Source organism: Chelonia mydas, chromosome 2 (genome assembly GCF_015237465.2).
Source record: "Chelonia mydas isolate rCheMyd1 chromosome 2, rCheMyd1.pri.v2, whole genome shotgun sequence".
Classification (NCBI taxonomy): Eukaryota; Metazoa; Chordata; order Testudines; family Cheloniidae; genus Chelonia; species Chelonia mydas.
Window position 1 is genome coordinate 17,328,771 of NC_057850.1, and position 72,089 is coordinate 17,400,859.

The 72,089-nt window shown below is 43.0% G+C and overlaps 1 pseudogene; it reads right to left on the reverse strand.

Moving 5' to 3' along the window:
- Nucleotides 1-12,452: 12,452 nt before the first annotated feature.
- Nucleotides 12,453-25,440, reverse strand: LOC102944703 (annotated as a pseudogene).
- Between the last annotated feature and the right edge of the window lie 46,649 nt (nucleotides 25,441-72,089).

Genomic DNA, 72,089 nt, shown 5'->3' on the forward strand with positions numbered 1-72,089 from the left:
TTCCAGCATTTTTCTTATCTCATAAATATTTACAGTAGGTGCACTCAGTCTTCAGAAAATACAATGCCAGACACTAATAGAGAAATTTTACACAGTGTATTCAGATGAAAGAAGAATTGGGTTTTTTTAAGTGTAGTGGAATAACTGTTAATGTTTTATTCATAATTTTTGAGAACTGCTTATTTAATTCTCCTTCCACAATACACAGATAATTATAAATTACAGAATTAAGATCTGTTGCTGCAAGGAGCTGAGCAGGGCTTTGAGCTCCTATTGACATCGGTGGGAACAACTTTTAGAGAAGTTAAAGAGCTCTTTGTTACCCTCAGGTATACAGATACCCTGCAAATTGAACTCACTGCAGTCAAATTAGACCCCAAACATTAAATGTATTTTTGATCCATTTAAATGCGTAAAATTTAAAGATTTGCACACACCATTAAATGCATGCAGATCTCAAACTCTGGCCCTTAATCGCTACAAAGTACAGAGGTAATACCGAATGGTAGCAACTGTATGACTGTGGGTGTAAATCAGCAATTTGGAAGGTCTGTGTGGGTATCGTAAACAATTTCTCTCCCCATAAAGCTCGTCTATTTAAAGAAAGGGTAAAACGAGAAGACAGAGCACAGGAAAAGAGAAAAGCAGAGGGAGGATGATAGAAAGGAAGCTCCCAACTTTTAAAGACTCAAGACCAAGTTCAGCCCTAGGCTAAACAGGTGCAATGTTAGCATTGTGCATGTTGGAATTCTCCCTCAGCAACTGCCTAGGAATGGCCACCAGTAGAGTTAGAGTTCTACGACGTGCAGAGGATCTGCACAAAGGTTAAAACAGCTGTTGCCATTATTAAATGGATTGCCCATGGCCTGCTCTCTCCCTAAGGACAAATCCACAGAGGCCCATCTGTGATGCATATGAACAGAGTAGGTCATTGGAATGGAGGCAGCGGAGTCCCCCTTCTGCACAGGCCAGTTGTCTGTTCATGGATTTGAAGGGCATGGATTAGGACTGAGCAAAGACCTCCGATCTTGATCCATGGAGTTTACATTTTTATTTTGACCCATCTCCATGTTTCTAGACTGCAGGAGATAATCTCAGAGCAGAAAGTTCACTGGAAGCTGGAGATTATTGCAAAAGAGCAGAGTTAACAAGTTAAAGCTGAATTCACGCTACCAGGCAAAGAGGCATAAACTTAGCAGTGTACCCATATTCCTTAGTGATATGGCACAGGACCCAATTAGGTTCGTGCACAGCAGTATGGCACACCAGCACCCCTCCTAAACCACCTTGTGTTTCAGAATCTCAGCTTTCATTTTTTTTAAAAGAAAGTTTCTAGCAGTTATAGTTTGAAAGAAAACCACAGAAGTGTGAACCAAGAGAATTGGATACAGTGATTTCTTCCTGAGTCTGCAGACAGTCTAGAACAGTACCTCCGAAAGGTGTGAACTTCCCCATTCATCTCAGAGAGGTTTTCACTCAGATACCCAGTAATTGTGATTTAAATATTATCATTGTTAATTATTAAAGTGTTCATGAAAGCAAAACATGCGAGAAATGAGAAGGGGGATCACAGATCTGTACTATCTACTGTGTGCGACATCTCCTAGGGAAGACCGATGGTTCAGTCAGTCTGGGAGTTGGAAGGCCCAAATTCCATTTCCTGCTCTGCTACAGACTCCCTTTATGACCTTGGGGAAGTCATTTAGTCACCCTGTGCCTCAGTTACCCACCTATAAAATGGGGATAGTAGGGTTTCCGTACCTCACAGGGCTTTTGCGAGGATAAATATATTAATGGTTGTGACGCACTCAGACACTACAGTAAGCAGGGCCAGATATGTACCATACATTTTGGTGCTAAGAGTGTGTGGAATTTAGAAGATACCAGTGCTTATTTCTCCACCAACCCCCCTCACTAATCAAGAAAGATCCAAGCCTCAGCAGCCTGGCAGAGCCCAGCAGGGCATCAGAGCCCTTTGAGGAGAAGCTGAGCCCAAGGAGTACAGAGGGGAAGCCATGAATACACACGACCATATCATGAAGAAAAGTATAACTGGGTTCAAAAAAGAATCCAATATATTCATAGAGGCTATTAACCAAGATGGTCAGGGATGCAACCCCCTGCTCTGGGTGTCCCTAAACCTCTGACTACCAGAAGCTGGGATTGGACAAGAGCGGATGGATCACTCTGCAATTGGCCTGTTCTGTTCATTCCTCCTGAAGCACCTGACACTGGCCATTGTTGGAAGATCAGCTCCTGGGCTAGATGGACATTGGTCCGACCCAGTGTGTGCATATGTTTTTAACATATGCACAATCTACTGTGAGCCACACCTCATTCTGGTGACTCACAAGGGTGGATCTTATATTATGGGTGGAGCTTCGAAGAGTACCATCACCCTTTTCTCCCCAGTTCAATCCCTGTGTAGAGGATACAGATCACTGAGAATAGGCTGTGCTTTAGGGCACAGGCCCCCGTTGGGGGTGGTGTGAGTCTGCATGGTCCTAGGGCCAGCCAGCGTGCAGGGGGAATGTGTATGCTGCAGCATATATTCCATGATGCAACCAGCTCCCATTACAGACCAATGCCATGTCCCTAACTTCTCCCTGTCCTCTTTGGGATAGTTGTACCTCTGGGAGCACAGAGGGAGAAGTCACTGCATTCCCGTGCAGTTATTCCTGGCACTTGCATGGGGTGAGCAACAGAGGGGAAATCTCTTTGTGTCCTCCCCCATCCACAGCCCAGAGTCATTCTGGGTATTAGCCTCTGCTTCTCTCATTCTTCTTCTTCTAGAAGTCAGGTCACAGGGCTCTTATATCCATGAGAGGATCTGTGGTGCAGGTGTCAGGGAAAACCCATTACTTTATGAGTAAGTGAGCAGTCAGCTGTGGGCATCTCGATCACAAGTTATTATTCTCCACCTGATTTGTCCACAAGCCAGTTGTGTTTCTCAGAGTAATAGCTCTGCTTCTGCCAACACTATGGAGGGACAGATAGAGCTGAGAGCAGCCTTAGCTGAGTGCCTCAGTTTCTGAAAGATGCGTCTGGTAAACTTCCTTTTTACATACCTCTGCCTCAGATTCACACCTCAGAGGATAAGGCTGATCAGGGAAACAGAGCATGCGTCCAATTTATTCATAGTCAATGGACTATACTGTCTCACTCACTCCCTGCAAGAGCTCTGATCTGCAGAAAACCCTTGCTGCTGGCTTGCTAGCTAGCAAATACAGGCTGACAGCGTGCCGGCCGGGCACAGGAGCTCTGTGCTGTATGCATGCTGCTGCTGCTGATGCATTTGCAAAATGCATCACATGCCTGGAGTTCATTTTAGGAAATATAGGAAACAGATTAAAAGTATATTTCTCCTCTCTAACCTCTTTATCTCATGTTTCTGGGTCGGTTTCCTTTCTCGGTAAGGCAGCATTTGATTAAAGCCGGGAGCATCAGAACTGCTCCTCGCTGATACAGGCACAACACCCAAAGAAACTAGCCATGAGTATTCCTAGGACAAAGTGAATATAGTTACCTGTATTATTTTTGTAGTAGCTGCCTGTAGCAAGGAGCTCATTTCCTTAATAATTAAGTGGAGATAGGTCCCACTGAATACCTTATCTATGAATTTTGAGACCAGGCTCAGTTTGCACCTGGATCCAGATCCAGGTTTTGTGGCTACTCCATGGCAGTCCCTAATGGGCTGAACTGACCATGAAATCCAAACACCCCAGACACTTGGAAGGTTTAAAAATCTAGGTCTGGCTCTGAATTTTGTGGTTGAAACTCATCTCAAGGACTATCCCACATCAAAAATCTACGTGTGGTTTGTGAACAGGCTGAGTCTCTGTCCCATTCTCCACAAACCATGAGCCAGGGTTAAAACTCTTTCCCCTTCCTACGGGTTGTCTTCACTAGAAACACAGAAAACAACAGCACAACATAAACCTCAATTTCATCTTCCTTCCCTGAGCTTGGCTGTCCCTAGAGTTCCCTCCAGATCTTGCTCTGTCCTCCCTCTCTAGTTCTTTTGCCACCAGTAGGCACTCCCATCTGCCTTATATCCACGATGGAGTTAACAAGCAACACTTGCCACAATAAGTCAGCAGAATTTCATGCTGGGTTCTGCATCTGCAGATCAAATGAGTCAGCAGAAATCCCCAACACCCTATTGCATGTTTTTATGCTATTTTTAAAAAATCACTAAATCCTTGCAGAAAACAAAATCCAGTTGTTTAAAAATAGAGGTTTTTACCATTGGCAATTTAATTAACAATGAGGTTGATGCTTTGGTTTGTCATCAATCAATAAACATGTATACTCATGTTTGTAAACCTTTGGTAGTACATTTCCTTTCTAATCAGACCCTATTATACCGCAGACTGCAATGTAGAGATGTTATCATGCAGGCTCCTGGCTTTTAAAGGTCACTGGACTTGTAGCTATTTTCAAGGATCATTGAACTGATGTCACTTTGGGAAACTACGTCTGACTCAGGGGCTGCAATTCAGCTGGGACAAGGCTGAAGATGAGGTGGGAGGGAGGCAAGGGTAGAGTGGAGAACAGTACACAGAGAAAAGTAGGGTCATACCATATGACAGGCTTCATCAAACCAGTATTCTTGGACAACTGAATGTAAAAGGAAATACAAAAGTCCCCCCCTGAGAGCATGGAGATAACTTCTTTTTAAAGAAATTGACATTGAGTGTTGAATCAAAAGCCACCTCTGGAATGTTATTTGGAAATCCAGCTAATGTTTTTCCATGGCTTTTATACCTGTCCCTAGAGTTATTACCCATACAGCCAGAAACCATGACACATGACCATGGACACAACATTTGGGTCTGGATTCAGATTTAGAACCCCCATGAAGGTTGGCTGTGTTCCGATACAGTGCCTTGATCTGGCCCTTAAAGACAATGGCCACTTGTGGAATTTGGATTTGAATCCAGGGGCCATAATTTTTGTTTGGAATTTTGCCCATTTCTAGAAATAAACACAGGTCTCAGCACTGAGAAGCTTACTCTTCAAAGCTGGAGTTGGGTTTGTGGGCATAGCTCTATGCGTAGGGGAAGCTGTAGTCACATTGCCCCACTGGGAGAACCAGGAGCTCCCTTGTGCACAGGGGGAAGACACCAGTTTGCTACCCTTTAAGATGGTGCAGCTTCTGTTGATCTCTGGAGATGCATAGCTGTGCTGGCTGGTGGGGGAGGGGCATGGCCCCACCCCCTCCCATACACCTTGAGAAGCATTAGCAGGGATCAGCAGTTCCTAATCTGCAGCTGGGTCTGGCACCAGCATAGGGAGTGTAGGGGGAGAAGGCTCTTTTGCCTCTTTCCCCTACCTGTGCATTCATGCATCCAAAATCTGGCCCTGAGAGTGCAGATTAGTCTAAGATTACTGGTAGAGTATGTATTGTAAAGCCCCACCATCTTCCTCTCCATTATTTGTATTACCCTAGTGCTACCCTAGTGGAGTCCTCATCATGTTTTGAATTATAATGGTGTTTTCAGGATCTAATTATTTAGAAGGAAATTGCAGATATCATGGAGGTGGGTTAACTTTTTTCCCCTTCACTCATCATTCTTACTTGGAGACATTTGTCTAGTTCTCTTTATTATTTATACTCTAATAGTTCCCAGAATGCAAGAGACAATGTCCAAACATATATGAAGACACAGACCTTGCTCTTTAGAGCTTTGGTAGGAAATCTGCTGCACAAAATAAAAGACCATGAATGCAAAAGAAGGAAAGGGATTATGTAGTGGGGCAGTTGTCCCACTTTGGCAGAAGAGGGGTTAAAGTAGGCTGGAGAGAGCCTGTGCAGAACCCAGCCAATCAGAGGAAGGCTTAGAAGCAGCCAATCAGGGCCAGGCTGGGTCCTATAAGAAGGGCTACAGGGGCAAGAAGAGCCTGGTCTCTTCCTGGAGTTTGAGGGGGGAAGGACTGGCTACCTGCAGGGTCAGGGTCAGGGTCAGGGTCAGGGTCAGGGTCAGGGTCAGGGTCAGGGTCAGGGTCAGCTCCAGCTCCAGCTCCAGCTCCAGCTCCAGCTCCAGCTCCAGCTCGTGGCCTTGATATAGGGGCTGAGTAGATGCTGGGGCTATGGGGAAGTGGCCCACGGAAAGCAGGTAGCAGCCAAGGGTAAGGAGAGGCAGTGAGTGGCTGCTAGCCATAGGGTCCCTGGGTTGAGGCCTAGAATAGTGGGTGGGCCTGGGTGTGCCCCCCCCCCCCTTTCCCCACTGGCCACCAAGGGAAGTGGCCAGCCAGAGGACTGCAGTTTCTCACTGTGGTGAGAAGCTAAGTGAAGGACTACTGGTTCCCCTGGAATGGGGGGGGGGGGCAACAGAGTTGGGGTACAGCCAGAGGGCTGTGCCCTGAAGAGGATGCTGTGGTCTGGGATCAATGTGGGTCCCAGACAGCAGAGCAGGTAATAGATTCATAGATACTAAAGTCAGAAGGGACCATTATGAGTGTCTAGTCTGACCTCCTGCACAACGCAGGCCACAGAATCTCACCCACCCGCTCCTGCGAAAAACCTCTCACCTATGTCTGAGCTATTGAAGTCCTCAAAGCGTGGTTTAAAGACTTCAAGGAGCAGAGAATCCTCCAGCAAGTGATCCATGCCCCATGCTACAGAGGAAGGCGAAAAACCTCCAGGGCCTCTTCCAATCTGCCCTGGAGGAAAATTCCTTCCTGACCCCAGATATGGTGATCAGCTAAACCCTGAGCATATGGGCAAGATTCACCAGCCAGATACCCCATCTAACATCCCATCACAGGCCATTGGGCCTATTTACCACAAATATTTAAAGATCAACTAATTACCAAAATCATGTTATCCCATCATACCATCTCCTCCATAAACTTATTGAGTTTAATCTTAAAGCCAGATAGGTCTTTTGCCCCCACTGCTTCCATTGGAAGGCTATTCCAAAACGTCACTCCTCTGATGGTTAGAAACCTTTGTCTAATTTCAAGTCTAAACTTCCCAATGACCAGTTTATATCCATTTGTTCTTGTGTCCACATTGGTACTGAGCTTAAATAATTCCTCTCCCTCTCCGGTATTTATTCCTCTGATATATTTATAGAGAGCAATCGTATCTCCCCTCCCCCACCACCTGCAGAGGGCACTCCATAGCCAGAACTGAGCTAATTCCCAGAGCAACCAGCAGGAGGTGCCATGGTGGTAAGCATGACCTGTTACAGATTAATTTCTACAGCATCCTGTTTAAAGTTGCTTTGTCATCTTTAGTCTTTTCATGTAGCCCTTTCAATGACTAGGGAAAGTAAATAAATTGGCAAGCATATTCCAATGTGTGAAATCAAATACTTATTCCAATGTGTGAAAGCAAATATTGGGCAGTAATACAAATACTTTTAGCTTGAAGGATCTCTCCATGAGCTTCACAAATACAGGGATCACTTCAACAACCACTGTAGTGGAACCACCTCTGAAGTAGAATTTGGAAATAGGACCTAACTGTTTAGGACATGACATGAAGAAGAAAACTGTATCCAAGTGACACTGCAAGGAGATTTGAGTTAAGCTGACTGTGGTGGTATTTGGTCAGGATATTAAGGCTACCAGCCATACTCCTGAGAGAAGTGGCATGGAGGGGAAGTGGGTGTACATGCAGAAGTGACGTGAAAGGGGATCAAACTTATACCCCACTATATTAACTCAGACTCAGTTATACTGCCTTAGATACACTTGCACCCACTCTAGTAGTAAGTAGGAGAGTCTAAATCAGTGTAATTTATATACTGAGGAGTTAGAAGGAGCATGGTTAGCTACAGTAAGGTGGGTGTTTATGTGTATTTGTAACCCTCTTATTTCCCTCTCTCTCTTCCTCTTAGGCAGCAATTTTAGGCAGGCTTTGCAGTTCCCAATAAATTGACACCATTTCTCTGGCCCAACTTCTGTCTTACAAGTCTCATTTCCCTTTTGATTCAGCTTTCTCTCACTTTGCCTCACTCCACTGCAATCAGTGCAGCCAGATGGAAAGGGCTTTGAAATTTACTTTTTCAAATTGTAACTTTAATTTCTCCTTTTGTTGTCTCTTGTTGAGTTTTCCAGACGTCCTCAAGTTTCCTTGCTCACCACAGACCTTGCTCTCAAGTCTTGGTTCAGTTTAGGTTTCTGCTCTTCGCACTTCTACTTGCACGGGCATTTCTGTCCTGGGGTTGGCTTTGGAGCACTAATTCACACTACAGCAATGTGTGTCGTTGGCATGTCTGATTCGGAGAGCAACAGAAAACGAACCTACAGAATTTTCTGACAAAAGTCAAAGGGCAACAATTTCAATCACTTTTGAATACAAAAGCAGGGACAAGGATCACACAGTGAACAGTGCCCATGCAACAACCATCCTAAGAAGGAATGAGAATCCTGTGTGTCACACCTCTATTAAAATGCTCCCAGGTGCACAAGACTCAAGGAACCCTTTCCCTATGCTCACCTGCATAGGAAGAGATCATAAGAGCAGACCTTGTGTTTGAGTGCAAGGTCCAGGGAAATATTCTCACCACCTATAGACACTTCAAAGGAGCAGAGCAGGGCCATGGGCCCAACTGCCTTATACACTGGCTGTGGGTTGGCAGCTGGCATGGGAGGATCACTTGGGGAGCTGTAGGACTTGCCTTTGAGCATGCTTCCCCCAGCACCACCAGGGGCATTCTTCCCACCTGTACACTCTGCCGGCAGAGTGAACAGCACTGGTGCCATGCCCTTATGCACAAAGAACCCCTGCCTGGCTTTACCTTTTAAGAACCCAGTACAGCTCTTAATGCTTAAAATGCACAGGACCTCCATGATCAGGGAGAAGACAGGTAGTCATCTCCAGAAGTTTAGGACAATGTGCCTTAGCAGGGAGCGGGCATAGCCATAGCAAGAATCTGGAGATGGGGAACTGGGTCTGCCAACTGTCTCTGAAAGACTCTGAAGATGGGGAGCAGGGCTTCTGGTTGCTGCCTGAAGACCCCATTGAGGAAGTAGTTGCCCTGGATTGTTGTGACTGTCTCAAAATTGGCAGGAACCAACACCTGAAGGTTTTATGAATCACTCCTATATGATTTGCTCCATACATATTATTGTTCATTGGTCACAGAAAGGCACAGATCCTGTGCAAAATAAAAACATTGCAATTCTGTAACTAAACCACCAAAACACAATTCTCAAGCCCCTAGTGCAATAACTAGTTAGGCCTACCACACTTTGGTGTCTGCTTTGAGACATTTGTGCACTCTTGCCTTTTTTTTTCCCGCACCTAATCTCATCTGAAATTTTGATCAAACCAATCCATATGTGCAAAACACATGTTTGACGGATCCTGAGCTGGCTGGAGAGGAGTGCAGCAGATCTTTTAAAAATGGACAAAATTCTGATTCTGTCCTGTCTTCTGACTTGATTTTTCACAATTTCCCATCATCTTGGTGCATCATGACACAACCTCCTTTGCAAACAGAGCTGGAGTAGAAAACCAGATCTTCAGTGTTGAATGCCAGAAGAGAAATTTAGGATTCCTTTCCAGCACCTATGTTTCATCTTCTTCTCCCTGTTCTGAGCTCACCCTATGGCAATTGTATTTCGGATTGGCCAGGCTGGCTGAGTAGCAGAAAGGTCCATTACTTTTCTAAATAGCATTTTTGATTTTGTCCTTGTGCAGTTTCAGTTCTTTGTTGTTTAGATCAAACCAGTTTTCCATGGAGACTGCAACAGTAGTAGTTTCATCGGCCTGTCATTAGTCAAGTCCCTTTGAAACTTCCTTCAGTTGCTTTTGTGCCTTTCTGTGAGGCACTTTTGCAAAATAGATGCAGGGTTTTGATAAAAGGTCTCCTTGAACATGCAAATTGTTACAAAATTATGAATGATGTGTGATGGAGTGACTCAACCATCCACCAAGCGCCAGATGGGGCATAAATCCTAACTCTTCAGTCAACAAACCATGACAAAGGGTTGTTCTGGTGTTTTCTGACCAGGATATTCCCTGATACTGTTCCACAGGCTAGGGATTGCCAGAGCACACCCCCAGCCTGGCTAGTAACACCCCATTTGCCTGTAGGCAGGAGGTAAAGAGCTAGCTAGCTATGATGGCTTTACACCACCCAGGAATTCCCCCATGTCAACAGAATCCCCAGCTGCCCTATGAGGGCTGCTGTCTGCCAGCATGGCACAAAAGGCATGGAGACAGAGAGCAAGATCTATGTCCTTGAAGGTTTGATTTTTCCTCACAATCACTGGTGTAAATCAGGAATAACTACATGATGTAAGAATAACATGGGGGGAGAATCAAACCCTACAATTCAAATGGAAAAAGTACTAGAAAGGACATACAGTGGCAGAGGGAAGGACTCGCTGACCTAACAGATCTCGTCCACATCTGATTTCTGATATTATATTCATCTGTTACTCATATTGAAACTCAACCTGAATTAAAAAAACAAAGTGTTCCCTAGCTTTAAATCCAGCTAAAAGTGAGATGGTACAAACGTGGAAATATTTTCATTCCTGTAATCTGTCATCAGGAAGCCAGCCTGGGAATATTTCACATTGCCACCTAAGTAATTTGATAGTTTGATTATATTAAAGTAATTGCTGAGTGCATTCTTGCTGACTTCTCTGTATTTCCCTGAAGTAATCCCTGCTCAAACGCGCTTGAGGGAAAGAGATTATAAAGTAAGCTTTCTCCTTTGAAATTGATACCCTAAATATCACAGTCCACTCTAACTGGCTTTTGTAAACATATATCATGCAGACAAATAAGCATTATAAATAACCAGTGAGCAATATAACAATAAATTGATTACAGCATCCACATTTTGAAATATCTGCTTGAATGAGGATATTGCACAAATACTGCAGAAATTATAGTATCTCCTTTCCTCAAATCAACATTTCCCCAAGTGACTCATTGGCAGCGGAATGCACAAGGATGCACCAAACCTGCTTTCGGGCACAAAGACTCAAAGCTCCTACTCTGGTAGCACAGGCCTGCAATCTGTGGAAAAGAAATTCCCAAGCAACTATCAGTGTTTTTCTGAGGGAGATCACTCACTTTAGTCCCAAAGTTGCCTCCATTCCACTCCCATCACTTTAATACTTGAAAATTGACATCAGAAAAAAAGAAGAGTTGAACTGAGGTTACAGGAGGTCCTAGTTTTCTGCAAGAATTGTTTCTGGTGGCCCTTGCTTTGAGTCTTTGTCCCATATTGCATCCCAAATTTAGGCCTGGAAGGTTGAGAGGCATGAGTGGAGATGGCTCTTCATTCGTAGCGTCATAGAGGCATATCTACACTGCATCTGGGGGCTATGTTGCAGCTCGGGCTAGAGCTCAGGCTCTGAAACCTGGGGGGTGGGCATGAGACCCCAAGTTGCAACATCAGAGCGCCGTCTACACAGCTATTTTTAGAGCACTAGCATGGACCCCACAACACCGATCCGGGGAGCTGAGAGGTTCACTCCCAGGTGCAGCACTGACATACCCATACCATGTAAGGCTGGAGGGACCATCAGATCTAGTCTGACCTCCTGTATATCATAGGCCACCAACACCACCCAGGATCCCCACACTCAACCCAACAATGGACATTAGAACAAAGCATTACAGCCCTCAGGAAACTAAACTTTTATGTGCACAGGCAGAGAATAGGAGGGACTGTGGAGCACTAATGGCCAAGGCCCCTACAATGGCTGAGAACTGATTAAGTGACTTATACCCCAATGATCCTTGAGTATTTAGTTTTCCACAATGCATAGTCCTCTAAAACACTTTTATCCCCAATGAGCAATGGCATCTGAAATATGTTTTTCAGAACTTGTTCCAGCCCAAAGAGCCCCGTATTTAACAAGATTCACAAAGTACACTCACTGGCATGTTCCTGGATGAAATCACCCATTTGCTATGCAGAATATGATAATTGGACTAGTCAGAACTTTGCCTTCTCTGGTATCCTGGGTGATGGTGTTGAAGGTTTAATGTAGCACTTCTTGGCTCATGATGTTAGACATACTTATTAACAGAGGCATCTTGTAAACCTGTTAGCACTTCAGCGACCTTTAACATTTCCTCCTTTCATAAAATGCCATATGTACAAAGGTCGTGGCACCATGCCATGTGGTTTTTCTATTCAGGAGAATTCCAGTCGAAGGTCAAATGTTGGAGCCAGTCTGACAGCCAAGATGGCTGGCAGATAATCCATGGCTCAACAACAGAGAGAAATACTTCCTGTTGATTAGAGCCAAAGGGCCTGATCTAAAGAATCTTGAAATCAATGGAAAATTTCCCATTGACTGCAGTGGGCTTTGGATCAGGTCCTCCAATAGGTAATCAGGGAGGGAGGAAGTACAATCAAGGATGCAGGTCTAATGGAAGGTTAATGTAGGGAATGAAATTGAGTACATTTATTTAAAGTATGACTTGCCAATAAAAAAAAATCATGAAAGCTCCGAGTCAATTGTACTTAGAGTCCCTCTTCGAGTCCACCCCATATGATGGCACAGGTAGGCTGCAGATAGCTTGGTGTGGAAGAGTTCAGCTCACTCCTTCATAACATCGTTTTAATTGCTGAGAAAGAAGGAATTCCTCATTACTTGTTAGCAACTAGGAGGACAGGCACTGCTTGAACTTCTGGTACCCTAGTAACATTATGAAGTTCTGTTGGCTTCCTCCTTCCTTTTGTTGTCGTCAGTCCACCACAAGCACAATGACATCTGTGCACGTGGTGTACAACTTCCACAGGGGCCTTAGATTCTCTGGGCCATCTATGTCCCAGAAATGGAAAGTGACTGTTTAAGGTCCCTGAGTCACTTTGACTTTCTCTGTGTTAAACCCTGTCGTAGGGATGGTGCTGACCAACTCATTGAACTGCAGCCTGTAGAGTGCTGTTGTGTTATCAGCAAAGTTGAACGTACAGGATCATGATGTGAAAGCACTGGAAAGCAGGCAGGCTAGAAAGGATCAGCATCTGGTCCAAGAGTCTCTTCCCCACTGCCAGAGGGAAAAGTGACAGCAGGTTGCCATTGAAAGAGGCAGAGACGGGTACTCTTCAGTGCTCTGAGTTGGAGTCACAGCCACACCAGAGTCAGACGTCCAGTGGGCAGGCAATTGGCAAAGGCCAAGGCAGCCTGTGCCTCCCGGCACCTGTGTCCTCATGTTCAAACACTCCTGACCCCAGCACAGGAGAAATCGCAGCCCTGACTCCTCCACATTTCTGCAACTCACCAGTGCAACACTCCACATAGATACAGGCACATTTCAGAAATAATCTGAAGTAATATTGATAAATGAAGCTACTGTCTGTTTCCAGCTCTTTCTTGGTGATTAATAAATGGGTTGTTAATTCTCTGCCAGAGCTATTACCATAAGGCCAAGTCACCTGTTTTCTTTGAATCTCAGTTCAAATTTGACTGAACTATCAACAGGAATGGGAAAGTAGTACGAGTAGTCCTGATCTGGACCTTCACTCATAACTTGAACCGAACCTTTTTTGAACTGCTAAAAAGTTCACTCAATAACAATGAGAAAAAAGTTTAATCTTACCTAATAATTATTAATTATTATTCACAACTTTTACCTTCAAGGATCCACCCCAGACCAAAGCTGAAATGCCAGAATGCATAAGAAAGCCTAGTCTCCTGAGATTTTCAGACCAGATCTGCAAGCCCACAACCCTGATTCAAAGTCCACTGACATCAACGAGTCTCTTTCCATTGACCCCAAAGGTCTTTGGATCAAGGCCTTTGGTAAATATCCAGACTTCTGGGTGATTATCCAGAACTTTGGAGGTTGGACTATCAGTAACTTTCACTCACAGGTGACAGTAAAATGGCTTGGTAAAAGTGCATGAAATGTATGGCTGGTGAAGTTATGCAAAAAAGAATTTTGTGCGTGTAAGAAAAAGATATCTACACTTTGATGCTCATAAATGAGAGATTAATGAAATTGACCAGAGAGCATTTCTTCATGCAGCTCTAGGCATGTTTTTTCCAGTCCTGGCCTACGGTTCAGCATAGAATGCCTATTGTTCAGCAGACCAACAGCCACTAGAGAGCATGACGAAACCACTAAGCTGCTTTTAATGCATGATCAAAATCAGAACTTGAACCTATGTTTCCTGAGGTGGAAGACTAGTGCACTACATATGTTTACTATTAAGCCGAACGTGTGCAGAGAAAATATGTATCTCTCATCTCTTTGTTCTTTTATCTGACAGCATACAAAGATCCACATTATACATATGTATATATGCAGTAGGAGAAGAGACTTCAATACAGGGTACATATAAATATTTATGCGCTGTTAGTAAACCTCTGAATATTACTGCTTTAGGATTATTTGTGTTGTGTAAAGCAAACTACAGTATAATGAAAAGACGAGGGGGAATATAGACAGAGGAAGAGAGACACATTTAATACTGCATGCCTATGAATGGTGACAAGTTGAAGGAGTGGACCACAGGATCTGGTCCAAGAGGTGAATATAGCTGAACCACTTGGTAATAGTAGCATCTCAATTGTCCAATGGCCCCACTGGTTGTTTAGCAGGCTTCCTGCTTCTGATGTACTTAAAAATTTTTGCTGTTACTTTTTCAGTCTTTGGCTAGCTGTTCTTCAAATTCTTTTTTGGGCTTCCTAATTATAGTTTTACACTTCACTTGCCAGAGTTTATGCTCCTTTCTATTTTCCTCACTAGGATGTAACCTCCAGTTTTTGCTTCTCACTGCTTCTTTTACTTTGTTGTTTAGCCACGGTGGCATTTTTTTGGTTCTATGTTTTTTAATTTGGGGTATACATTTAAATTGAGCCTCGGTTATGGTGTCTTTAAAAACCTCCATGCAGCTTGCAGGGATTTCACTTTTGGCACTGTACTTTTAATTACTGTTTAACTAACTTCCTCGTTTTTGTGTAGTTCCCCTTCCCAAAATTAAATGCTACAGCGGTGGGCTGAGGAGCACTCAAGGAAGATAAGGTCATTGTGGAGAAACTAAATTAATTCTTTGCATTGGTCTTAATGGCTGAGGATGTGAGGGAGTTTTCCAAACCTAAGCCATTCCTTTTAGGTGGCAAATATGAGGAACTGTCCCAGATTGAGGTGTCATTAGAAGAGGTTTTGGAACAAATTGATAAACTAAACAGTAATAAGTCACCAGGACCAGATGGCATTCACCCAAGAGTTCTTAAGGAACTCAAATGTGAAATTGCAGAACTACTAACTGTGGTATGTAACCTATCATTTAAATCAGCTTCTGTACCAGAACGCTTTTGACAACGTCTCTCACTAAAAGCTCTTAAGCAAAGTAAGCTGTCATGAGATAAGAGGGAAGTTCCTGTCATGGATCAGTAACTGGTTAAAAGGTAGGAAACAAAGGGTAGGAATAAATGGTCAGTTCTCAGATGGAGAGAGATAAATAGTGGTGTCCCCCAGGGGTCTGAACCAGGACCAGTGCTGTTCAACATATTCATAAATGATCTGGAAAAAGAGTAAACAGTGAAGTGGCAAAATTTGCAGATGATACAAAGACCAAAGCAGATTGTGAAGAGTTACAAAGGGATCTCACAAAACTGGGTGACTGGGCAACATGACAGATGAAATTCAGTGTTGATAAATGCAAAATAGTGCACACTGGAAAACATAATCCCCACTATACATATAAAATGATGGGTCTAAATTAGCTGTTACCACTCAAGAAAGAGTTCTTGGAGTCATTGTGGATAGTTCTCTGAAAACATTCACTCAATGTGCAGCGGCAGTCAAAAAAGCTAACAGATTGTTGGGAATCATTAGGAAAGGGATAGATAATAGGACACAAAATATCATATTGCCTCTGTATCAATCCATGGTACACCCCCATCTTGAATACTGCGTGCAGATGTGCTTGCCCCATCTCAAAAAGGATATACTGGAATTGGAAAAGGTACAGAAAAGGGCAACAAAATGATTAGGGGTATGGAACAGCTTCCATGTGAGGAAAGAATAAGAAAATTGGGACTTTTGAGCTTGGAAAAGAGACAACTAAATGGGGATATGATAGAGGTCTATAAAATCTTGACTGATGTGGAGAAAGTAAATAAGGAAGTGTTGTTTACTCCTTCTCATAATGCAAGAACTAGAGATCACCAAGCGAAATTAATAGGCGGCAGGTTTAAAACAAACAAGGAAGTTTTTCATCACACAAGGCACAGTCAACCTGTGGAACTCTTTGCCAGAGGATGTTGTGAAGGCCAAGACTATAACAGCGTTCAAACAAGAACTTGATACGTTCATGGAGGATAAGTCTATCAATAGCTATTAGCCAGGATGGGCAGGGATGCAAAACCATGCTGTAAAGTGTCCCTAGCCTCTGACTGCCAGAAGCTGGGAATGGGTGACAGGGGATGGATCACTTGATTCCCTGTTCTGTTCATTCCCTCTGGGGCACCTGTTATCGGCCACTGTTGGAAGACAGGATACTGGGCTAGATGGACCATTGGTCTGACCCAACATGGCTGTTCCCATTTTCTGAGAAAAGCAAAGATTAGGTGTGAGTCAGCTATAAACAGTTTAATTATATTAGTCTTACAAGAGTTTATTATCAGAAAAGGAAGACTGGAGGGCCTAACTCTTTCAGTAAAGAGCTATGGTGCTTTCCGTCTCTAATTCACTGGTTCCGGTATAGTGCAGGATGGCAGGAACTATGAATCAGTGCCATTTGGTGGTAGTTTGAAGTGAGTCAGTGTTCACAGCTCACGTCCTAATGGGACCGTTCTCCACATCATGAAAGCCACAATCCCAGCTGGAAGTCTCAGCGTGTTGATGCAGGAATGGGTTAGTGGGGAAACACTGCTTTCCTCTCTCACTGGAGGTAGTCCCTCTAGAATGGGGTGGGCAGTGGTCCCATTAGGCAGATACACCTCTGAACCCTGCCTGCTTCAGAGATCATGACTTCTGGAAGAGTGAGGCAAGGCATTCCCAGGGCCGGGTCCTACACTCTGGACAACCCCATCAGAAGGCATCAGAATAAGTCCAGTTCTGCCCCTTTTCAAATACAACAAATTTTAAGCCAAGCTTCCCGAGAAATGAAGTGAAGGGAGAAAGGAGTTAGGGTATAGAAAAAAGGAAGGAAGGAATGCCCCAAACCCAGAATGGCAAGAGCAGGGCCCACTTCAAAATCATTGCAAATCATTTATATGCTTATCTTGATCTTGTAATTGGTACCTAGATGGTGACTGTAGCCCCGGAATAGCTAACAGAGATATGGAGATAACAAGTTACTTTAACAATCCTATCAGCAGGTAATGTTCATTCTTTGAGGACTTGTCCATCCCAAATATCTCATTTTTGTACAACACTAAAATAACTTAGTCTTAACAAAGGATTAACTGCCTCGGAAAATGGACAGACAAGTGAGTGAGGCAATGTTTATTGGACCAACTTCTGTTCGTGAAAGAAACAAGCTTTCTAGCAACAAAGCTATTTTTCAAGTCTCAGAAAGGTACTAAGCATGTCACAGCTAAATAGTAGATCTTAGTACCTTACCTAGAGCTCCGTGTAGCTTGAAAACTTGTCTCTCTCACCAACAGCAGTTGGTCCAGTAAATGATATGACCTTACCCACTTTGTCTCTCTAATATCCTGAGACCGACACTGCTACAACAATACTGCATACAACAGTGGGAAAATGGAGGCTTTTGGTGTTGATCTCTGAGTAAATATGATGAGCAAAATCCACACAGAAAGGGTCCTCCTCCTGTGGAGGTGAACTCTGAACCAGCATTGTCAAACCTGAGGCGTATCAGCCCAGTGCACTAGAAGAGTTCACAGCCTGGCAGCAGGGGCTCAACAGGAGCCTTTAAAAACAGTTCTTGTGCGGGGCTGGTGGTACTTCTGATTGTCTACAGGGGCTTACTGTGTCTTCAGCCTCTTAGAGGACAGCCCATTCTCTTCTCGCAGAAACATCACAGCAAGGACAATCTCACCCCAACTTTATATCTCAGCACCCGCATGTCATGGATAGCACAGAACAGTCAGAGTTTGACACCGAGTCCTGGGCAGCAGGCAAGTAGCACTATGGTATCTCTTGGGGAAGCCTTCCCCTCAGAAGTGGAGTTCCACAGATGTAGAACCCAGCAATGTCTGGACACCTAGCTGGGCTCTGTCTCTGTGGAGCATCAGGGTCAGGAATTGTAAATCAGCATAGCTCCATTGCCTCCAGTAAGAGCTATGTTGATTTACACCAGCTGAGGATCTGGCCGTCTGTAACTTTAAGGTGACAAACTTTTTCTCAAGGATCTGAATCTTCATGACCTTGCACCATGTGTAATCATTCACACCAGCTTGAACGTGGAGTAAAGCGCCATCATTTGGATCTGGTAGCAATTTACACCCACTTTGCACTGATGTGAATGACTGCACAAGGTCAGAGCAGAGCAACAGAGAATCAGGTTCTAATTTTTCATCAGTATTATATGATGTGGCTGGAATGGAATGCCTGACGGCGAAGGAGATTCTAGCTTAGAACAGAAACATGAATAGCTGCAAAGTGGCAACCAGAACACTCAAAAAATCATCTAATTTTTAATTACATTAAACCAGGGGGAACAAAATAACTCAGAGGTGAACAATACATGGACATGTTTTTGGCTTTGCTTTTCATTTTTGCTTCCATGGGAACACCACAGCCGTCACCCTTCTAATCCTCTAAAGTCAACAATATTGAGAGACACAATATGGAAGAATACAAATTAGAAAGGTTAATGGATGCTGGATGGTGAAGCACAGACACTGACGTTTTAAGGCTTGTTCCAAGTGCTCAAGACAGATTCACTCCCATTACAAGATTTTGCCAATCATTTAAAAAATGCCCAGAAGCAAAGATGCTTTTCTATGAGTACAGAAAAGAAGAGCAGCTAAAGAATATCATGCAAAGTGTAGCCCTTTACACATCTAGAAAACTTAATGTTGCTGTAATATTGATTAAAGATTTGAAGGATGATGTAACACCCCACTCTGTCCGTTACACAGTATAGATTAAAAGGTATTGTCAATTGTTTGACTACTCTCATAGTTCATTCTTAAAATGTTCAAGAGATCAAATAACTGAACTTAATCAAATTTATTATCTAAAGACAAAGCAGTACAACAGTGAAAAGGAAATGTATATACCCTTCTTCTGGGAAGCAATTCTTATCCCACAGCATGTTCGCCTGCGGAAGTGAAGAAACAGATTGATAGAGCCAGCAAATCAGCAGCACTGCTATGGGTACCCGCATGGCCCCACAGTATGCCAACATTTTTATGGCTGACTTAGAACAACGCTTCCTCAGCTCTCGTCCCCTAACGCCCCTACTCTACTTGCGCTATATTGATGACATCTTCAACATCTGGACCCATGGAAAAGAAGCCCTTGAGGAATTCCACCATGATTTCAACAATTTCCATCCCACCATCAACCTCAGCCTGGTCCAGTCCACACAAGAGATCCACTTCCTGGACACTACAGTGCTAATAAACGATGGTCACATAAACACCACTCTATACCGGAAACCTACTGACCGCTATTCCTACCTACATGCCTCCAGCTTTCACCCTGATCACACCACACAATCCATTGTCTACAGCCAAGCTCTGCGATACAACTGCATTTGCTCCAACCCCTCAGACAGAGACAAACGCCTACAAGATCTCTATCAAGCATTCTTACAACTACAATACCCACCTGCGGAAGTGAAGAAACAGATTGATAGAGCCAGAAGAGTTCCCAGAAGTCACCTACTATAGGACAGGCCTAACAAAGAAAATAACAGAAGACCACAAGCCGTCACCTTCAACCCCCAACTAAAACCCCTCCAACGCATTATTAAGGATCTACAACCTATCCTGAAGGATGACCCAACACTCTCACAAATCTTGGGAGACAGGCCAGTCCTTGCCTACAGACAGCCCCCCAACCTGACGCAAATACTCACCAGCAACCACATACCACACAACAGAACCACTAACCCAGGAACCTATCCTTGCAACAAAGCCCGTTGCCAACTATGCCCACATATCTATTCAGGGGACACCATCACAGGGCCTAATAACATCAGCCACACCATCAGAGGCTCATTCACCTGCACATCTACCAATGTGATATATGCCATCATGTGCCAGCAATGCCCCTCTGCCATGTACATTGGTCAAACTGGACAGTCTCTACGTAAAAGAATAAATGGACACAAATCAGATGTCAAGAATTATGACATTCATAAACCAGTCGGAGAACACTTCAATCTCTCTGGTCACGCGATTACAGACATGAAAGTTGTGATATTACAACAGAAAAACTTCAAAACCAGACTCCAGCGAGAGACTGTTGAATTGGAATTCATTTGCAAGTTCGATACAATTAACTTAGGCTTGAATAGAGACTGGGAGTGGCTAAGTCATTATGCAAAGTAACCTATTTCCCCTTGTTTTTTCCTACTACCCCCTCCCCCCCCCCGCCCCCCCCCCGTTCCTCAGACGTTCTTGTTAAACCCTGGATTTGTGCTGGAAATGGCCCACCTTGATTGTAAGGAGAGTGATCACTTTAGATAAGCTATTACCAGCAGGAGAGTGGGATGGGGGGAGAGAAAACCTTTTGTAGTGGTAAACACCCATTCTTTCATGGTTTGTATGTATAAGAACATCTTCTGTATTTTCCACAGTATGCATCCGATGAAGTGAGCTGTAGCTCACGAAAGCTTATCCTCAAATAAATTGGTTAGTCTCTAAGGTGCCACAAGTACTCCTTTTCTTTTTGCGAATACAGACTAACACGGCTGTTACTCTGAAACCTTACACAGAAGGTGTGCTTCAAAGATAACATGTTTCAGCTCATAGTATTTTAGAATGATTTTAAAAGTTATAAAGTTCTTCACACATTAAAATCCAACCCACCAGCTTGCAAGAGTTCCTTAACTTGTTTTGTTCTCTACTTTTCTTCTCTCTCTGTTTTGGATACTACATTCCAAACCAGCTGAGCATAGAAGTAGATCCCAAACTATGCAAGGATGCACCATTCATGTATCTTGACTTTGACAGGCTTCCTATTTTCTAATGCCAAAGATGAATTCAGCTTTGCAAAGTGTTGCAGAATGCTTGACATGAGTGCACAGAATTGTGGGGAAAACCACAAAACTTCCCAACACATTTATATATATTAATACCATGAACAAAAGGTAGAAACCAGGTCAAATTACAAAGGATGAATATAAATAAATAACACAAGTATGTAAGGACAAAATTAGAAAGGTCAAGGCACAAAACAAGATTAAAATAGTTAGCAACCATAAAGGGTAACAAGAAAACACTCTACAAGTATATTAGAAGCAAGAGGAAGACAAAGTACAGGGTAAGTCTGTTACTCATTGAGGAGGGAAAAACAATAACAGAAAATGTGGAAGTGGCGAAAGTGCTAAATGACTTTTTGTTTTTGTTTTTCACCAAGAAGTTTAGTAGCCATTTGATGTTTAACATAGTGAATTCCAGTGAAAATGAGATCAGAGGCTAAAATAGGGAAAGAACAAGTTAAAAATGACTCAGACAAGTTAGATGTCTTCAAGTCACTAGGGCCTGAAAAAATACGTCCTAGAATACCCAAGGACCTGACTGAGGAGATATCTGAACCATTACTGTTTATCTTAAACCATTAGTGATTGTCTTCAAAAAGTCATGAAAAAATTGACCGATTCCAGAGGACTGGAAAAGGGGCAAATATAGTGCCAATCCATTAAAAATGGAATAAGGACAACTCAGGGAATTATAGACAAGTCAGATTAACTTCAGCACCCAGAAAGATAAAGGAGCAAATAATTAAGCAATCAATTTGCAGACACCTAGAAGATAATAAGGTGATAAGTAACAGTCAGCATGGATTTGTCAAGAACAAATCATGTCAAACCAATCTAATAGCTTTCTTTGACAGGGTAACAAATCTTGTGGATGGGGGAAGCGGTAGATATGGTATATCTGGACTTTAGTAAGGCTTTTGATATTGTCTCACATGACCTTCTCATAAACAAACTAGAGAATATAACCTAGATGGAGCTACTATAAGGTGGGTGCATAACTGGTTGGAAAACCATTCCCAGAGAGTAGTTATCGGTGGCTCAGTCATGCTGAAAGGGCATATTAATTGGTTTCCCACAAGGATCAGTTCTGGGCTTGGTTCTGTTCAGTATCTTTATTGATGATTTAGATAATGGCAAAATAATACACTTATAAAGTTTGCAGATGATACCAAGCTGGGAGGGGTTCCATGTGCTTTGAAGAATAGGATTAAAATTCAAAATGATCTGGACAAACTAGAGAAATGGTCAGAAGTAAATAGGATGAAATTCAGTGCAAAGTACTCCACTTAGGAAGGAACAATCAGTTGGACACATACAAAATGGAAAATGATTGTCTAGGAAGGAATACTGCAGGGAGGGATCTGGGGTCATAGTGGATCACAAGCTAAATATAAGTGAACAGTGTAACTCTGTTGCAAAAAAAGCAAACATCATTCTGGGATGTATTAGCAGGAATGTTGTAAGCAAGGTACAAGAAATCATTCTTCCGCTCTACTCTGATTAGGCCTCAAATGGAGGTGTCCAGTTCTGGGCACCACATTTCAGGAAAGATGTGGACAAATTGGAGAAAGTGCAGAGAAGAGCAACAAAAATTATTAAAGGTCTGGAAAAAAAATGACCTATGAGGGAAGATTGAAATCATTGGGTTTGTTTAGTCTGGAGAAGAGAAGACAGAGGGAACATAATTTTCAAGTACATAAAAGGTTGTTACAAGGAGGAGGGGAAAAATGTTCTCCTTAACCTCTGAGGATAGGACAAGAAGCAATGGGCTTAAATTGCAGCAATTTAGTTGGACATTAGGAAAACTTCCTAACTGTCAGGGTGGTGAAGCACTGGAATAAATTCCCTAGGGAGGTTGTGGAATTTCTGTCATTGGAAATTTTTAAGAGCAGGTTAGACAAACACCTTTCAGGGACGGTCTAGATAATACTTAGTCCCACCATGAGTGCAGGGGACTGAATCAGATGACCTCCCAAGTTCCCTTCCAGTCCTATGATTCTGTGATACTACCCATTAATATGGTGTACACGAGAGGTTCTGAACCAGGAGTCTGTGACTCTCTGGGGGGTAATAAGCAGGTTTCAGAGAATCTGCCAAAATAAACCGGGCTTCAGTCCTGGGTGGTGGAGCTCAGGCTTTGGCTTCAGCCCCAGGTAGCAGGGCTCAGGCTTCCCTAGGCTACTTCCTACAATGCACCCACCTTCTCTTCTGGGGGTTCATATTCTCAGCAGGAGTCTGCCCAGGTGCCTAGCCCCGAGTCTGATTCTTTAAGGAAGCAAAGGAAAAGGAAGCTAAATTAACAGAAATAAGGAGCAGCTCCTGCTGCTCTGTCCTACCCAGATCCTCCAGCTGTCTGAACTATCATCCTCACAGGCCATTCAAGGGAGCCTGGCTCTCTGCTGTGCTCCTCTCTGTGAGCTAAGGGTGAGAGGTCTGTCCACCTCTCCAGGCTGAGCACTTCCGAGCTGAGTTTGGCATGGCTTGTGGGTGGGGCTGCATGAGCCCAGTGCTGCTCTTCAGTCTCTTCTTGCCTGGTGCGGGGTTTATACATTTCATCACAGATGGCAATATAGATCTAGGAAGATGGCAGCCTTGCTATTACTGATGGTGGGAAATTTTCTGTTGAAAAGTATTGTCAGCAGAAAATAGAATTTCTGTTAAATTAAAATTGTCTCTGGGAAAATTTAGATTTTTGCTGAATTTCTTCAATTTTCTATCAGGAAAATCTAACTGAAATAGTCTGATTTGGGTTGGGTTAGCTTGAGTCAAGATTCTTTGGTTTGTCAGATTGAATCAAAACATTTTGTTTAGGATCATTTTGACATTAATCTGTGTCTGTCAGAGTGTCCAGCTGGTGTGGTGCCTCAGTGACATTGTAGCTCTGATGCCTGATGCCTCTGCTCTTCTCTACGGGGCTGGGCTCCATGCCTCGACTATGTCTCCCATGCTGCACTACAGGCTACCCATTGGTTGAACCTCTATAGTACTTTGTTGGAGCCATATGCCCACAGTCCAGCCAGCAGGCCCAATCTCCCAATCAGGAGAGAATGGACACAAGGCATCTGAACTACAATTCCCATGGGGCATGACAAAGCTCGGGGGGGGGGAGGGGGGCACAGATTCATAGTGGACCAAGCTGGAACAAAATGTTTTGACATTTCTAAATCATTTTTTTTAAACTTTCTGTCCACAGAAAAATTCTTTTTGTCCTGATTCAGGATGAAAAGAAAATTTTGAAATATTAGAATTTACAATCTGATTTTTTTGAGTAGTTCTGCTTGGGATGAGTATTAAAATTCACTATGTTTTAATTTGAGAAGGCTTTTATTCCAAATACTCCTGAATTTAGAATCCAGATCCAGACTGGTCTTCTTTCCATAGAGGCAATCTACATTCACAAACTATACACTGTAGCTATTGCACCCACATTTCTATTGTGACTCAAGTAGCTAGAAGTGCACAGATTTGTTCCCCACAATTGATTTTGCAAGCCCATAATTATGAATGCAAACTGAGACCACAAGGAAAGGTGAACTGGAAATTTACACCTGAATGTGTCTGCATTTGAATACAATATCTTCTTCTCCCACTTGATGCTCTTCTCTTCTCTTCCACTAATGTCTTGTTCTCTTTCTCCCTCCCTTCCCAGTTAATTACTCCCACCCTTCCTTCTGCCTCTCTGCTTCAGTTTCTGCTCCTCTGCAGTCCACTCCTTGCTCTGCCCAAAGCACATAGACAGAGTTAGGACTGAAGCACTGTTCAGAAGACAACTCTTTGCCAGGTATGGAGTGCTCCAAGCCACAAAGATCTGTGGGGACTCAGTATTACTGTTATGTATTCAGCTCTATGCATGTGGATAGTGCAGATAAATACAAGGCACAGACATGGTCTGTCCCCTTCACACTGCTTCCCTTCAGTGTTCCCTCTCCTTTCACTTTTGTTTCCATTTAGCTGATTCCCTCCTAACTAAGCCCACTCCCATCAGCACCGCCCAAAAATTATGGCACTAACATGATCTTTGCTCCCATCATTGTTCACTCTGCTTGTGTGTGATACACCTACCCCCACCCTGTGACTGTCTTTTCTATTTAGATTGAAAGTTCCTTAGGCCACTAATACTCTGTGTTTGTACAGAGGTTGTATGGGTCGCACAATGCAGACCCATTCTTGGTTGGTCCTTAGGCACTTCCATAAGAAACACGATTAACAGGAAACTCCTCTGACCTGAGCAATTTCAACCTAGGTTGGATAAGAGATGACATAAACATAGAGAGACGTGGTATCAGTCACCCACAAGGTATATTAGCTTCTGTGTTTTCACATTGTACATGTTATACTGGTTGCATATTTCATGGATGGAATGAACCATAAAGTCCATTTTGTCCACACCCTGCATTCTTTTCTACCTAGGAGGGGATTTTCAAAGCCTTTCTCAAAGCTTTGAGGATCCTGTTGATTCCTTGTAGCATTTTCTAAGTCACCTATAATCACATTTTCCCTTTATTCCCCCCCAAAGTGTCACAAAGCCCCATAAATACTGATTAGTCAAGGACTGTACATAACTGAATAGATAGCTTCTGAAAGGGGATCAGTGCCACTCCTGAAACAGAGAACTCTTTCTCCACTCTCTGTACCACAAGGATTGATTCTCAAGATCTGCATATAGAAAACTGTGTGTGCCCAACTTAGAGTGATGGTATTTCTATTTGTATCCGGTATTGGCATGAACAAATGACCAAGCAGATGTATAATGGGTTACACACAGGCACAATCTGCACCAAAGGCACAACTGTGACATTGGCATGTACATGTTAGATAAGTGCAGTTGCACACCCACACATCTTTTCAAATCATGCCCAAGGTTGAATGGAAAATATTCATTTTCCTCCTTTTGAGAAAGGAGCTGTTAAGTTTGGAAACAGCAGTGTGTTTACTGAATTGAGAAAATAATCATGTCACACAGTATGGAAGCTTTACTGAATTCATTTCAGGTTATTGTAGAAACATCATTGCTAAACAGTTCGCAATAAGATGCCAGGGAGTTCACAATAATTTTCGAGAAATGTCCAAAATTAATTGTGTTATAATTATAATCTATTTTACAGTATTTTCGGTGTACTTTAATATCCACAGCATGATGTTCCTTTGTGAGAATGACATTGATCAATGCATCCAGCATTGTTAATGCATTCACAGCGTGTGCCATATTGACTGGGATGAAAGAGAGAGTACGTGCTGGGGTATTTTAATTCTGTTTGATGTGATGTTCAATTGCTTGTTACCAATCAGACATTGTACTTTATCTAGTTCAGATACCATTGAGATAACACTAAAGCTGCATGTTCTGTATGTGTTAGAAAGACAGCAGGCATAGTTTACATGAGTAATTTTTCAGTCATTATTAAATATCCTGGCAGAATGTACATGTATTGTGGGGTGCTGCGGAGAAGTCAATAGGATTCCTGCTTCCTCTTGGTTCATGACTGACTCCACGATGGCTCACTCTTCCCTCCACACAGAATCTCTCTGAAGGCCACACATCACCTGGAAAGGGGGGTGAGAGACACCAAGCACCTGGCCAATAGGAGACCAAGTGAGCTAATGCTTGGAGACCTTTTAACTGGCCAGTCTCAGGGAAGAGCTCCAGTCTCTTAAACACCATTCAGATTCAAATAGGAATCACCACTCCCCTTCCCAGGTTACTCTGGGGCCTGTGGGTATTTGAGGAGAGAGTTAGGAAGAGTAGCGTGGAGTCAAAGGGCAGTGAAGGAGGCTATCAGGTACACTCCACCACCCATTGGGCCAGCTCTGCCACCCAACGCTGCTGCCTCCTACACCTGAAAGTTGCCAGCAGGTATAATGGAAGGCAGGGGATGGGGAGGCGAACGGCAGCATGAGTCTGTTACATGTGATTCTCTGTGGCCTTACGGTCTCCGGAATGTACACTAAGGGTGTAAGTCAAACTGCCGCCCTACAATTTTATGTCAGGGCAGGCTGAGAATGAAGGAGCAGTGATAAGCTTCTTCCCTTCCACCCTCCCTAGCCTCCAGCTCTTTCCACTGCACCTTACCTCTGCTCAGCTCCGTGGAGAATCAAGCCCAATGTCTCATACAAAAGCCAAAATACACCCCCCCTCAGGAGACACCTCTTTTCAGAGTACCTCAAATACATGGAGCAGGAAGGCTGTCATGTACTGCATTCCCTTCTTTCAGCTATGGAAAGAGCCCACATCGCTATATAAAAGGATGTATTTGCTAAGCTGTTGAGTCAGGTCTTCTAATTTAATTAAGAGAGAAACTAAATCAAGGGAGAACTATATTAAATAAAACATCAGGTACAAGGTATAGACTTCTCCTTAATCGCACTGTCTGGATTTAAATGCCAAGAGGCTATAACCATCAGAAATAAAGCCAATGGCAAGTATGAAATACAGAAGAACATCCTAAGGTAATTAACATCAGGAAGTGTTGCTTTGTAGTCTAATGGTAGTATGTCAGAAAACCAATATCTTTACATACATTAATTGGCTTTTCTGACAAACTATTGGTAATTAGCCAAAATGACCAACTGACAGTAATTAGCTTTGGGGGATATGTTCTGTTTTGGACTTCTAATGTTTATTTCTGATCCATAGGGCCCTTTAGCATCGAAAGGAAAGTTTTTGAATTCAAAAGCCCTTTCAAATCATCTGAAATGTGTGGGTATCACCCATCCATTTCCCTTTTGACCCACTTCTTTTTAAGAACTCCTGCCTCACTTGCAAGGACTCATTCAGAGGGTGAGCAGGGTCAGAGAAGTGACCCACTTTGAACTGCTTCTTTGAGAAAGTTTGGCAGCCAGGTCCTGTTGATGCATTCAGAGTTGCTCACTCCCATGATTTCTGTGTTATGTTTGTTTGTTCGTTCATTATTTCTTATAGTCCCAGCTTATGGAGCCATGTGATCATAGGAAAATTTCAGCTCCCACTTAAAAAAAAAAGTATATTTCTCACCCTCATGGTTATGAAGAAAAAAAATTGAAATCCTGAACCCTAAAGACTCAAAACCAGAAGTGAATCACAAAACCAACCAAACAAAAAAACCCTACCTTGTGATTTTTAAATAAATTTCATGATTTTGGGGGCCTGACTTATGATTTTGAATGTTTGGGATTGGCATTAAGCTGTTGCTTCCTCAGCTGTAGCATGCTGTGTTTATAGGGAAGGAGGAGAAAGTGGTGCAATGAATTAAGATTCAAGTCTCTCTTCTTCCCTGCAGCCAGGTTTGGAGGAAGCATTCTAAACTGCTTAATCAACCCAGAACTCCTCCACCTGGCTATAGAGCCAAATGCCTTCCTCTCTTAGAAACACATATTATTTAAGTTCACAGGAAACAAATTGCGCACGTTTCAGATGGCCTCACAGCTCCGAGAGAAAACAAATCTAGATGATAATGCGATCTTCCAATAGCACAGGAAGGAAGTACTGAAGGTAAAGTCTGTATCACCACCTTTTCCTCCTGAGAGCTGGTAGAGTTTGGTGCAATGCTAACCTGCACTGCCTGCACTCTGTCATGGGAGGCATTCTACTGGACACCCCAGAAAAAATGCTACTCTGACCTATGCTCAAGATGTCACCACTTGATATCAAAGTACCCACCACCTACCTTGCTGTCTCCAGAATCTTTGAGAAGACAGTGGCAAGCTGATTCAAGAGGCATCTCACCTCCACTGGTACCCCAGACACTCTCCAGTGTGGCTGCAGACTATATGCATCATGCAGATTGCCATAGGGTGGTCATCCATCAATGCAACCAGGGCTATGGACAGAGGCAAACTGTGAATGGGCGCAGTGCGTGAGTAACTAGTGACCACTGACACTGCTGAAGATGCCGTGCTGCTGAGAACACAATAATTGGCCTGACTTATTGAAGGCTTTGATATGTAAACATTTGATACACCAAATATTTCAATCTATATAAAACTGGTTTGCACTGTACACAGAACATGGATAAACGTAATATTTGTGAAATAGTGATTGTCTATAAATATATGGAAATGCAGTAATCATCGTTACAAATATACATTAACAATCAAAAACATACATTTCTCCAGATGTCACCCTATCCTTAGTTAGGCAAAATTCCTTTTGACTAGATTGGGAGAATTTGTGGCATAAGATGTGGCTCTCTATGCCTGAAATAACTTAAAGCAGTGCCATTTAATTATCTCAGTTAAAAGTTTTGACGACTATCAACTGATAGACTTTAAGGCCAAAAGAGACCACCGTGATCATCTAGTCTGGCCTCCTGCATATTGGATGCCACCGAACTCCACCCACCCATATCTATAATAGATCCATAACCTCTGGCTGAGTTACTGAAGTCTTCAAATCATGATTTCAAGACTTCAAATTACAGAGAATCCACCATTTACTTTAGTTTAAACCTCCAAGTGACTCATGTCCCATGTTGCAGAGAGAGGCAAAAAATCCCAGGGTCTCTGCCAATGTTACCCCAGGGAAAATTCCAAATATGGTAATAAATTAGACCCTGAGCATGTGGGCAAGACCCACCAGCCAGTCACCTGGGAAAGAATTCTCTGTAGTAACTCAGAGACCTCCCCAACTAGTGTACCATCACTGGCCGTTGGGATGCTGCCAGCTGTCACAGATCAACTACATGCCATTGTAGGCAGTCTCGTCATGCCATCCCATCCATAAATTTATCAAGATCAGTCTTGAAACAAGTTAGGATTTTTGCCCCCACTGCTTGGAAGGCTGTTTCAGAACTTTCCTCCTCTGATGGTTAGAAACCTTTGTCTAATTTCAAGGTTAACTTGTTGATGGCCAGTTTATATCCATTTGTTCCTGTGTCTACATGGGTGCTTAACTTAAATAACTCTTCTCCCTCCCTGGTGTTTATCCCTCTGATGTATTTAGAGAGCAATCCTATCTCCCTACAGCCTTCTTTTCATTAGGCTAAACAAGCCAAGCTCTTTAAGTCTCCTCTCATAAGGCAGGCTTTCCATTCCTCTGATCATTCTAGTAGCCCTTCTCTGCACCTCTTCCAGTTTGAATTCAGCTTTCTTAAACATGGAAGACTAGAACTGCACACAATATTCCAGATGAGGTCTTACAAGTACCTTGTACACTGGTACTAACACTTCCCTATCTCTACTGGCAGTACCTCACTTTTTGCATGGCCAATTGACCTTAGCAACTCAGCCATCCTCTGATCATCCAATACACCCATCTCTCCTCATCTGTCACTAAGTCCCCAATTTATAGCAAAATTTCTCGTTGTTAGTTCCTAAGTGAATATCCTTGCACGCTGCAGTATTAAATTTCATCCCATTTCTATTACTCCAGTTTTCAAGGTCTCCAGATCTTCTTGTATGTTACTCCAGTCCTCCTCTGTATTGGCAATACCTTCCACCTTTGTTTCATCTGAAAATTTTATTAGCACACTCCCAATTTTTGCACGCTAATAAAAATATTAAATACAACTGGTCCCAAGAACTATCCTCAAGGAATTCCACTAGTAACCTCCCCTCAGCCTGACAGTTCAACTTTCTGTATGACCTGTTGTCTTCCCCTTTAATCAGTTCCTTACCCACCTTTCAACGCTCATGCTAATACCCATCTTCTCCAATTTAACTAAGAGTTTCCCATGTGGAAGTGTATCAAATGCTATACTGAAATTGAGGTAGATTAGATCTACTGCATTTCCTTTGTGTAAAAAATCATTTATCTTCTCAAAGAACGAGGTCAGGTTGGTCTGGCACAATCTGCCTTTTGTAAAAACATGTTGTATTTTATCCCAATTACCATTTACCTCTGTGTCCTTAACTACTTTCTTTTTCAAAATATGTTCCAAGACTTGCATAACATTGAGTACAAGCCTGTTGGTTTGACATTTCCTCAATCGCTTTTTTTCCCTTTCTTAACAATAGGATCTGTGTTAGCAATTCTTCAGTCATACTGTATGACCCTATGTTTACAGATTCATTAAAAATCCTTGCTGTAGGGCTTTCAATTTCATGTGCCAGTTTCTTTAATATTCTTGTATGGAGATTACCCAAGGCCCCCAATTTAGTCCCATTAATCTGATCTTGATTTCCAGGTCAGATGTGGTAATTTCTACTTCCATATCCTCATTCCCATTAGCCACCCTGCCATTATCCCTTAGCTTCTCATTACCCTTAATAAAAACTGTGGCAACGTATTTGTTTTGGTTTTGGGCCAGGCCTAGATTATCTTTAATCTCCACCCCATCCTCAGTGCTTGGTGGTCCCACTTCTTCTTTCCTTGTTTTCTTTTTATTTATATGGCCATAGAACCTTTTACTATTGGTTTTAATTTCCTTTGAAAGGACCAATTCTGCTTGGCTTTTGGCAGTTCTCACTTTATCCCTACACTTTCTGACCTTCAAGAGGTAGCTTTCTTTGCTGATCCATCACACCTTTCTTTATTTATAAGGCTTTTTTCTTTCTCTTAATCACCTGTTTGAGATGCTTGCTCATTCAGCTTGGTATGCAACCCTTACCTACAATGTTTCCCCCCTTGCTTGGGATGCAGGCTTCAGATATCATCTGCAACTTTGATTTAAAGTAAAGTAATTCCAAGCCTCCTCCACATTCAGAGCCTTCTGTTCTTCAGTCCAGTCCACTTCCCTAACTAACTCCTTTAATTGTTTAAAGTTTGCCCTTTTCAAATCAAGGAGCCTAGCTGCAGACCTATTTATGTTAATCTTTCCATTTAGTTTAAACTGAACTAGCTCATGATCACTCGAACCAAGGTTGTTCCCTACAACCAGTTCTTCAATGGTGTCCTCACTACTCACCAATACCAGATCTAAAATGGCATCACCTTTTGTTGGTTTGGTGACTACTGGTGAAGAAATCTGCCAGCTATCACATCCAGGAAAATCTAGGCCCTACTATTATCAGTAGCTCTTGTCCTCCAATCTATATCTGGGACATTAAAGTCTCCCATAATCACACAGTTCCCAGTAGTATTTATTTCATTAAAAACATTAAAGAGGTCTTTATCCATATCCAAATCAGATCCTGAAGCTCTGTAGCATACCCCAAGCACTATCCCAGGAAAACCTCTAATAGCTTTCTTCCCCAAAGTGATTTTGGCCCAAACAGACTCTGTCTTATCCATTCCATCACTTCTAATTTCCTTACAGTCTACCCCATCATTAATATACAATGATACTCCACAACCTTTACCTTTATTTCTGTCTTTCTGGAACAGCACATACCCTTCAATACTTGTACTCCAGTCATGACTATTATTTCACCATGTTTCATTTATCCCTGTAATATCTGGTTTCACTTCCTGTTATCATTTTGTTACCCAAGCTCCTTGCATTGGCACATAAACATCTTAGTTGTTTCTGCTCTGCTTCTCCCAGGTTCCTTGCCCAATTAGGTATAGTCATTCTACTTCCAGTATTGAATACTTGACTTTTAGCTTCATTGGTATCGGCACTGTCTTTCCTCTTTAATGTCCATTCTTCTACCCACTGCTGTTCCTTTCTCCCTTGCTGTATCCTTTCTTGATTTTCCTCCTGCTCAGTGTTAGAATCAGGAGTGGAGATTACATGAGCATCTCCCAACCATCTTCCCTGGGTTCCTAAGTTAAAGCTCTTTTAATCAGTTGTGCCAGCCTCCATCCCAGAAGTCTATTTCCTTCCCTATTCAGATGGAGTCCATTCCATGGGAACAGTCCTCTGTCCATGAATGCCTCCCATGGTCAAACACCCCAAAGCCCTCCTTATAGCACCACTGCATCTGTTGAGCTTCATAATCTTGTCTTGCCTTCACTCTCCTCCTCTAGGGACAGTCAGAATCCCACTGAAGATCACCTGAACCACCATTTTTTTAAGTGTCTTCCACAGCCTGGCACAGTCTCCTTTGATAAATACTAGTGAGAATCTAGTTGCAGCTTTTGTGTCCACGTGAAAGACTATGAGCAGATTCTTTCCAACTAACTTGATGTCACTGGGTTACAAGCTACACTTTCCACCTCTCAAATTATAATTTTACTGAGGTGCATGAGATAAGAACACATGCAAATACTTTCCATATTTTGGTATCTTTTTCCTTTCTGGAAATATCATATGCATCAGCTTCTCTTTTAAGGTTAAAGTCATTTTATGATCCATGACACAGTGATGACATTGGTAAAATGCAAGTATTGTAGCTAAAAGCAATAATTAGTCTTGATTAATGTACCCAACTTGTCAAAAGAAGTAGAATCCAATTTAATTTCTCCATGGATCCTACAGATCCCCTGTTTCTGCACTACAATTTTCCTGAAATGAATCTAGGCAGGATGACAGGTAATGATTTATTGATCTGTCATTCATTTAGGGCTCAACTTTTTGCAACTATATCACCAGAATCATAAAACATAACTGGGTTAGAGTACTTTACAAGTTCACTTGACCTTCAAATACTACTTCGTCATTTTTCTTTGTTTACTAAAGTCAATATTCCCCACCCCCGGGTTTTTTTCACTCAAATTTGCACTTTTTTGGCTTCAGTCACAGAGTTCAAAGGAAGCAGGATGAAGCAAATAAGACAGGTGGCCATTTTCAGAGCATTCTGCAAAAGTATTTGAGAAGACACAGACAATGGATGATGCTATATTCCCCCCCGAAAATATATAACATTAAAATAAACCATGGGTTCGAGTGCAGACCTACTGATGACGGCAACAAAGTGAGGAAGAAGGGGAAAATATGAGAAAAATATGAGATGTGCTGAAATGCCTTAAAACTGTGAGCAGGAAATAGATATCTGAAAACAATATCTGAAAGAAAGACATTTATGGAAAAGAAAGGGTAAGAGCAGGGGACTTGGCATTTAAGAGCACAGCAGTGTAATCCCAGTTCTGCCAGATTCACTGAATGAGTTGGGGCAAGTTACTTGAGCTTCTGTGCATCATTTGCCCTGACATCTCCATTTTGTATCCTGCACTAATTGGTTGTGTTTGTTTGTAGTTGTTATTTTTGATTGAAATTTTTTTTAATTTGATTTATTTGAAGGGAAGATGTAAAAGCAATCACTGGAGAAAGTGGATATTGATCATAGTCACGTGACTGGTTTTTTAAACTTCTGCAACTCTGACCCTGACAGTAAAACAAGTGTGTCCAGGCAAAATGAGGTCTCTTACTAACAATGTTGTGTGTCACACCATTATTACAATATGTATGTATATATACACACAGAAAGAGACAAATCAATGTCCTACTTTTAGTTTTTTTCCCTTCTTTTAGATTCCTGGTTCACTTTAATGAAGCTTTAAAGGCTTATGCCCTAAGCTATAATTATTAATTTTTACAATTCTTTTCTTCATCTGTTCATAAACTTTTTTGGAAAATCTTGCGTTAGGACCTCTCCCATCTAATTCTCTCCTTTAGGTCAACTTGTTCTGGAAACATGGGGTTTTCACTGACATTTCATGCAAGGTGCAAGTAGCTGGCCTCATAAACTTGAGATCTGAATGACATATTGTTACAGGGTTTCCTGTTGCTTTTCACTGCTAATTGCCATCTCAAATGTATTTATTTGCTGAAATTCTCTCATTAGGTCTTTTCTACACCAGAATAGAAATTTCAGCAAACAACCACTGTGTTTTACCCTCTTCCAGCACACACACCCTTTGCATTTCCAAGGGCAAGTGGGCATATAGCCATCTGCTGGCTGTGAATGCCATTTAATGGAGAGGCACCAACTGGGCTCCTCTGAAGTACACAGTGTACGCACCAACCTGCAGCCAGGCTCATGTTATTGTGCTGCCCACATTCATAATTAATAGTTTTTAAAGCAATATTTATTTTTCAGATGGGCATCACTGAAGAGTGCCTGACGCTCTGCAATGTTACATTAGACATACTGGTATGTGTGATACCATCTGTCACAATGGTACACGGCAATGCACTAACCAAAGTGCATCATGTGCTTACAACATAGTGCAGTCCCTGGTCCTGCAAAGACTTAAAACCCTGCCTAAATTTAAGCATTGACTGTGCTGGAACTACTCACTACTTTTTATAAAATTGAGGCCTTACTGGATGTCTTACTTTCATTCATATCCAGAAGGGAATAGCAGGAAATAATATTATTGCCCTTTCTTCTAGCACCAGCATCTCGTTCTGACACCAGTGGCAATCTTCTGCTGAATGGTGGTAGGTGTCTGGGCCCGTGTAGGCTGGCTTTCCAGTGGAGGAGAAGACAGTGATGCAGAGTCTGGGTATATGCTTACCATAATTCGTTTTACTTACACATATACACCAGCCCTGAAACAGGTGGTCAAACCACATGCAGGGCAGGCCCTTATTTCCGTAATTTCAGCCCAACACCTCACTTCCAGACAGCAACTCTACTTCAAGAATTGATTCTAATCAGAAACAAAGTCAGACATCAAACTGTCCTTCTGCTTGTACAACTTCCTCTTCAAGGATCATTGCCTCTCCACAGAATCTTGGATAACCAAAAACTAACAACACTACAGCATATCTTCCCAAAACTGAACATTTGCTCACATGCTGTGAAAAAGAACTTGGAAGATTATGTATAACAGTGCCACTTGGTGATGCTTGCCATAAGAGTATTCTGAATTCCTGTTTTATCTGGGAGTGGTTATAGGTAATAACAAATTATTAACAACATTTATATCATGCTTTTCCCCTTTACAAGCATTAACTAGTTCTACCCCGGTGAGGTAGAAAAGATTTTGCCCATTTTATTGATGGGAAACCAAGACAGAGATATTGGGCCAGATTTGTGCTGCTCTGACAATACAAAACAGCTATACATCCAGTGTAGCTAGCCAGTTAAGACATGTTTACAGCTGTTTTGCATCAGTGGAAAGATTCAGAGCAGATGCAGCACATCAGTGAATTTGGCTCACTAAGTGACTTGTCCAAAGCCAGGGACAGAGTCAATGTCAAAACTCAGATTAGAACTCATGGGTTCCACTCTCAGTTCACTGTTTAGAACACTGCAACCCATCCCTCTTTAGCCCAATCCTGCAAGCAGCTGCGTACCCTCATCTCCCATTGCCTTCAGGAGGCATGTTGTCACAACCTCAGGGGTTCCCCTGGGGAAGACAGATCAGCACTGCATGTTGCTAACACTGTTGCAAGCATTGCAAAGCATTTTGGGGAGGGTCAAAGGTGTGAGTGAAGAGTGAAAGATTCTTTTGCAGGCTGCAAGAGGCCAAAGGGGGAAGGAGAAAGAGAGCAGATAATGGGTTAACTCAACACTGCAGCTAGCAAGCTCAGTCCAACAATAAGACGCTGGCCCCAGCCCAAGGATGCTGTTCACAGCCGAGACTTGGCTGACACCTGAGAAAGATGGGGGCGTGAATGTGCCCAAGCAGCCAAGAGAAAGAAAAACCCAACTGCACAGACCTGCAAGGCAGCGAGGCCAGCAAAGAAGAAAACAAGGTCTAAGACTGCAGAGATTGAAAACACCGGCGAGACGGCAAGAGGGGGAGCCGAGCCTTTGCATCCATTTTGAGAAAACTGAAGACACCATGGAAAGCCGGTTTGGACTGGTGCAGAGGGCACCGGGAGCAGAGGTCCCTGAATGAAGGACCCCCCCCCCCCAAGGCGCCTGGGACTTAAAACCCTCCTGAGAGCTGGAGCAACTTGGAGATCACAGCGGACCTGGACAACCTGTGCATACAGGACAAAACTCCCATCCACCCTTCCCCCTCTTCTTCTTATGTTACACCCAGGCCTGGCCAGCCTTGGGTAGTGCGTGTGTGAGTATGAAAATGGGTTAGGGCTTGGGGCACTAACACTTTCTTCCTTCCTCTGAGTGACGTGGGGACACCACCACCCCCCAGCACTCTCCGCTGTTATTTTATTATTTTATCAATAAAGTTTAAAATTTATACACTTGGCGTATTACGTCATCTTCTCCCTTAACAATCCTGTGGCCTCAAACTGGTCACCTGACGCTTCAGGCAGATTGGTAACAAAAATCTGTCACAACGTCGCAGGAGGCACCATGTTGCACTACTCTCTCATTTCCTGTCTGCAATCTCTCTCACTACTCCTTCACAAAAGAAAACTCACAAAAGTAAAGTATCCACAAAGAGAACCATGTGTCTATCTGAGCTACAAGAGGCTGCTGAAGCTTCTCTAGGAACTAAATGCCTACTGTCTATTCCGTCAGGAAGCATTATTGCAGGAAAGGCCTTTGTTGTTTTCTCCCAATTAACATAAAACAAATAAATAATCTTTGTGTGGGGACTGAGGTATGGAAAAGTTTTCCGCTACCAGTAGATCTGCGATTGTTTTTGGAAGCTAAATGTAGGCTTCCAAGAAATACTACAGTTATTGACTTTCTGAGAGAAGTTAAAGCTTCTGTTCTACATTATGATATTGGCATTGTAATACATTCATTTATTCCAGTAGATATATTTCTAGCCATAGCACCACTGGGAGAAATCTTGGGCTTTCAGCTTGGCAATAGTGAACATTTCATATAAACAAATAATATTGCCAGATTTTTTATTAAATTAATGGCCAATATGTTTTTGTATTACTAAATCATCTAGCACCACAATCAAGATCAGGGCCCCCCACGTACAAACACATGCGAGACAGTTTCTTCTCCATACAGTCATGAGGCCTATAAAAAGCTTGAAAATATTTAGGCCACAGGTGTGCTGAGACCACTGCCCATCATGCCGACTAACATTCTCATTGTTTCCGCATATTCTCCCACTGATCTGTCTGTATCCATCCATCATCTCTTGTTTTACACTTACATTGCAAGCTCTCTGAGGTAAGGGCTGTCTTTTGATTCTGTGTTTGTACAGTGCCTAGCATCATGAGATTCTGATCCATGACTAGGGCTCCTAGCTATGGTAATAAGAAAAACATCATCAGTGGTAGATCCAGGAATAGAACTCTGACTACCAGTTCAGTGATCTATCCACTAGGCAATGCTGCAGGGTCCTGAATTGCCTTCACAGTACCACACATCAATCTTATTGCAAGCTAAACTAGCCCTCACCCAGGGATCCCACTAGTATGGGGGATTGCTGCTGTGGGTTGGCTCAATGTCTTTCTGCTCTTTTGCTCTCCCTTCCACCATGTTTACACTACAGCTGCTACAGTAGCACAATTATGTTGCTGTAGCATAGATGTTTCCAACATCGATGGAAGAGTTTTTTTCCATCAATCTAGTTAATCCACCTCTCTAACTGGTGGTAGTTAGGTTGACAGAAGTTGTCTTCTGTTGACCTAGCTGCATTTACACTGGGAATAGGTCAACCTAACTATGGTGATCAAGATGTAACATTTTTTCACAGCCCTGAGTGACATAGCTAGGTCAATGTATCAGGCCCCATGGGTCTTGAATACGGGTCCATGGGGGTTCTGGGAGTCATCACACACAAGTCTTCCACCTGGCAGCTCACAGATAGCAGCTTGGACTGGGGTCCATGAAGTCCAACTTGGGCACAAGTCCACCCCTACACTCTGATTGGGAGAGACCCAAGGCTCCTGAATGGGCCGGAGCCTCTATTTAAGCTAGAGAAGGAAACAAGAAATTGTCAGAACAAATGTGCTCCACCCTGCAATGGACTGCTGGTCTGGTGTTTACCTGTTCCTACCTTTTTATCCTGACCTCCTGGTATCCCAACTCAGCCTGACTCTTGGTAATTGACTCCTGATCCCTGCCTTCTGGTTTGTTTCTTGATTCTGATCTGGTGTTCCAGCTTGGCCTGATTCCTGGTAATTGTCCCCTAACCCGTGGACTTTTGACCCTTGCATCTGATGCTAACCTCTAGCTAGGAGGCCCATGCCCCAGCCCTGATAGTTTGGACAGACCACTGTAACCCATATGAATGGGCCTGGTGTGAGAGGAATTGACCCAACAGCCCAGCTACTGCCTCTGGAAGCACTGGACTCACCTGAATGGGCCATCTGCCTTCAGTCAGCTAATCAAGCCCTGCTGGATTGGGTCATGCAGCTAACCATGATGAGTCAGCTACTCCAGGAACAAGTAGACCATGCAGAAAACATCATACTTCGGGCCTAGCTTGATGTGCCCCGCCCTGATTAGGGTGTAAACATTCCCCTGCCAGAACGTTTTAATGGGTCCCGCCAGTAGTTCTGAGGCTTCATTAACTAATGTCTCTTCCTGTTCTGACATGCCATCAGCCTGCTAGTGGGAGAAGCACTAGAGTGGGCTCCCCTGCTGGAGACGGGTAGCCTGGTACTATTGAACTGGAATCCTTTCCTCCAGTCCATGTCGGTAATATTAATGATCCGCACCAAGCTCAAACAGCCAAGGCTGCTCTGAGGAGACTCTGGCAGGGGCAGGATATGGTGGCTTACTATGCGGCACACTTTTGCCATGTCACAGTAGATGCTGGATGGAATGAGGCAGCACAACTGTATCAGTTTTGTTGGGGGCTGCAGGAAGAAATAATCAAAGAGATGGCCTATGTAGAGATGCTCACAAGTTTAAATGCCTTCACAGATCTCGCCATTCATATAACTAACCGACTGCATGAAAGAAGGCTAGAAAAATGGGGTTCCTTGCAACCCCCCTATCAGCATGTTGTTCCCTTGACAGTCTGCATTTCCCACCAAACCAATGCAGGTGGATATGGCCTGTCAGTGACTCTCCCCTGAGGAAAGAGAATGTCCCCATCAGCTCCACCTGTGCTTCTATTGCAGGCAGTCAGGCCTCTATTTCTGTCTGTCCCATGTGAGCCCCAAAGGGTCTGCGAAATGTAGCAACCCAGTCCCACAAAGGGGGATGGGCCCGGGCTCAGAAGGAAAGAAGTTCCCCCACATATCAGTCCTGACTGGGACATGTCCTGCAACCTGTCAAGAGGTCCCTCAGTTTCAGGTATCTGTTCAGCTGTACATTCCTTAGGTGAACCAATGGATTCCAGTCAACAGGCTCTTGTTAATTTAGGAACTACTGACAACTTCATAGATGCAACAGCCAAGACATCACAACACAGACCCTGAAGTCTACTCCAACCTCTAGACACTCCATCCTGGGCCATTATTGCATAAGTTTTTATCATGAAGCTCCTTCTGTTGAAGAGACAGCCAAACTATGGATTAGCCATGTGGCTCATCTTCATGCCCTACTGTATTGCATCACCTCCAACTCAGGGTTACAATTTACAGCTTGATTCTGGCACAAGGCCCTATGTCTTCTGGGGGCCCAGACACACTTCTCCACTTACCACCCACTCCAGTGGCCAGACAGAAAGGATCAATCAAATTTTAGAGCAATACTTACAATGTTATATTAACTACCATCAGGTGGATTGGTTCCCGTTATTACTCCATGTGGAGTTTGCAAACAATAATGCACGTTATGCTTCCATGGGAAAAGCCCCTCTTTGCCACCCCGATTCCACGCACAGTTACCTATGACCTTTCCTCATCCAACCACGTGGGCATTCATCACATCCAGGAAGAAGTAAGGAACCACCTGGAAAAAAACAAAGTCAACTATAAAGCAACATGCAGAGCAATATTGCAACTAGGTCCCACCTATTCAGTGGAACAAAAGGTGTGGCTCTTGACGCAGCACCTCCGCATGAACAGACTCTCACATAAGATGAACTTCCAGTTCATTGGCCTTTCTTGAATCTGTTTCCATGTTAACCCAATAACCACTGAATCACACCTATCCCAATCTCTCAAGACCTACCCAGTATTCCACATATTCCTCCTGAAACCCTATACCAAGAATTCATTTCCACATAGGATCCAACCACCTCCCCTACCTCCGTGAAGAATATGTCATGCATGAGATCTTGGATTCTAAATGCTGGTGGTGTAAATTTTATACCTGATTTACTTGGAAGGCTATGGCCCTGAGGAGTGTATGTGGGAATCAGTGGCAAATGTCCACACGCACCTGCTCAAGCACAAGTCTTTCATGAGTACTACCCAAAGAAGCCTAAACCCACAGCCACTGGAGGGAGCCCCTGTGAAGGGAATGATGTCAGGCCCCGTAGGTCTTGAACCCAGGTCTGCAGGTCCTGGGAGTCATCACACACCAATCCTCCACACAGCAGTTCACAGACAGCAGCTTGGAGCAGGGTCCGACTGGGAGAGATCAAAGGCTCCTGATTGGGCCTCAGCCTCTCTTTAAGCCAGAGGAGGACACACAGAGATGTCTGTACAACTGGGCTTCATTCTGCCATTGACTGCTGGTTACCTATTTGTGCCTTGTGCTCCAGACCTCCTGGTATCCTCACTCAGCCTGACTCTTGGTAACCAACTCCTCTTCTTCGTCCTCCGGTTTGTCTCTTGATTCTGATCTCCTGGAGTTCCAACTTGGCCTGATTCCTGGTAATTAGCTCCTGGCCCCTGGATACTCAGCTTGCACCTAATGCCAACCTGTAGGCCAGGCCACCCACACCCCAGCTCTGACACAATCTAATTTTTAAGTGTAAACCAGGCCTTATTCAGGAATGGCTCCCTAATGTCCAGCAACTGATTTATATGAGCTGAAAATCTTAAGAGGCAACAATTCTCATATTACTTCTACCTGCCAAAGCAGGGAAAGTGTCTTTTGATCCCAGGAGATAATCCCAGGATTTTGAAATAACAACAGCAAACATGAGTTCTCCATCAGGAAATAAACCTGATCTGTGTCAAATGGACCATATGCCGAGTGGACCATATGCCGCACAAAGCTGGAGTCTGAAGCTCAGTTTCCAACTCTCTAGGCTCAAGTGTATTCAACATCTGGTAAAATGCATTTGCATTTGCCCGTTCCTAATCCTAACACTTCTTGTTCTATTCCTCTCCACTTAGCTCTTTCACCCAGCCATTCAAATGGTAGGAGGTAGTTGGAGCAGGAGCAAAGAGAACTGTTACTCAAACTACCACTCCCAGTTGACTGTAGTGTGACAGCCCTCACTCGGGTTGGTTGGTAGGGAAGAGCTCCTCCAGTGGTTAGGGCTTAGTCCGGTGACATGCGGGGGGGGGGTTGTAGGGAAGCCTGGTCCCTCCCACCCCACTACACTCTGACCGAGGGCCCTTTGAGAGATATCAGTGTGCTGGTAGCCAGGGATGCTTCAGGTGGCTCTCCCTAGGCCACTTTGTACCACCTCCCTGAAATTGTTCCAAGGTTGCTGTCTGGGGTAAGGCAGCATGATGGTCATCTGCTCACTGCAAGGCAACTCCTGGTGGCAACATGGCAACTGCCTCTTCCGATGGTATGGCCAGCCTCCTGGGCCAGCTCAGTCCAAGGGCTTTCTCCTGCTGAGGTAGTCAAAGCAAAAATAAAGGGGATCAATCAAGTCCAGAATTCATATGAGAGGGAGTGCTTCTCTCTCAGGCTGTCTCTGCAGCAGCATCTCCCTTCCCTCAGGGCCCAGAGGCCTTTGGGCAGTTGTTTAGGGAGAGATTCTGCCTTCCCTCAGGTCATCCCCCCCTTAGAGCTGGTGGTAGCAGGTCAACTCTCTTCCCTGGGCTGCCACCAAATGAGCTGCTCCCCTGCCTTGTAATTCCTCCTCCAGTAGCTGCAAGTGTTATGGGGCAAGGCTGGCTGAGCCCAGAGAAGATCCTTAACCCCTTGTTGCTCAGTTTGGGGTTTGTACACCCCATCACACAAAGGGACAGCAAGATAGTAGAACTCGAAACGTAAAGGGTTAAATGTTCCTTGGGGCCAGAGGCTAATTTTATTCAGATGGCTGTAATTCTGGAGTAACTCAGCTGATTCCAAATGAGTTAGTTCTCGCTTCCTCTAGTTAAAGTGAGATCAGTCCGTCTCACTACAGTATGTCCAATGGACTGGATATTCTGTTATCATGTCTGTTACCTTTGCTGGCTGCAAGAACCAAAAAGAAGCAAACTGACCTCTCAGAGGTACTTTATCATGAAAAAAGAAACAGTGGGATGACTGTAATTAAGTCAAATCATCATGACAGATTGAGTAGTCATATATAAGGCATACACAGACACCAGAGACTTTTATTCTGAGCGTTAAATGGCTATTTCACAGGCGTTTTAAAGTCTGAAGATCTTAAAAATGAAAATCAGTTTAAAAAAATCACAATGCATGGGGAATAACTTATATAAGTGCTCTTAATGTTAATGGGAGATGGATGATAGTTATTTTCATATGCACTACCTTGGGAATTTACGCCATCCACATAATGATTTCTGATAATATTAGGTGAAATCTGCACATGTTAATTTGATATTATGTACATGGAAGAGAATATCAGTTGGAAACCCAAAGGGAATGTTTTGGAAAAAATTACACTTTGACAACTTAATATAAAGCTTCTGAATCCTATTCAATTGGCAACAAATGCAATGCAGGTTGGATTAGTTAGTCAGAAAGCCTAGTGCTCAATGTAATGCAAACAGCAGGTAATGCTGCACTACCATTTCCATTAATTGTGAAGTAACATTAAAAACGTGGAAGCAATGGTCTTGGCAGTGGATCCATGCCAGCAACTCTGCCTGCTATTAGCACAGATCCCTGTGCACGCTCAGTAAGACCCAGCTGTGATGGCCGCAGTGCAGATGGCTGGCCTGCTCTAATACACTGGGTTTGTGTGTACAGGTGAATGCATGAGTTTGCCCTCTAGTGGCTAACCCACAGACAGGATAAAGGACCTACTACCAGCACTAGAAAGGAGTTCTCCTTCAGCTCAAAGGGTAGGAGTCTGTGTTTTTTAAAGCTAAAGCAGTGGAGTTCTGGTTCCAGTTACGAGTGAGTGATTTGTGTAATAACTCACATTTGCAGCATGCAATTCATTACAACACATTCCTGAATGGACTATGGAGATCTGTAGAGGGATTGAAGCTCACCAAATCCTTTAAATACCTCATGGTGGTTCAAAATATCCAATATTCCAGCCAATTGGATGTTTGTCTCTCTCTCCCTCTCGAAACACAATTCCACTGGTGCTGTTCTCTTGCACTGGGAGGAGTAATCAGCTATATTAGCCTAAGACAATGAATTACATACTTCCCACTCCAGTCACCTCTACTGGCCAGTTCCATTCCCTATTCACCGTGTGGCCACATCAGACCATCTAAACAAATATAAATGAATGAACAATACAATTCACACAGAATGTGCCTGTTTCCCAGATTATGGTCTAATTGCAAAGTGGTGCAGATGACTTTTGAACCTGTCTTTTCTTTTTTTTTCTCCTGCTGATAATAGCTCATCTTAATTAATTAGCCTCTTACAGTTTGTATGGCAACTTCCACCTTCTCTGTATGTATGTGTATGTATATGTATATATATATATATATATATATATATATATATATATATATATATATATATATATATATATATATATCTTCTTACTATATGTTCCATTCTATGCTTCCGATGAAGTGGGCTGTAGCTCACGAAAGCTTATGCTCAAATAAATTTATTAGTCTCTAAGGTGCCACAAGTCCTCCTGTTCTTTTTGTCTTTTCTAATGCACTTCTTCCTGGAGTAAGTTAATACCAATTCTTCTAATGGAAGAAGCAAGTTCAAAGAAGGATGACCTTTAGGAAGTAGGGAGTAACATGATTGGGAGCAGTGTACTGACTCAAAGGTATAGCCGACTGTTTAACTACACTCATGGGTCATTCTTAAAAACTTTCAAGAGATCAAATAACCAACTTACCCAAATTTATTGTCTACAACAAACTGGTATACTATGAAAAGGGGACATACTTGCCTTCCTTTCAGGAAGCAATTCGTATCTAGCAGCATGTTCACCTTACACAGAAGGTATGCTTCAAAGATATACATTTCAGCTACAATATTATAATACTATAATATTTATAGTATGATTTTGAAAGTTACAAAACTCTTTACATGTCACTAACATTCACTATGAACATCCAGTTCATAACAGTTCCTCAACTTGTTGCTTTGTTCTGTACTTAGCTCCGTTTTGGAGACTACCTTCCAAACCAATGGGGGGGTAAAGGTACATCCCAACTTGTGCTAGGATGTGCCATTCATGTATCTTGACAGGCTTCCTATTTTATCATGCAAAAGCAGACTTCAGCTTGTGGGATACTTGACATGCATGAACAAAATTGTGGTGGAGAAAGCATAATACGTTCAGTTAACAAAACTTCCCAGCACACACACACACCAGAGGCGCCAACTTCCTGAGTTCCTGGGGGGTGCTTGAACCCCCGCTCTGCCCCAGACCCCTGCCCCCATTCCACCCCTTCTCCTAAGCTCCCACCCCAGCCCTGTCTCTTCCCCACCTCTTCCTGCCCCCTCTTTTCCCCCTTCATCCCCAGCACCTCCTGCACGCCGCTGAACAGCTGATTGTGGTGGAATGGCGGCACTGGGAGGGAGGGGCAGGAGCTGATGAGCGGGGCTGCTGGTAGGTGCTGCGCACCCACTGTTTTTTTCTTGTGGGTGCTCCAGCCCTGGAGCACGCATGGAGTCGGCACCTATGACACACACACACACACACACACACATATATATATAAGAACTGTATATATAAAACCTATTAAAGTAGCCTATACTACACCTAACATACATGTATTGGCTAACAAGTGGGAGAAGAATGTTATTTTAGCGGCTATTTTTGGTACAGACGGAGTGGGAAGCACGTTCACCAAGGTTGCAAGTGTGGGTGGCAGGTAGGACAGAGGAGGTTTGGGTATGATAGAGAAGGGAAGGAGAGCAGACATTTCTATATTTATTTGTTTATTTATGTTTATCTATATATTTCTATATTTAACTAGAGTTGGAGCTGGGCAGCCAGAATGACAGTGAAACTGAACAGAGTGGGGGAGGGCAAGGGGTGGAGAGATGCCATGATTTCAGATCCATCAGTATAAAGGTGGCCAGGAACTCCACCAGAATGGAAGTGGTAGCCATGGGACAATAGTGCATAAGAGTTTTCTAAAAAAATTCTGATTTGACAGATCGTATCTAGTGATCTTATCTCCAGGGGCTTCTATATGGTTCTAGGCATTTCAGGCTCTCTCACTTTATTTCTCCCCCTAATACTGACTGCTTTCATATTAATCTGGAAACACCCTCAGCACTGTGTCAGAATGTAGCTCCACAACAGAAAGGGGCCAATGAAAGAGCATTACAGATAAAGAAGACTAGGAGCAGACATGACATTTTGCCCCAAGGCCTTCTGTAAGTTGCAGCAAATGCAGAGAGTAAGTTGAAGAGCAACAGAGAATGTAAATAGAAGGAAAGTTGGATGTTGAAGGCCAATCAGGTTGCATAGAGAAGAGACTAACATAAATCAGTGGGTTGGAAACCTAATAATTCCATACAACAAGACCACATTTAAAGAACTTTCAGGTTTCAAAGTTTGTTGCTCGTGCAACGTTAGCCTCTATAAATAAAGGGACAGAGTTACAACATTGTCTTGTATTCTAAGATAACATATTACTGTTTCCACACAACCTAACCCTTACTTTAATCAATTCACACATCAGACAGAGAATGAGGCAGATTTGTGTAATGAACTTGTTACAATAATAAAAAGGAGTTGAAAACACTCAGCACTTGTACCATTTGGCCAAGTTAGCATCAGAGCAAGGATTAGAACTCAAAGGTTTCCAGTTCCTAGCCTTATGACCCCAGTACCTCTGGGTTTAGGATTCTCTGTTATGCCGATATCACTTGCAAAATCCTAAAACAGGTAAGGAAAGCAGTTCCTAGTTCTGGTTTCGGTGTTTGCATTAGTATGCAAAACAACGAGCTCTGAAATTAGGTCCTGGCAGGTAAAAAGCTTTCCAGTTTCTTTTGATATGGAATCAAATCAGAATTTTAAAATGCCAGCTGGGTTTACGTCTGCTGAAATTAACACTTCACCCTGTAAATTTATCTGGAGTTTAAATTTAGATGATCTTGTCCAGAGCTCTCCAATCCTTAATTATAACACTGTGATTAGAAAAGGATGAAAGGTAACAGTAAATAATTATATGGGGGGGGGGGGGGAAGGAAGTCAGAATGTGTACATTTCTTACTGATAAGAGACTCCAACTTTGAGTCAGTGTTTTAAAGACCAGCTTTACTGTGAAAAGTGACTATGTAAAAATAGCACCTTCTTCCTCAACAGATCTGCTCCCTTTGTGAGTTCAAAGTCGTCTCTACTGACTTTAATGACTAAAATAACTTCTTACAACTCTTTGCACCCTACAGAGATAACCCACCTTAGAAAGAATGAGGGAAGGATTGTGTTACATGCTGTGTATCACCAGCAGAACTCTTTACCAAGTTCCAATCAGTTACACCCCATAGAAGTCGTTGGATTTGCACAGTTATGACTGTGTAAGCTGCACGGGTGTAATTGAACCTTTACTATTGGTGATAATGAGTAAGATGGAAAGAACTCAGTTTGATTTTCGGAGCCCACACACAGTGTGCCTGGCTGGCATTCAGAGAAACCCCACATATTTTTACTTGTAACTCAGACTTTTTGATACAGAAATCAAAAGATCTAAAAACCCCGGTACCATTTTTACAGTAACTTATCAAAGTAGAAATGCATTTTTCAATTAAACCCACCTGCCACTTACTAGCCAAATATAATTCAGATCGAGGTAATTTATCAACATTTTCTCTAACAATTCTGATTCCAGCAGTAAGGAGCATGTAGGAAGGGGCAGCTCAAACTTCAAGTTATCTAGAGGAAATCAGGGATGACAAAGTCTGTAAGGGAGAAATAGGAACCTTCCCTCTGCACAATGCCCGACCTTTGCCCATTTCTGTAACTGAACATGTTTTAAGGTTCTGAAATGCTACAAGGTTTTTGTTCACACCCCTGTGTGCTTCTGGGGTGCAGCTGGAAAGCTGTACTTGGAGTTACCTGTGAAACTGTTGATGGTCCCAGAGGTTTGGATAGATCTTTGGTCTTTGGATCAGAATGCCCACTCTTTTTGGACAAAGTGATCATTCACAAAGGATTCAGTTTCAGGAGAGGACCTTTATCAAGAGGACAGTAACAATACCCGCTTGCTGCACAAGGCCACGTCAGACAATGCTCTCATACCAGCAGTCACAGAGGCCCCTAGACAGAAGGGGCTCTATCAATGCTAGTGTGATACCTTGTGGGCATATTCGGGTGTCATATGACCTACTTTGTTTTAAATTAGGACAGTATGTAGACTGCTTGAGCATGTTGGGGAATCAGCATATCTCCTTCTGTACCATGGCTTTGGTTGGGGCACTGTAACAGGATGGCATGATCTAGAATGCCAGGAGGGCTCTTCTGTGGACCTACCATTCATGGGAGTTAGAAACCTTGCATAAAGTTGTTGAATAAGTTCTTCTGATTCACTGGGGCAAGGATGGCTTGTTAACACCACCAGGAGATAAGAGAGATGGAAGTCCCACTCTGGTTAGGGGATACTAGGGTCAGAGGCAGGGTGGTCTTGCAGGGGAAACCTTAGGAACTGCTAGGCTTGGGGAGAAAGCTTCAGCTGAGGTTTGAATCTTATTATTTCAGTCAGCAAAAAAATGAAGTGCTTATACAGCCCATGTAGAATTTATATAGACTGGTGTATGAGGGGAACTCTAGCAGATCATAAGTTCTACCATCTTCCTGTTTAATAGGAAACCTCCATCTACTGTTCCTGAACCCCCTTCATAAACACGCATCCATCAATTCTGGATGCACTTTCTAGTCTCCTCACCAAGGGACTGAACTCCACTTGTCATGGCTCAGGAATTTGGTGCAGTGGACACAGACAAAGTATCCCCCTGAACCCTGGGCCATACTTGGGTGGCTTTTCCTTTAAGCAGCCCCGTTCCTAAACTAATAACTTTCGACTCTCTTAAAGCTACAGTGCTTTTTAACTTTTCCACTGGTCACCTCTGCAACAGTTCATATAATTTTAAAGGTAATGATATAACAAACTTCAATAATGACCTTGCAGATTCATAAATTCATATCAATAGGATGGATAAATTATGGATTTCACTGTAAGTTGCAATCAAAAGTCCAATGGCTAGATGCTTTAAAGAAGAAACTCCTGCTGATATGAGCATGCTTCCTTCTGTCTGACTTTAAAAGTAATCTAGCTTGGATTAGAAAGGAGGTCACATGGGAATGCTTGCTTTTCCAGGACTGTTGCTTCTGAGTGCTAGCTGTGTTCTCTCCAGCTGTATTTTTTATATATTTTGTAGTAATATTTTACTTTGGAAGTTTTATATATTTACTGTTTTGCCTGGGGGCATCGCACTAATCCTCCTGGATTTGATTCCTGTTCCTGTCACCTTGTGCCCCAGGTCTTCAGTGAACATAATAGCAACCAAACAAACCAGCATCAGCCTGCAGTGCACCAGAGAGGACAGCTACTATTCCACCTCCTATCCAGCTGTGTTTGTCCATTCTGGTTATACTTTCCCCTCACCTTTTACTGTATCATAGAATCATAGAAGATTAGGGTTGGAAGAGACCTCAGGAGGTCATCTAGTACAACCCCCTGCTCAAGGCAGGACCAACACCAACTAAATCATCCCAGCCAGGGCTTTGTCAAGCCTGACCTTAAAAACCTCTAACGATGGAGATTCCACCACCTCCCTAGATAACCCATTCCAGTGCTTCACCACCTTCCTAGTGAAATAGTGTTTCCTAATATCCAACCTAGACCTCCCCCACTGCAACTTGAGACCATTGCTTCTTGTTCTGTCATCTGCTACCACTGAGAACAGCCTAGCTCCATCCTCTTTGGAACCCCGCTCCAGGTAGTTGAAGGCTGCTATCAAATCCCCCATCACTCATCTCGTCCGCAGACTAAATAACCTTAGTTCCCTCTTTCTCTCCTCGTAAATTATGTGCCCCAGCCCCCTAATCATTTTCGTTGCCCTCCGCTGGACACTCTCCAATTTGTTCACATCCCTTCTATAGTGGGGGGACCGAAACTGGACATGATACTCCAGGGTTATCAGTTTGAGTTTCCCTAAAGATGACTGTCAAATTGTCATCATGGTCACTTGCTTACTGTACATGATCATGTCTCCCTCTAGTGATTGTCACTGGGACCTATAAGTGTCTGCTACTTTCTCATAGCTAAAGGAATTCTCTTTCAGCTCAGGTGGTGCAGGCCTGTGTTTTGGGTGCTAAAGTTTCCCTGTTACTTGCTGCTAGTGACCGAGGTGTCTGTACGTATGAAGTCATGGTTCATCACCTTCTGGGAATCTGGTTTAAATAGTGTTTTAAATATAAATAAATGAATTTACCTCAAATATACAAGCAGCATGCCTAAAACTCCTGCTGAAAAAAGCTTCTGAACCCTCTAAAGAATATAAGTACCTGTAAAGTAACTGAAAGGAGAAGAGGGCATTTTCACAATGGCCTAACAGGTAGGTGTGAAGACACTTCATTTGTTCCTTGAAATCTCGCAGTGCATGGGTGTCAACTTCCTCTCGTCACACACAATATGAATAGCCCCATTGACATCAATAGGACTAATTGGGTGAGTAAGTCCTATCTAAATGTGCATAAGAACCCAAATCAAACTAATAATAGCCTCAAATTACAAAGGAAATTCAGAAAACTTTCTGAAGATACTACCTGAGCAAGTAGCATTGAAAACAGAACCTCTCATGAGTCACTCTCTTCAGACAGTACCTAATAACTTCAGGGAAATGAGCAGTAAAAAGGAGCTTTGTTTCTCCTTAGAGTTCTGTGTACGTTAAGGCAGTGTCCACGCTGCAACTAAGGTGTGACTGTAGCACTGATAGACATAAGGTTAAACACGGTGGCGTGGGCATCAGCACAGACTGCACAAGCACGCCAGCAACCCTCGGTATGTCCTCATGTTAGCCTTTGCTGAAGCCTGTACTGCCACATCTACACTGCTACTTTTAGCCATGCTAACGTGGAAGAAGCTAGCATGTACGTCTATCCATGCTACAATTACACCTTAGTTTGCAGGGCAGCCCTACTTTTAATTAGCAAAGACTTTCTCCCTTTGAAAGAAGAGTTGCTGATTTAATTCCTTTTGCACCATTGAAGGCAATCTGAGTGCTGAAATGCCTGCAGATCTGCTTCTTGAGTCTCTCTGGGTAACATGCATTTCTTTATAGTTACAATTTTTCAGGTCATCTTTCACTCTGCAAAATTAGTTTAAAGTTTGTGTGTCATTTTTCTGAAATTCTTAATCTATTTTTATTCAGTGACTAGATTTACAAAACATCTCATTCTTCTTTTCTACCTAAGTGGAGGTTTGTTCTCTTTTTAGTGGTCAGAAGATTCCCCAAAGGCTCGGCTGGCTAACGTGGTCCTTACACATCCTATTTATTTGTTTTCCAGTAAAGATTTTCTTTCTTCCTCTCTGCTTCATTTTTCACAGTCTGCGCTAAGTGGAATGCAAACCAAAAAAGACATACACCCTTCAATCAAACTTCCAAACCCACAGTGTTCTAACTGGGTTCAAAATGAGGCAAAATAAGTTCACTTATCTCTAATTTATAGCCTGGTGAGAGTGATGTTCTGTTCCATCCATTTACATGGTTTATAGATTAATCTATGGGCATGAGGAAATATAGTGCCTTTGACACAATGAGAGGTTAGTGGTATGTTCATTGGAAATAGGTCTTTCCCAGATCAGTGGCTCTATGCACTGTGGATTCCTTCCAAGATGATAATTTGTATTAGCTCAACTCTTCCATGTAATAGCTGCCTATTGTCAGTGTAACATACAGTCCCTGCAACATGTACACTCAAAGGGCCTGATCTGAAGCCCATTGAAATCAATGGAAAGACCTTAGTAGGCATTGGATCAGGGCCAAAGCTAGTAATTTATACAACAGCATTTAATGACTTCATAAATATATCTTCATAAATGATCTGGAGGATGGTGTGGATTGCACTCTCAGCAAATTTGCGGATGATACTAAACTGGGAGGAGTGGTAGATACGCTGGAGGGGAGGGATAGGATACAGAAGGACCTAGACAAATTGGAGGATTGGGCCAAAAGAAATCTGATGAGGTTCAATAAGGATAAGTGCAGGGTCCTGCACTTAGGACGGAAGAACCCAATGCACCGCTACAGACTAGGGACCGAATGGCTAGGCAGCAGTTCTGCGGAAAAGGACCTAGGGGTGACAGTGGACGAGAAGCTGGATATGAGTCAGCAGTGTGCCCTTGTTGCCAAGAAGGCCAATGGCATTTTGGGATGTATAAGTAGGGGCATAGCGAGCAGATCGAGGGACGTGATCGTTCCCCTCTATTCGACACTGGTGAGGCCTCATCTGGAGTACTGTGTCCAGTTTTGGGCCCCACACTACAAGAAGGATGTGGATAAATTGGAAAGAGTCCAGCGAAGGGCAACAAAAATGATTAGGGGTCTAGAGCACATGACTTATGAGGAGAGGCTGAGGGAGCTGGGATTGTTTAGTCTGCAGAAGAGAAGAATGAGGGGGGATTTGATAGCTGCTTTCAACTACCTGAAAGGGGGTTCCAAAGAGGATGGCTCTAGACTGTTCTCAATGGTAGCAGATGACAGAACGAGGAGTAATGGTCTCAAGTTGCAATGGGGGAGGTTTAGATTGGATATTAGGAAAAACTTTTTCACTAAGAGGGTGGTGAAACACTGGAATGCGTTACCTAGGGAGGTGGTAGAATCTCCTTCCTTAGAGGTTTTTAAGGTCAGGCTTGACAAAGCCCTGGCTGGGATGATTTAACTGGGACTTGGTCCTGCTTTGAGCAGGGGGTTGGACTAGATGACCTTCTGGGGTCCCTTCCAACCCTGATATTCTATGATTCTATGATTCTATGATTCTATGACTTGTTCTCTGAAATCTACCAATGTTAGTAATCTTTGGATAGTATGACGTCTTTGTAAGTTACTGTCTTTGCAAAGCAGTTTTCAACCCTGAGTTCTCAGTTGATGCTCTCCTGAAGATAAACTTTTTATGCTAACTTTCCAACTTAGCACTGTTTTTGGCTCATCCTGTCAAGCTCAGATGTTATGATTATCACAGTATGTTACTCCAAGCCAAATTATACAACTCTGCCTGTCTTTTTCGCTTGATCACAGAACTATTTGTAAAGGTGAAATACCCAGAAACCAAAAAGTCATTAGCATTTCAAACTACATACGCCACATGGAGTACCCAGAGGAATAAATGAGTTAAGGAGGAGCATGGGTGGGCTGAAAGAATTGTTTTAGTCCTGTTATTCCATCTGGTGAAGCCTGCTTACAAACCCTTACTGACTTTTTTTAAAATGTCTCTTTTCCTTATCATATTTGGCAGCAGGATTTCTATATTGTCCTTCAAGGTTAATAGAGCTTGTTATTATGACTAACCACATTCATACTATACTTTATCAGCAGGAACAGTATTACCTCGAGGACTACTGATAATGACGTCTCTAACTAGTCTTTCCACTATTCTTCTTCATCAGACACCACCACTTGACATCCGTTTATTCCCCAAAGCTAATCTGCCCTCACTACTTAGACTCTTGAGAGTACTGAAAATCCGTATTTAGTAATGGAACAAAAGCTCTCTCCCTATGCATGGCATCAAAAGGGAGACTGTTTTGATTTCCATCAGTTTGGGTTATTGCAGCTTGACACATCTCCCCAGAACTGTTTTCAATGTCTGCAGCAGTTGCTTCTCAGAAACTATTTCACTTGGATTTAGTTGCTAATTCTCAAGCTGTCTTTGCAGCAAGCAAACCAGACCAAAGTCTGATTATTTCTAATGGCACTTTGGGTGTACCAGTACACGGGAACTGGAGGCATAATTTCCAGATGGAACAGATATCACTGCAGTAGCTCTCATTGAGCTAGTGCAGTAAAAATAAAAGTCTGGTAGCATGACTGGTGGGAAGGACTAGCCATCCAAGTATGTACTTAGCAATTCAGATAGGATTGTACTCATGGCAGCTAGTCCAGCCCACTGCCCATGTCATGCCGCTACACTTCTATTTTCAGTGCGCTACTCAATCACTAGCAGGAAGCTAGTATGCAGGTCTACACAGGAGCAGGAAGGTATGTCCACCTGAGCTGGAAATTACACCTTCCTGCTCCTGTGTAGACATGCCCTTTCTTTCAAACCTTCCAAACAGTTTTGTCTCATTTTGAAGTGTGGGGGTTGTTCAAATACGTTATGAATTACCAAGCCCAGCAACTACCTTTATAAACAAAAATAATCACTCAAACCCTGCAGTATTACTATGGTAAGATACTACTTTCTGCACTGCTACTATAGAATACTACAGCACTTTTTATAAGCATATGTTTCCCTGGCTGTCTGCTATCTAAGCTGTCAGTTTCCTACTCTCATAATGTTGCTTAATTTAGTCATTGTTAGAAAAATTTGTGACATACGCTGACAGTAGAAGCGTCGTTTAAACTTTTTTCCATTGAACATTTTTTTAAAAAATATCAATTATTCGTCCAGTGTGGCAAATTTTAAGAACTTTTTTATCTGGCAAGAGAGAAGATCAAAATATTATCTGGTTTAACACACATGCCCATGAGGCTGAAGTCTCAGCAGTGCAGGGAGATATAATGGTTGGAAAGGAGAAACGATAGCTCACAAAATAAAGCAGTTTGGCAGCTTGACCAGCAGGCAGCCTAAAATCCCCATTACTCATGAAATTTTAATACAACCGAAGAGACATATGCTGTTATCTATAACAAAATCCTTGATTAGTTTAAGCTTTATCTTACTCTGAAATACAATCCCCACTTTGATTCCTTGTAAATTTAAGTCTCAGCCTCCAGCCTTTTTAATAGAGATGTTTTCCACAAAAGTCAATTTGGCTTATTATCTGTGGTATCTGAATTCTGAATTTTAGAGATGGAAGATTTATTAGGCCATCCAGTCCTACCCCCCTGCCTCCCACTCAAAATCTGCTAGAGAAGGGTTGTTATAGAACATCCCCTAGTGTTTGGTCCAGGTACAATGTGAATATATGCAGTGACATAAATTCCAAACACTTCTGTAACTGACATCAATATGTTAACCAATTGCCCCTAATCCGACCTAAATGGTCCATGATCAGCTTGATCCTATTAACTCTACTACGCTTTTTGAACCACTCTTAGGAGTTTTCCTCTTCTTATTGCTGACTACTTTGAAATACTCATAAACTGCTCTAGTGGTATGTGTTACCCCAGTTGAATTTATAAAGAAGAAAGACTGGAACCAAAATTTGAGGGTGTTTAGACCTCACGTTTTGGGGACATTTTGAAATCAGATCCCAGATTAGAGCTGAATTTTGCAAATGGCCCCCTCTTTAAAACAGAGTCAAACAAAAGCCCAGAGAGAAATACACCTGAACTTTGGGGTATTTAAAATCTGTATCTGAATTTTGCAAGTTCGACAAAGTATATATGATTTATACATATTGAGGTCTAAATGTTCTCCTCCGCTTCTTTTAGTGGAAGGGAGCAGACTATATTGAATCTTTTCCCCTTTTGATGACTCCCCGGACCCCCTGCATTTCTGGGTTGTGGCCAAAGTCCTAAGTGGAAGGGCCAAATTATTGTGTGAAAGGTTTTTGTAGTATTTGTGGGTAAAGCAGAAATAAGAACTACAGGAGATTGCACAAGAGACCCTGCACTCAGAAGATTTCCAGTCAATTTTTGCAGACCCATGAGGTTAGGATATTTCACATAAGTTCTGACAAACATCTACATGTTTGGATGCATATCCCAACCTCCAGATCCTTTGATGTTCACCTCACCATGTGTCAACATTATTACAGAGCTCATTACCATTGCTTCAACATATTCCAGTAGTCGCTGTTAGATGAATCTTTTGCCAAATACTTTCAATCCCATTAGTAGGGGATTGCCATCCACAGCCTCAGAAACAACTCTGACATCATAATCAAAAAGGCTGACAAAGGAGGTGCTGTCGTCATCATGAATAGGTCGGAATATGAACAAGAGGCTGCTAGGCAGCTCTCCAACACCACTTTCTACAAGCCATTACCCTCTGATCCCGCTGAGGGTTACCAAAAGAAACTACATCATTTGCTCAAGAAACTCCCTGAAAAAGCATAAGAACAAATCCGCACAGACACACCCCTGGAACCCTGACCTGGGGTATTCTATCTGCTACCCAAGATCCATAAACCTGGAAATCCTGGACGCCCCATCATCTCAGGCATTGGTAGTCTGACAGCAGGATTGTCTGGCTATGTAGACTCCCTCCTCAGGCCCTATGCTACTAGCACTCCCAGCTATCTTCGAGACACCACCGACTTCCTGAGGAAACTACAATCCATTGGTGATCTTCATGAAAACACCATCCTGGCCACTATGGATGCAGAAGCCCTCTACACCAACATTCCACACAAAGATGGACTACAAGCTGTCAGGAACAGTATCCCCGATAATGTCACGGCAAACCTGGTGGCTGAACTTTGTGACTTTGTCCTCACCCATAACTAGTTCACATTTGGGGACAATGTATACCTTCAAATCAGCGGCACTGCTATGGGTACCTGCATGGCTCCACAATATGCCAACATTTTTATGGCTGACTTAGAACGTTTCCTCAGCCCTCGTCCCCTAATGCCCCTACTCTACTTGCGCTACATTGATGACATCTTCATCATCTGGACCCATGGTAAAGAAGCCCTTGAGGAATTCCACCATGATTTCAACAATTTCCATCCCACCATCAACCTCAGCCTGGACCAGTCCACAAGACCACAAGAGATCCACTTCCTGGACACTACGGTGCTAATAAGCGATGGTCACATAAACACCACACTATACCAGAAATCTACTGACCACTATTCCTACCTACATGCCTCCAGTTTTCATCCAGACCACACCACATGATCCATTGTCTACAGCCAAGCTCTACGATACAACTGCATTTGCTCCAACCCCTCAGACAGAGACAAACACCTACAAGATCTCTATCAAGCATTCTTACAACTACAATACCCACCTGCAGAAGTGAAGAAACAGATTGACAGAGCCAGAAGAGTATCTAGAAGTCACCTACTACAGGACAGGCCCAACAAAGATAATAACAGAACGCCAGTAGCCATAACCTTCAGCCCCCAACTAAAACCTCTCCAACGCATCATCAAGGATCTACAACCTATCCTGAAGGACGACCCATCACTCTCACAGATCTTGGGAGACAGGCCAGTCCTTGCTTGCAGACAGCCCCCCATCCTAAAGCAAATACTCACCAGCAACCACACACCACACAACAGAACCACTAACCCAGGAACCTATCCTTGCAACAAAGCCCGTTGCCAACTGTATCCACATATCTATTCAGGGGACACCATCATAGGGCCTAATCGCATCAGCCACAGAGGCTCGTTCACCTGCACATCTACCAATGTGATATATGCTATCATGTGCCAGCAATGCCCCTCTGCCATGTACATTGGGCAAACTGGACAGTCTCTACGTAAAAGAATAAATGGACACAAATCAGACGTCAAGAATTATAACATTCAAAAACCAGTCGGAGAACACTTCAATCTCTTTCGTCACTCGATTACAGACCTAAAAGTTGCAATTCTTCAACAAAAAAACTTCAAAAACCGACTTCAATGAGAGACTGCTGAATGGGAATTAATTTGCAAACTGGATACAATTAACTTAGGCTTGAATAGAGACTGGGATTGGATGGGTCATTACACAAAGTAAAACTATTTCCCCATGTTTATTCTCCCTCCCACCCCCCACTGTTCCTCAGATGTTCTTGTCAACTGCTGGAAATGGCCCACCTTGATTATCACTACAAAATGTCTCCCCCCGCCCCCCACCCCCGCTCTCCTGCTGGTAATAGCTCACCTTAAGTGATCACTCTCGTTACAGTGTGTATGGTAACAGCCATTGTTTCCTGTTCTCTGTGTATATAAATCTCCCCACTGTATTTTCCACTGAATGCATCCAATGAAGTGAGCTGTAGCTCACGAAAGCTTATGCTGAAATAAATTGGTTAGTCTCTAAGCTGCCACAAGTACGCCTTTTCTTTTTGCCAGCAATTTGGCTCTGTAGCTCTAAATGGTAAAAAGAGACCAAGAAACCAAAGCTGCTGCAAAAAGCAACAGCCCTCTCACATGTGTGCTGACTTAATCATACATTCAGAGAGACGCGGCATCTTCTCATACCTCAAACTGGCAGGCCACACTCCCTCAGGACAGAGTGTTAGCAAATCGCTAGCCAGATCTGTTCCCAATGCTCAAGAGTGCATTAGGAGCAGCTGCACAGGGAGCCAGCAAACAGAGCTGCAAACAGGAGAGTTTGAGTGGGGACCTGTTTAGAGGAAATAGGGGGCAGTGCATCAGTTCCCGGGGGTGTTTGCTTGCTGGTTTGTTTGATTTTCAGTTTGCAGGGTCTGGTAGGGGGCAGCGTGCTGTTAGAGAAGCAGAGCCTTAGATCACAGCATGGCCCTGTTTAGGCAGGGCAGCCAAGCAGCCAGCCAGCAGCACAGGAGCCAGCGAACAGGGCTGGAAACACAAGAGTTGATGTGGGAGTTTGTAAGGGGAGTTTTTGGGAGCGAATGTGTGGTGTTCTGTTTTTGTTGTCAGTGTGTGTGTGTTTCTGAATAGTTGCTTAGGAGGGAAGGCTATGGCAGCTACAGAGGTGGTGGGGGTAGTGACCCAGGGGATGGAAAAGACAATGAAAATGACTGGATGTGGAAGCTGTGGCATGTATGTTATCCCGGACTAGGGTACCTGAAAAGTGCTTCATTTGTACAAAGTGCCACCTGCTAGAGCTGATGGAAAAGAAGATCCGAGGTTTGGAGATGCAGGTAGAAATCATGGTTGAGTTTGGAAGGGAATTTGAACAGATGATGGAGGGAATGTGAGAGGAAGTTGAAGGGAAAACTCAAGACTCACAGATGCAGGCTGGACTGGAAAGGAGACTCTGGATGAGGAAAGTGGCCAGGGGTACATGGCTATGAGAATCCAGCAGTGGAAAAGACCAGCTAGTGAAAGAGAAATAGAGCTCAGTGACAGGTCTGCTGAGTTGGAAAATGAAGAAAGGGCACTGCAGGCAGTAACACAAGGTGAGAAGGCAAGGAAGAAGAGAAGAGCCTCTAGTCCTAAAAGAAGAAGGGAAGAATCAATGAAGACAGCCAGACTGCAGAGCCCCAGCAGGACAGAGGATGACTTGCAGAAGATTGCAAGTGAGAACAAAAGAGAAGAGAACTTCCAGGCATAAAGAACAGAAGGAGGAAGGCTGGAGAATCGCACCAACACCAGGAGGCAGGTCTATGTTATTCGGGAATCCCTACTAAGAAGAACAGACAGGACTGTCAGCAGAAATTATTTGAAGAACAGAAGGATGTGCTGTCTGATGGGAGCTAAGATATAGGATGTGGACCTGAGGCAGAAGAGAATCCAGATGGGAGCTGGAAAGAATCCACTGATTGTTCTTCACATGGGGACAAATGATACAGCTAGATTTTCACTGGAAAGTATCAAGGGAGACTATGCCAGGCTGGGGAAGACACTTAAAAAAGTGGAGACGCAGGTGATATTCAGTGGGATTCTACCTGTCCCTAGTGGAAGAGAGTGAAGGTGAGACAAGATTATGATGATCAACAGGTAGCTCAAGCAGTGGTGCTATAAGAAGGGCTTTGGTATGTTCAGCCAGTGGGAGGCATTCATAAACTGTTCTCATGGGATGGACTCTACCTGAATAGGGAGGGAAATAGACTTCTGGGATGGAGGTTATTACAACTGATTAAAAGAGCTTTAAACTAGGAATTTAGGGGAGACAGGAGTGCTCATATAATCTCCATGCCCGATTTTCCTCCCACTCAATGTTAGCATCAAGTATGAGAGGCTACAGCAATGGAGAAAGGAACAACAGAGGATGGGAGAATGGACATCAAGAGAAAGATGGTGCCAATACCAATGACACTAACACTCAGGTAGGTGATGCTGGCAGTAGAATGACTATACCTAACTGAGCGAGGAATCTGGGAGAAGCAGAACAGAAACAACTAAGATGTATGTGCACCAATGCAAAGAGCCTGAGTAGCAAAATGGAGGAACTAGAACTACTGGTGCAAGAAGTGAAACCAGATATTATAGGGATAACAGAAATGTGGTGGAATAGTAGTCATGAGGATAGCAGAGGTTTTGAAGGGTATGTGCTCAGGTAAGACAGAAATAAAGGGAAAGGTGGTGGAGTGGCACTATATATTAATGATAAGGTAGACTGTAAAAAATTAGAAGTGATGGAATGGATAAAATGGAATCTGTGTCAAAATCACTTTGGAGAAGAAAGCTAACAGAGGCTCCACTGGGACAGCGCTCGGGGTCTACTACAGACCCTCAGGATCTAATTTGGATATGGATAGAGACCTCTAATATTTTTAATGAAATAAATACTATTGGGAATTGTGTGATGGTGGAAGACTTTAATTTCCTAGATACAGACTGGAGGACAAGTGCTACTATGAATGATAGAGACAAGCTATTCCTGGATGTGATAGCTGAGACATTTCTTCACCAATAGTCACCAAACCAACAAGCAAGAGGTGCTGCCATTTTAGATTTGGTATTGGTGAGTAGTGAGGACACCATTGAAGAACTGGTTGTAGGGGACAATCTTGGTTCAAGTGATCATGAGCTATTTCAATATAAACTAAATGGAAGGATAAATAAAAATAGATCTGCAACCAGGGTCCTTGAGTTCAAAAGGGCAAACTTTGGAAAATTAAGGGAGTTAGGGAAGTGGACTGGATTGAAGAACTCAAGGATCTGAATGTGGAGGAGGCTTGGAATTACTTTAAGTCAAAGTTGCAGAAGATATCTGAAGCCTGCATCTCAAGCAAAGGAAAAAAAATTCATAGGGAAAGGTTGCAGATCAAACTGGTTGAGCAAGCATCTAAAACAGACTATTAAGAGAAAGCAAAAAGCCTACTAGGAATGGAAGATGGGAAGGATCAGCAAGGAAAACTACCTCTTGGAGGTCAGAAAGTATAGGGATAAAGTGAGAACTGCCAAAAGCCAACCAGAGTGGGACCTTGCAAAGGAAATTAAAACCAATAGTAAAAGGTTCTATAGCCATATAAATAAAAAGAAAACAAGGAAAGAAGAAGTGAGGCCACTAAGCACTAAAGTGGCGGAGATTAAAGATAATCTAGGCCTGGCCCAACACCTAAACACAAACTTTTCTTCAAGTCTTAATAAGAGTAATGAGAAGCTAAGGTAGTGTTGCAGGGTAGTTAATGAAAACAAGGATATGAAAGTAGAAATTACCACATCTGAGGTAGAAGTCAATCTCAAACAGCTTAATGGGACCAAATTGGGGGCGGGAAGGGTGGATAATCTGCATCCAAGAATGTTAAAGGAACTGGCATATGAAATTGCAAGCCCAATGACAAAGATTATTAATAAAAAGAAAAGGAGGAGTTGTGGCACCTTAGAGACTAACCAATTTATTTGAGCATGAGCTTTCGTGAGCTACAGCTCACTTCATCGGATGCATACTGTGGAAATCGCAGAAGACATTATGTACACAGACACCATGAAACAATACCTCCTCCCACCCCACTCTCCTGCTGGTAATAGCTTATCTAAAGTGATCATCAAGTTGGGCCATTTCCAGCACAAATCCAGGTTTTCTCACCCTCCGCCCTCCCACAAACAAACTCACTCTCTTGCTGGTAATAGCCCATCCAAAGTGACCACTGTCTTCACAATGCGTATGATAATCAAGGTGGGCCATTTCCTGCAGAAATCCAGGTTCTCTCACCCCCTCACCCCCCTCCAAAAACCACACACACAAACTCACTCTCCTGCTGGTAATAGCCTATCCAAAGTGACCACTCTCCTTACAACCTGCATGAAAATCAAAGTGGGCCATTTCCAGCACAAATCCAGGTTTTCTCACTCCCCCACCCCCATACTCACACAAACTCACTCTCCTGCTGGTAATAGCTCATCCGAAGTGACCACTCCCCCTACAATGTGCATGATAATCAAGGTGGGCCATTTCCAGCACAAATCCAGGTTTTCTCACCCCGCCCCCCCACACACACACAAACTCACTCTCCTGCTGGCAATAGCTCATCCAAACTGACCACTCTCCCCACACTGTGCATGACAATCAAGGTGGGCCACTTCCAGCATAAATCCAAGTTTAACCAGAACGTCTGGGGGGGGGAAGGAAAAAACAAGGGGAAATAGGCTACCTTGCATAATGACTTAGCCACTCCCAGTCTCTATTTAAGCCTAAATTAATAGTATCCAATTTGCAAATGAATTCCAATTCAGCAGTTTCTCGCTGGACTCTGGATTTGAAGTTTTTTTGTTGTAAGATAGCGACCTTCATGTCTCTGATTGCGTGACCAGAGAGATTGAAGTGTTCTCCGACTGGTTTATGAATGTTATAATTCTTGACATCTGATTTGTGTCCATTTATTCTTTTACGTAGAGACTGTCCAGTTTGACCAATGTACATGGCAGAGGGGCATTGCTGGCACATGATGGTATATATCACATTGGTGGATGTGCAGGTGAACGAGCCTCTGATAGTGTGGCTGATGTTATTAGGCCCTGTGATGGTGTCCCCTGAATAGATATGTGGGCACAGTTGGCAACGGGCTTTGTTGCAAGGATAGGTTCCTGGGTTAGTGGTTCTGTTGTGTGGTATGTGGTTGTTGGTGAGTATTCGCTTCAGGTTGGGGGGTTGTCTGTAGGCAAGGACTGGCCTGTCTCCCAAGATTTGTGAGAGTGTTGGGTCATCCTTCAGGATAGGTTGTAGATCCTTAATAATGCGTTGGAGGGGTTTTAGTTGGGGGCTGAAGGTGACAGCTAGTGGCGTTCTGTTATTTTCTTTGTTAGGCCTGTCCTGTAGTAGGTGACTTCTGGGAACTCTTCTGGTCACTTTGGATGGGCTATTACCAGCAAGAGAGTGAGTTTGTTTGTGGGAGGGCGGAGGGTGAGAAAACCTGGATTTGTGCTGGAAATGGCCCAACTTGATGATCACTTTAGATAAGCTATTACCAGCAGGAGAGTGGGGTGGGAGGAGGTATTGTTTCATGGTGTCTGTGTACATAATGTCTTCTGCGATTTCCACAGTATGCATCCGATGAAGTGAGCTGTAGCTCACGAAAGCTCATGCTCAAATAAATTGGTTAGTCTCTAAGGTGCCACAACTCCTCCTTTTCTTTTTGCGAATACAGACTAACACGGCTGCTACTCTGAAACCTAAAGATTATTAATGAATTTGTAAACGCAGGGGTTGTACCTTATGACTGGAGAATTGCTAATACAGCACCTATTTTTAAGAGAAAAAAAGAGATCCGGGAAACTACAGGCCCATTAGTTTGACTTCAGTTGTATGCTAGGTCTTGGAACAAATTCTGAAAGAGAGAGTAATGAAGGAGATAAAGGTAAATGGTAATTGGGATAAAATACAACTTGATTTTACAAAAGGTAGATCATGCCAGAGCTACCTGATCTTTGGAAAGATAACTGACTTGTTTTAGACAAAGCAAATGCAGTAGATCCAATATACCTGCATTTCAGTAAGGCAGTTGATACTGTTCTACATGGGAAATGCTTAGTTAAATTAGAGACAATGGGGATTAATATGAGAACTAAAAGGTGCATATGGAATTGGTTTCCATTATGACAGGCTGGATGGGGACAGAGTAGACAAACACCTACAAGATCTTTATCAAGCATTCTTAAAACTACAATACCCACCTGGGGAAGTGAGGAAACAGATTGACAGAGTGAGACGGATACCCAGAAGTCACCTACTACAGGACAGAACACCACCAGCTAAAACCTCTCCAGCACATCATCAACCATCTACAACCTATCCTGGAAAATGATTCCTCACTCTCATAGACCTTGGGAGGCAGGCCAATCCTCGCTTACAGACAGAACCTCAACCTGAAGCAAATACTCACCAGTAACTACACACCACACCATAGAAACACTAACCCAGAAACCAATCCCTGTAACAAACCCCGTTGCCTACTCTGTCCCATATCTACTCTAGCGACACCATGGTAGGACCCAACCACATCCGCCATGCCATCACGGGCTCATTCACCTGCACATCTACTAATGTGATATATGCCATCATGTGCCAGCAATGCCCCTCTGCTATGTACATTGGCCAAACCAGACAGTCTCTACGTAAAAGAATAAATGGACACAAATCAGACATCAGGAATGGTAACATACAAAAGCCAGTAGGAGAACACTTCAATCTCCCTGAACATTCAATAACAAATTTAAAAGGAGCCATCCTTCAACAAAACAAACTTCAGAAATAGACTTCAAAGAGAAACTGAAGAGCTACAATTCATTTGCAAACTTAACACCATTAATTTGGGCTTGAATAGGGACTGGGTGTGGCTGGCTCACTACAAAAGCAATTTTCCCTCTCTTGGTGTTGACACCTCCTCATCAATTATTGGGAGTGGACCACATCCACCCTGACAGAATTGACCTTGTCATCACTGGCTCTCCACTTGTAAGGTAACTCCATTCTCTTCATGTGCCAATATATTTATGCCAGTATCTGTAATTTTCACTCCATGCATCTGAAGAAGTGGGTTTTTTTACCCACGAAAGCTTATGCCCAAATAAATCTGTTAGTCTTTAAGGTGCCACCGGACTCCTCGGGTTTTTTTTAGATTAAATGGTGGATTCTCTGTAACTTGAAGTCTTTCAATAATAATTTGAGGATTTCAGTAACTTAGCCAGAGGTTAGGGGTCTATTACAGGAGTGGGTGGGTGAGGTTCTGTGACATACAATGTGCGGGAGGTCAGACTAGATGATCACAATGGTCCCTTCAAGTTTATGCAGAGAAAACACTGCCCTGCTGTGGCTTTCAATTCTCATATTAATTCCCATATTAACCTAATAATTTTCCATGTAGAACTGTATCAGCTGCCTTACTGAAATCCAGGTAGACTATAACACCTGCATTTTCTTTGTCTAAAAAAAATCAGTTGTTGTGGGGGGAGGAAGGATGAAGAGCCCTCTTGTGTGCTCTTCCCAAATAAGGCAGGATTTTGCTGTGTGTCTGTAGCATTAGAAGGAAAGGACCGAATCCTGCAGTCCTTATTCAGTTTTCTTAGGGAAAAAAATCTATTGAAAGCCAAGGAGACTTCTCCCAGGTTAAAGATGTAGAATTGTAGGACTTGGCCTGAGATTAAACCTCTTTATTTGACAGATGAGAAAAATGGAGGCAGAAATGTTAGCTGTGTTGATAATTCTTGATATTTTATTGTAAGTCATGCAATATTTCGTTTGTTTCTTAAGGTTGCGGGTGAGAATTGAAGCTTGCTTTTCTCTTCTTTTTTTTAGAGTACATTTCTAGCCCTCATGGTTGTGAAGAAAAAATGAAAATGGGTGTAAACTAAATGTTCAGAAACCAGTAAGAAAATAGAAAGAACCCAATATTATTATAACTTTTGGCTCAAAAATCACATGATATTTTTAACTCTCATGATATTTGGAAACCGACTCATAATTTTTAAACGCTTGGGTCAGCAATATTGGGTTACTTATTTGTAGTGTTCCACAACTCAAATTGAAGTCAATGGGAGGTACAAGTAAAAAGCTCCTATGGAAATTGTTTCCTAAGTGACTCACCAAAGACCACAGGGAAAGTCGATAATAAGTGAAAGATGGTCTTTGTTAAAATAAGACACTTGCATTTTTCACTTGTGCTGTTGATCAAATCCTTCCCCCCCCAACCTAGAGTAAAAAGTGACAGTGAGCAACTCAATCTTTCTTCTGACAACAGAGTAATGTGTTTAATTCTTAGAGGTAGACCAATAATTTTCAAGGGTCAGAAAGCCAAAAGAATTTCATCTCATAAAATGACATTGTAGTACATTTTTAAAAAATCACACCTCCTACATCAGGAAGAATATTAGAATGTCTCCCTTCATCCATTTTCTTATAATGTTCTTCATTAGAATCTTAATATATATCTTAAATTTCTATCATCCTGATGCAAAATAATAAAAAAACTTCAGACCCACTTCAGTCTATCTGATGATCTGTGTCTTTCCCAACAGAGAGAAGGACATCAGTATGCAGCAAGGAAGGAACAAATCAATAGATTTCTGTTGGCGGAGAGAACTGGATTATCTGATGGAGTGGTCTGGAAGCGTATTAATATTTTATCAGGAGGTAAATAATTTCAAAAGTCAGATAAGTTACTATGGAGCTTATTAGACTAATGTACTCGCCTTACTCACTGGAGTAGCCCAACTGAAGTCAATGGGACGTCGTGGGTGAGTAAGACAGTAAGGACGGACTTGGGCTTGCACTAGTTGAGACTTCAGTTCTGACACACACTATTCAGTTAGTTGTTACCTTTTACTTACTTCTTTTAAAATTGCCTGAGCAAGAGCTGGCCTACACCATGAAAAATTAAGAGCATAAATTTCAGAGATTGGGGTGTCTAACTTATGGATGCAACTACCACAACTAAGGGTGCAATCTGTGCCTGTAGCATCTGGTGTCTAAAATAAGTAACGGGGCTGGAGCTGGTGATTAAAGACCACCCCAAAAAACGTATTTCCAACCACATACACACATACTCATTTGTGTTCTCCCAATAAAATCGACGAGCCAACTTAACAATTGGGGGGGTCTTACAGCAGATATAGTCTGCCTCCAACGGCCATTCTGTGACTCCTCCCCACTGCTCTCCTACACCTTCCCAACTCCCCTTCACCCAGCTTTCTATCCCCACACACTTACCAGTCACAAACTCCTCCTTGCACTCACACACCCATGCTAGGTTGCCAACAGACCCATATTATAAGGGACGTCCCTTATTTAAATAAAATATTGCCTGTCCCATTCTAAATCAGCACAGGACGCCTTTTATCCCATGTTTCAACTAGAGTAGCACCGCTGGTTGGCAACTTGACCTGATGTGCAGGGACGCAGTGCCACTCAAATTTGGCTCAGCCACCCCTCCATCATGCCTGAGTGGCCCCGGACTTCTGAATTTCTCCCGTATTTATGAATTACAGTGTTGACAACACTAATACACACACAGCAGGTCACAGGCCTCGCCAGCTCTCCAGTCACGGACTCCTTCCTACCTGCTGCCTCCTTGAAATCACAGGCCATCTAATTCCTAACTTCCTTGTTTCCGATTTTCCAAGTTGGGTCCCTTGTGCTGCTCCTGGGGGAGCGGGATGGAGTTCTGCACTGGGGCTGTGACTGCGCTCAGACTCTAGAGCTGCCCTGAATCTCCCCATGGCAGGCTGAAAAGCTAGACTGAGAGCTTGGACCTCAGCATTGCTCTATGCTTCCAGTGCAGAGAGGAACCTTCTCTTGGGGCAGTCTCTCAACAGTGCCACTGTCTCCTGACAGCACTCCATGGTGCTGCACTGAAAGGGGCTGGAATCGGGTGTCTAAACTTTTCAGTCTATGAGGGTGAACACTTTATTTCAAAGAGATCAATGGGACCTCAAAGAATAAGCTGTGGCAGGCTCTCTGTGGACTCTGTGGCACTTGCGGAGTCCAGCTGGTGCAAGGCAGAGCAGCCCCAAGGCTGCTTTAACCTGTGGTGCTGAAGAGAATCAGCAAGTCATAGCTGGTTCTCAGCATCTCCTCCTTCCCCCCCTCCCCGCTCTCCTGAGTGGCCAGGCTGGGGAACAGAGCCACTGTTTGCCAGGAGCTACCCTAGACTCAGACAGAGCCAGCTGAGCACCTATCCTGCTCTCATTGGGGAATCCATAGGCGAGGAAGGAAGCAGGTAATGGGAGCAGTTAGAACTACTTGTTCTTCCCAGCCAGTGCCCAGGGAAGGGTCATCAGCTGCTCCGAGCATTCCTGGCTTACACCAGGAGCCACTTTTGTGGCCCCAAGTAAAACCGGGAGAGGCAGTTGAAGCAGTTTTGGGTAAGACCCATGGGGTGTGTTTACACCTCCAGCTCTAAGGTTAGTTCCAGCTGGAGAAAATATACCTGCATTAGCTGTGATCAAGCTAGTGCACTAAAAATAGCAATGTAGCCACAGCTGCATGGGCAAAGGGATGGGCTAGCTGCTCCAAGTACAATCCCATCTGAAACCTGAGGTACATATTTGGGGTGGCTAATCTGTCCCACTGCATGTGGAAATTACACCTCCAGCTCCAGAGCAGACTCGGTTTGACTCAGTTTTCTATCTGTAAAACAGGGACAACAGCACTGCTGTACCTCATGGGGTGTTGTGAGGCTAAATACATTAAAGATCACGAGGAACTCGGACACTGTATTAATGCCAATATTGTAAGTAGGGCCACGCACATACCTTGCATGATATTAATGTACTACTCTGCGTCCGTGATGTGGTTTGGGATAGTTTATTATATATATTTAAAAAAATGACCCTTACAAAGTCAGGGCCAACTTTGATAATGTGCTGGGTAAGTGTAGTCATCCAAGCTAAAAGTTCATGTGGGGCAGAAATTACTGTTTAATTAGAATTCAAGAGCCATATTTTTCCTATTGTTCAAAAAAATGGAAACACTATTAGTATAAGAACAAGAGAGAGCCTTTATAGGTCTCTGGGCATGATTCTAGCTGGTATCAGCTGTTGTTCTAGGATATTTTTCAGTGTGCTGAGTTATTTTTTTAATTTTGTTAATGGGTTGCCCTTTCCTCAGTTTACTTTTTAGTATTGTTCAAATAATTATTGAAAAAGTATGAGTTCAAGTGTATTTTCTAATTAACATTTTCTTTTGTCTGAGCTTATGTGAACTCTGTTTATCATATACTTAGTGTAGTTTCGTTTGTTTCTGTATATGAAAACCTCTAAAAGCAACCTACCCACTTCCTTCCTGTTTCAGATTGGAAAAGAGCAATTATATCTATAATTATTACTGTGGATTAAATATAAATCTGTACCTCGTAAATCTACTTTATATCTGTGGATTTTGCAATACCATTTAATTCAATTCATATTTTCTGCCATCTGTTAATAACCTTTTCCTGTTCTTATTACCCCATTAGAAGGAAAATGTTCTTAACTGTATGCAGAATGTAGGGAAGCAACAGTCTCCTCACACAGCTAGCATACAGACATTCGCTTTCCACTGAGAACGGTGCTTCAGGAGCCATCCTGGTCTCACCAGCAGATCCAAAGCATATCATGGTTTCCCAAGACTTACATGGTCCTCTAGTTCATCAAAGTTGTGTAGAAGAACCCTAGGTCGGTAGCTTTAGATTTGCAAGAAGAATGAGTCTGATTCTGCAGTTGATCCAAGCTCAATGGAAGAAATGCAGGATGACAAGAATTTTTTCTAAGATCAGATTGGCTCTAGGAGACACTAACTGATAAAGTCTACTAACTGCAAGAATCCACATTTTCCTGAATTGCTATTTGTTAGTGCTTATGGCAGAAACACAGAGTGATGAACTAAGGACTGGATAGTTAAAAAGGGACGGATTTGATTTTTAACAATTAAATAATGAAGACCAGCTACTTAAGAATACCAAATATTGAAGAGGGAGTCAGTTATTCCAAGGGACTGAAGTTTGGGCATGCAAGTTTGTGTGTGTCCCAAAATTAGACTTAGGACACCCACAGCAGATTCTTAGAGACCTGGATTCTTGTGTATCATGCAGTCACTAATGACAGCACTGTAACATTTTAAAGAGCAGGGGTGAAATGTTGGCTCCACTGAAAGCCATGGGAGTTTCCCCCAGAGAATGGGGCAGGATTTCATCCCTAGAATGGTCTAACATATACTGTTTAAGGAGTCACTAATGTCAGATGGGGGGTGGGTTCCCAGAATTAGGGAAGAAGTCCCAGCCACGCGTCTTTGTACAACAAACCTTCCCTCCTAGGGGGGTCACAAGTCACTCCTAAACCAAGCACCATGCTTAACACTAGATGAACACTCTTATCTAACCTGGCCAAGACAGGACTAGATCCAGGTCAGGCTCTCTGACAGGAGTTACATAGGCTCCCATGCCCCTTATACAGAATACATCCCCCCTGTGTGGCTAGACACACAGAGACTCTGCCCTACGCAAGTGCTCTGAATGCTTGTGACTCCCACTGTATCTCATGTGGTTAGAGGCCATTGCTTAGGTACACAGGACCCAAACATTTTAAATGGTCATATTAACCAACTGATCAGATATCAGAAACTGGCCTCAGGATAGAGGGGAAGGGGCAGTTGTCAGAGAGTTTATTCCCTCGTGCACAGATCTTGTGAAGCAGCATTCGTTATCAAACCTACAACGGTTACAGGAACTCCACTGGGCATCAAGACACAATTAGGTTTGATGTTACAGCTAAGTGTGATTCCCTCCCATAGGGCTAATGCTCTGGCAACAAACTGCAAAAGGGCAAACTCTAAACTCTGAGGAGGAAGGTTAACACCGAGCTAAAGGGTAAAACAAACCGAGCCACCCTCATGACTACAGAATACAATGCCGTAGGGGAGGCACAAACTGCCTTGTGGCTATGGGTAGGAAAACGAACAGGAAAGAGGGCAAAGAGAAACATGCACAGATAAGCAGAAAACTACAGGTATTTGTTAGGGATAAAAGTGCCTTCAAAAAACCTGGAAAGCCTGACTAGGTGACCCAATTTAGGGGAGCACAGGAGTTGCTAGGAAATAAAAAAAGCAAAGAGATGACATGCAAAACAAGTAAAGGAAATAATACACTAAAATGTTATGTACATCAAGAAAGACGTATGGTGTACATTCACATTCACACAACACCAAGGAGAGAAGGGTAATTACAGAGATAGGAGGCACAGCAGAAAAGTGTAATGGACTTCTTGCATCTTTATTGCAGATGGGCCTGGGGAAACTTCTGCTCCACAAGCATTTATTATGACTGTGGCTTAGATGAGAACTGAAGTCTCTAAGGAGGAAGTAATGGAGGAACTTGAGCATCTCAGGTACAGTAAATGAGCAGGACCACATGACTTCCTTCCAAAGATTCTGAAACAAATGAAGTATGAAATTGCTGAGATACTGGCTAAAGTCCTGCTGCTTTTCACTTACAAAGAGATGCACAGAGCTCTCTAATGACTGGCCTCCTCATTCCATTAGAAACTTCTAACTCAACTTTGTTACCTTCACATTTTGTTGAGTGTTTGCTCTGGTCTCTGCAACTCTACCAACCTCCTCTTGAGTCAGAAGCTCATTCTCCAGGCTCACCAAGCTACTTCACCCTCCCCTATTCACAGCTCTCTTCCTTCCTGTCTTTTCCATTTCTCTATCTCCCATCCATCCTTCCCATTGCTTTGATTACTCAAAACCGTCCCTCCTTAACATTCCCTTTATCCCTTCCTCATTAGTGTCTGTCCTACAAACACAACACACACACACAAACTTCATGTTGCACCCCTTTCTCCCACCATTGTGCTTTTAGACTGTACGTTCTTAAGGACAAGGACTGTCTCTCTTGCTTTGGGCACTGCCTGATAAAATGCAGCCTCAATACTGGTTGATGCTTAGGGTGCTTCTGTAACATAAATACAAAATAATATTAATACAGTCACTTCCCTCACAGTAGTTCTCAGTTTATCCAGTGTCTTCATGTTGTGGTGTCTTTTTTAGTAGGAATGATTTAACTCAGCCCCAGCTGAAATGTGCAAAGACGCATGGGAATGAAAAATAAATGAAAGTCTTTCATGTTCATTTTTTAAATAAATATATGAAAACAGTTAACTTCATTTGTTTGAATTTCAGCTAAAATTAGAATCAATCCAAAGAGTGGGCAAAGCTGTGTGGGTTTGGAAAGGATTTTTTTTTTAAATCAGACACTTCGCTTATCCTTCATTAAAAAAACCAAGTGTCTCGCCTGCTTCCACCCTACCCCCATCTCATAGATATCGGGGCTCAAATTCAGAGTCGGTAAGTAGCCTAACAGGAAACCAGTGAAGTGACAGCAGAGTGGGAGTGATAAAACTTGTGAGTCAAAATGTTCTTGACGCCATCACAGCCCCTGCAGTGTTTGTTAAATAACATATTAAGAGTACAGAGAGCCTGGTAAAAGCAACTGTATGCAGAAGATGGTTTAGGAGAGGTTAATGTTGTGACCTCTGGTGGAGGTCATGCAGCAGACTGATTTCATACCACAGAGCTCTGTCACATATGTGCCTGGAA